Source organism: Schistocerca serialis, chromosome 7 (assembly GCF_023864345.2).
Source record: "Schistocerca serialis cubense isolate TAMUIC-IGC-003099 chromosome 7, iqSchSeri2.2, whole genome shotgun sequence".
Taxonomy (NCBI): Eukaryota; Metazoa; Arthropoda; class Insecta; order Orthoptera; family Acrididae; genus Schistocerca; species Schistocerca serialis.
Genome location: NC_064644.1, coordinates 504925627 through 504997715, shown reverse-complemented (window position 1 = coordinate 504997715; position 72089 = coordinate 504925627).

Below are 72089 nucleotides of genomic sequence, written 5' to 3'. Positions count from 1 at the left end.
TAGGACGAGCTGAGTTTCACATGATCTCTGTTTGCGGAATCCATGTTGGTTATGATGAAGGAGATTTGTATTATCTAAGAACGTCATAATACGAGAACACAAAACATGTTCCATTATTCTACAACAGATTGACGTAAGCGAAATAGGCCTATAATTATTCGCATCTGATTTATGACCCTTCTTGAAAATGGGAACGACCTGCGCTTTCTTCCAGTCGCTAGGTACTTTACGTTCTTCCAGCGATCTACGATAAATTGCTGATAGAAAGGGGGCAAGTTCTTTAGCATAATCACTGTAGAATCTTAAGGGTATCTCGTCTGGTTCGGATGCTTTTCCGCTACTAAGTGATAGCAGTTGTTTTTCAATTCCGATATCGTTTATTTCAATATTTTCCATTTTGGCGTCCGTGCGACGGCTGAAGTCAGGGACCGTGTTACGATTTTCCGCAGTGAAACAGTTTCGGAACACTGAATTCAGTATTTCTGCCTTTCTTCGGTCGTCCTCTGTTTCGGTGCCATCGTGGTCAACGAGTGACTGAATAGGGGATTTAGATCCGCTTACCGATTTTACATATGACCAAAACTTTTTAGGGTTCTTGTTTAGATTGTTTGCCAATGTTTTATGTTCGAATTCGTTGAATGCTTCTCTCATTGCTCTCTTTACGCTCTTTTTCGCTTCGTTCAGCTTTTCCTTATCAGCTATGATTCGACTACTCTTAAACCTATGATGAAGCTTTCTTTGTTTCCGTAGTACCTTTCGTACATGATTGTTATACCACGGTGGATCTTTCCCCTCGCTTTGGACCTTAGTCGGTACGAACTTATCTAAGGCGTACTGGACGATGTTTCTCAATTTTTTCCATTTTTGTTCCACATCCTCTTCCTCAGAAATGAACGTTTGATGGTGGTCACTCAGATATTCTGCGATTTGTGCCCTATCACTCTTGTTAAGCAAATATATTTTCCTTCCTTTCTTGGCATTTCTTATTACACTTGTAGTCATTGATGCAACCACTGACTTATGATCACTGATACCCTCTTCTACATTCACGGAGTCGAAAAGTTCCGGTCTATTTGTTGCTATGAGGTCTAAAACGTTCTCTAACTATCTGCTCGAAGTAATTCTCGGACAAGGCAGTCAGGATAATGTCACAAGAGTCTCTGTCCCTGGCTCCAGTTCTGATTGTGTGACTATCCCATCCTATACCTGGTAGATTGAAGTCTCCCCCTATTACAATAGTATGATCACGAAACTTTTTCACGACGTTCTGCAGGTTCTCTCTGAGGCGCTCAACTACTACGGTTGCTGATGCAGGTGGTCTATAGAAGCATCCGACTATCATATCTGACCCACCTTTGATACTTAACCCAGATTATTTCACATTCGCATTCGCTAATAACTTCACTGGATATTATTGAATTCTTTACTGCTATAAATACTCCTCCACCATTGGCGTTTATCCTATCCTTGCGGTATATATTCCATTCTGTGTCTAGGATTTCGTTACTGTTCACTTCCGGTTTTAACCAACTTTCCGTTCCTAATACTATATGCGCACTATTTCCTTCAATAAGAGATACTAATTCAGGAACCTTGCCCTGGATACTCCTGCAGTTTACCAATATTACGTTAACTTTTCCTGTTTTTGGTCTCTGAGGACGGACGTTCTTTATCAACGATGATAATGTCCTCTCTGGTAAGCCGTCAGGTATTTTATCGTTTCGCCCAAGGGGGGGGTCCCCCTAACCTAAAAAACCCCCGTGTGCACGCCACACGTACTCTGCTACCCTAGTAGCTGCTTCCGGTGTGTAGTGCACGCCTGACCTGTCTAGGGGGGCCCTACAGTTCTCCACCCAATAACGGAGGTCGATGAATTTGCAACCATTATAGTCGCAGAGTCGTCTGAGCCTCTGGTTTAGACCCTCCACACGGCTCCAAACCAGAGGACCGCGATCGACTTTGGGCACTATGCTGCAGATATTAAGCTCAGCTTGCACTCCGCGTGCGATGCTGGTTGTCTTCACCAAATCAGCCAGCCGCCGGAGGGAACCAAGGATGGCCTCAGAACCCAAGCGGCAGGCGTCATTCGTTCCGACATGTGCTACTATCTGCAGCCGGTCACACCCAGTGCGTTCAATAGCTGCCGGAAGGGCCTCCTCCACATTACGGACGAGACCCCCCGGCAAGCACACCGAGTGCACACTGGCATTCTTCCCCGACCTACCCGCTATTTTCCTGAGGGGCTCCATAACCCGCCTAACGTTGGAGCTCCCTATAACTAATAGGCCCGCCCTCTGTGACTGTCGGGACCTTGCCGGAGAATCGGCCACTGGCCCAACAGGCGAGGCATCCTGTGGTGGCTCGGAAACGATGTCATCACCACTAGGAAGCACCCCGTACCTGTTGGAAAGGGGTAAGGCAGCTGCCACGCGGCCAGATCCCACCTTCGCCTTTCGGCCAGGCACGCGCGAGCCCACCACTGTCCGCCATTCACCCTGGAGTGATGGCTGACCGGTAAGATGCTCACTGCCGGAAGACGCAGCGACATCAGGGGTTCCATGTGATTCCAAGGCCACCGAAGTAGGCATAGGTCTCACCACAGTTGCCCCAACGCCACTACGAGCCGACGCCTGCGCCTCGAGCTCGATGAGCCTAACAGACAAAGCCTCCACCTGCCCCCGAAGAGTGGCCAATTCTCCTTGCGTCCGCTCACAACAACCACAGTCCCTACACATGACTATGTTTACCCTACTCTATACGGTGACAAATTCCCAAGATAATCTTCTGATGAGCTACTCTGATAATCAAGAAACACTCACTGAAATACGAGACGCGAAAACTACGCTAGGTTTTCCCAGAAAAACTATTTAAAAGCTAAGCGCAGCAAATAAGTACAAAAACGCTTTATACAAACAGTACTCGCTGCTGCTGGTGCTCTCGCTCTGGCTGTCACAAGACAACTGCTGATTCAAGTGACTAGTGGCTAACGGCCGCGAAACAAACAAAAGACGGTTTTAGGGCGCTTTCTGTTCTAAACGATCAAGAAAACACTAAGAAATCTAACACGAAAACTACGTAAAGTTTTATCAAGAACTGTTAGTTACTATGCAGAGCAGATAAACACAAATAGAATCCCTTCCTTAGTGGAAGGTCGTAAACAAAATGCAAAATAAACGCTTTACACAAACAGTACTCGCTGCTGCTGGTGCTCTCGCTCTGGCTGTCACAAGACAATCGGTTGGAAACTTTCCTCATGTCGTAAGACGTGTATATTTCTATTGTCTATTGTCAAATCACAATTTATGAAAGATGTTTATATTTTATTAATAGGATTAAGTAGGCATAATTAATATTTGTCATGTTGGAAATAATTGTGGTAGCAGGGAATGTCTGCGCCAAAGTATTGTTGACAAGAGAGACCGCAAATTGATATAATTTTAAAAAGGGCGGGAGAGACCGCGTATGGATACATTGTAAGAAAAGAGCGGGAAAGACCGCGCATTGATAACATTTTGTAATGGTAGCAGGGATTGTCTGCAACAGGAAGCATTGTTGGCAGGAGAGACCGCACTTTAGCGTTCGTAGGAAGTCAGTAGTAAGCGAGAAGTGAAGCGAGTCGGTAGCAGGTCTGAAGCGAGAGGTTGAGAGGAGCGGTGTGCCTGCCAGCCACTAGCTATGATTTACAAGAGATTATAAACGGATGTACAGAGACATCAGCTAACTATTATAATAAGAGGAACTAACATTATTGAATTAATTTTTTGAGAAACTCCAGACTACTGAAGGTATGTTTGCGCATTGCTAGTTGTAAGATTATTGTAAAAAGTAAGTCCCATTTGAACGTTTGTAAAATCATTTCATTCAGAATATAATTAACTTTTGCCAGCAATATTGCATTTCTAATTATAATCCATCCCAAAAACCATCAACGTAAAACTTTGCAAAATTTTATTGTTGCCAATAAAAAGTTTAACTATGAATTATGTAATTTCAGTCAAATCAATTATAGAATAACGTCAGCTTTGCTATTAAAGAATAACGTCAGCTTTGGTAATAAATACAGCCACTTATTATGAAAACCCACCAGCAGCTAATAGAGTATAGTAAAACAGAGTAAGTATATTCATGTCGCAGTTCGATGTAGCAGTCAGATGGCGATCCAGTAACAATAAAAAGGGTAAGGAACAGTTTTGGGTTATTGCAGGTAACGACTGAGGGCCACGACGACGACACATTCTATGTTTCGTCGAAATAATCAGAAAATCACTTTTAATAAGCAGAAATTAAATTTGTATGCGAAGATAGAGAAAGAGAATAAATTTCAAAGGGAAGATTTCATTCGTTATTATTAAGCAAGAGATAGAAATCCTAAGAAAAGGTTACATAGTTTGTTGTAAAAGGCAATGTTATCAATAACACAAGAGGTACAGAGGAGACGGGAAGGTTTCAATGTCAGCACGTTGTAGGTGTCGGCACCGGAGCCAACCTTGTGTGAATGCTCTGAAAAGCTAATCATTTGCATATCACAGCATCTTCTTCCAGTCGGTTAAATATCGCGTCTGTAGCACGTCATCTTTGTGATATAGTACTTTTAATGGCCAGTAGTGTAGATGAGGAAACAGGGAGCGGAGCGACAGCCTACAAGTAGCTCCCTGTCCGCACCCCAGTACCCCAGTATTCACCTTGCGTGTGACTGGGAACACCGACCAAAAAACCGGCCTCAGGGTGCATGCCCGCATCCAGCGACGCAGATGCTTTGGTCGGCTTGGCAGCAAGTGAAACTCCTTCTCCGGCGCGATGGCTGTCCAGGGGCAACAGCTACACGGAGATGGGCTCAAGCTGCAGGATGGGTGCTGATGTTGGCTACATCAGCGGTGGCGGCGCCTGTGGAGGCAGAGCCAGCCGCGACAGGTGGAGAGGCGGAGATGACTGCTGTTTCTTATCCCAGTGGTATGCTGGTTCTGTGGCCAGAAGTTCCGTGGCAGAATCACAGACATAAGAGCGCTGTAGCTAGTTCTGGTGGCGCCGTTGTAGCCCAACGGAATCTTGAACGATGAGAAATGAACGTCCCGATTTGTAACGACACCATGATCCCAAAGCGGTTTCTTGCCAAATACTTGAAAGAAGATTTCATCCTGTGGCTGAAACGTTGTCTGATCTGGCGGGACGAATTATTTTTACGGCGGCCGCAGGAGATGCAACAGGGTGTGGTGACGATGATGGTGTAATAGTTCTGCTGGCGACTTTCCGTCATGCGGAAAGGAGCAGTAGGAGGCAAGAAACATCTTTAAAACTTACTCCCGTGTGTGGGAGGAACAGATTTTCTGTATGTGATTTCTGAACGTTCGAACAAATTATTCAACTTCACCGATAGACTGGAGGTAAAATTTGCAGTAGTATGCCATTGTTGGCACAAAACTATTGGACGTGAATTGTGATCGACTGTCCGAGACAAGGGCGTCGGGAAGAACTTCGAGACAAAAAATGACAGTAGTGGTGAGTGTTATGGGGACAACAAAAGGAAATTTATTCTGGAGACAAAACTTACTGCTGGAGAGAGTGAGGAATCACATCTCATGCATCATTATTCTCTGTATGCAACAGCAGAACATCTAGCCTTGTGGATAGCATGTGACAAAGCGAAAAATAGCAACGCATCACTGGGTGGGGAATGTCTTTCAAATGATGTGGCCACCCGCGGCGGACTTACGGCAAAATTGCCCGAAGATCTCGGTCGGAAGCAGATGCTGCCGCAGTACACCGAAACTCGAGAGGAAAATTTTAAAGAATTCCAAAATCCTTAGTTTAAATCTGATAACATGATCCCTCAAGCGAACCAAAAGCCATGTTGGTACCGACCGGTAACCAAGACAAATCAGCATTCGAATATTATGCCGGTGTCTGTACAACAGCTTCCATTGATAATTAGACAATATCAGAATCCAACGTCGCAATTTTCGTGCTATCCTTCTTGGGCAGACTTGGCAGGCTTGAACAAGGACATCAAAGACCGATGATCCGTCAGCAACAGATCTTCTGACTGCACAAATACTGGTGGACCTTTGTAACACCATAAGTAATGATGAGAGCCTCTTCTTCAAGTTGACTGTAATTGTACTGCGCTTTGATGAGAGTTTTTGAGGCAAAAGCAGTGAGCCATCAGATGAACTAATTGTGTGGGAGAGCACAGCTCCAATCCCATAAGAAAATGCATCCACAGCTGACACAACAGGCTTAGCTAGATCGAATCAGAAAATGGTAGGTTAACAATGTGTCATTTAATTACTGAAATTCGTTAGGACCAGACAAAGAGAACACCTTTCTGGCGCTGGTGGTACAACGGGGCAGCTATTGCGTAACTTCTACAATGAAAACAGCTTGACGCTCCTTGATATTACAGAGCAACAGCAGATCTTTAATTGCAAAGTGTAGATTAGCAGGATGAATACCCCGTGCATTTACGACATATCCTAAATACTCAAGTTCTTCATGGAAGGAAGATTACTTTTCGTTGTTACTCTTTAAGACAGCTGCAGAAAGAACTTGAAACAAGCAATCTAAATTTGCCAAATGTTCAGCAGGTGTCTGACATATGACAGCAGTATCGTCCAAATAGTTTGTACATGAAGGGACTTTTGCTGTTAACTGTTCCAAGACCCATTGACAAGTACCAGGAGCCGAAGCGCTTCCAAATGGTGGTCATTGAAACTGGAACAATTCCAGGTGAGTGTTGATCAAAAAATTTTGCTCGTATTACTCGTCCAGCGGTAACTGTAAGTTTGCCTCACGCAAATCAATCATGGTTCCAGTCTGTTCATCAGTTCCTCCAGTCGTACGAGAGGAAGTGGATCCATGACAGTTTTTCGGTTTACTGTGGCTTTAAAATCAGCCACTGACGCAAACCCCCGATGGCTTTTTGAGAATGAACAGGGGGGATGCCCACTGACACGCAGAAACGGGTTTTGTCGCTGTATTGTCTTTCCATCGTTGCAGTTCCTAGGCACCTTGCTAACACGCTGAATGGAGGACAGGCTTTTCACGAAAAAATCATGGTTGTGCAGTGTCTTTAATTGTAATGTGCGTCTCAGAATTTTAGCTCTTTCTAAACCATGTTCAGACAGTTCATTGTAGTTATTACACAAGTCAGAAACATTAGTGTGAGGCACTGAAACATTGATTTGTAACACGTTGTCACGTATGCACAGGTTAAAAAAATCAAAAAAAGTCTAAAACAAAAACGTTTACATTGTTCCTAGAACTGAATACAGAAAATGAAACCCATTTTGTAATGTCATGAAAAGTTGAAACTTCCTGGCAGATTAAAACTGTGTGCCGGACCAAGACTCGAACTCGAGCCCTTTGACTTTCGTGGGCAAGTGCTCTACCATCTGAGCTACCCAAGCTCTCCTGCGAGCTTCTGTAAAGTTTGGAAGGTAGGAGATGAGGTACTGCCAGAAGCAGAGCTTTTGAGATCGGAGCGTGATACGCGCTTGGGTAGCTCAGATGGTAGAGCACTTGCCCGCGAAAGGCAAAGGTCCCTATTTCGAGTCTCGGTCCGGCACACAATTTTAATCTGTCAGGAAGCTTCATATCAGCACCCACTCCGCTGCTGAGTGAAAATCTCATTCTGTAATCATGGAAAGTTGCTGGCAAACTGCACACGCCAGGTACTGGCTCTCAGCACTATGGGACTTAACATCTGAGTCCCCTAAAACTTAGAACTACTTAAACCTAACTAACCTAAGGACATCACACACATCCATGCCCGAGGCAGGATTCGAACCTGCGACCGTAGCGGTCGCGCGGTTCCGGACTGAAGCGCCTAGAACCGCTCGGCCACACCGGCTGGCCCAGGTACTGGTATTTCGTGTCTAATATATAGGGCAGAAGTAGGCCTCTGGAGCAGTGGGCTACCAATCCTTTTATATGTGTCTTTGTTGAGAAGGGAAACGGATGCACCTGTACCTAGCTGAAATTTAATTGTCTGTCCGTGCACTGCAGCAAAAGATTTCTGCGATACGGGAATGCGAGCGTTCTCTTGCGCCAGCTCTGAGGGCATTGCCGACACGACATGCACTTCCTGAAAGCTTTGCTGAAGTCGTGTATCAGACCTGTACTCGCCCTGGCTGCCTTGTAAACTTACTGACTGTATGTGACCTTGCCTACCATATTGGAAACACTTTGCGTCACGGCAAGAACAAGCTCTTCTGTCTGGAGCGGCACTGAGGACCAGCCTTCCTCGCCCTTTTCTGTAGTACACCTCGAGTACAACAAGACTGGAAGTTTTTACCTTGATGTTTACTGTGAACCTGAGCGCTGTGTCTTGTGCACTGTTAACAAGAGAAACAGACGAAACAACAAAAACAACTTCAGCTGTGACCGCAATATTTTGAGACTCGACAATAGATAAAAATCGATCTCAGGTCGGGGTCTGGCAATTTTAGAATCGCTCCATACCTGTAATGTTGTAGGCCATGAAGTGGGCTTCCAGTTGTGCGTGATATTCAGAGTAATCCTCTTCGTTACTATTAAACTGACGAAACCTGCATGCAACAGTTGGCTGTGGCGCTGCTTGTCGTAACGAGGTCATCTCCTGGATGCTGAGCTGCAGTTCTTCAGTCTGCTGTGCCTGAAGCGGAAGAGTTTCGTTTAGAAATATTGCCCGCAGTGGCTCAAACATGGTGAAACACTTCACACTGTACACAGTAAGTATCAGTATACACAAAGAATAGTTGGGTGGCTGACATCTGTTTTGCTGGATGAAAATACATTCGTTGCCACTGTGGTGGGTTCCTAGATTTACTTCTGAAGGAGGTCGAGTGAACACTACAACGCACACAAAATATTAGATCACTTTATTATAACTTGAATAAGATCAACTATTTAACTTTGAAACAATCCATGTTCACAGGACTGTCATGATACTGTCGACTCTCTCTCTCTCTCTCTCTCTCTCTCTCTCTCTTTCCCTCTCTCTCTCTCGAAAAATGTAGTTACCTGACCGTCAAACCAAACCGCTAAGGACAGGAAGTTGAAATTTGGAGGGGGTACTCATCTTATACTGCAGGTGTCGTTTAAGAAGGTTCAAATGGTTCAAATGACTTTGAGCACTATGGCACTTAACATCTGAGGTCATCAGTCCCCTAGAACTTATAACTAACCTAACAACTGAAAGGTGGCTACACTGAGCCACAGCGCCAGAGATTGCGCCAAAGAGTATTATTCCGCCGCCTCCACTGGCAGTGCTTGTCGAGAACTCGTAGTAATCAGTGCTTGCTGAGATGTCGTAGTGAAGAGTTCTTGTCGAGAAGTCGTGGTGGAGAGTGCTTGTTGAGATGTGGTAGTAGTGAGTCGGTGCTGATATGTTGTAGTAGGGAGTGCTTGTTCCATGTTTTATGCAGTTGTTTGATGGGCTACACAGCAGATGTTGTTCGAATGGAGATATTGTAATGATCAGAGTGCTTTTCGCCAATATATATGAAAGTAAAATATCCCCTTTTTTTCATTATTTCCATGTCTTAAATAATGCGTCATTACAGGTTCAGTCAACAAAGCATCTGGCTTGTGTTCTTGTATTATAGTGTAATTCTGGTTTTCTTGCGCAATTATAGTATTTCTATTTTTTTTATTACTTCAGTATAAATGATATTTAAAATTTCTTGTCTTTGAAGAAGAACCGTGCCAGATGTGTACGTTGAATCACAGTTCCACACACAGAACAGTTACACTTGTGCTTTGTTGTTGCGTTGGTTTTATAGCTGCTGGGGACTTAATTAATTAATTGTGGTAACGGAAAATTTCTTCCATTCTTTGTTGTTATTCTATGCAGTCAGATTGCGTACTAAAACTAGTCAGGGCCAACCGTTTACCAGACTTCGTAATCGGACATATAGCTACTAAAAAATTAAAAAATTATTTTCATTATTTTATTAAGCCCCCATGCGCGTGGCGACCGCTGCTTCGGATCGTCCCTTGGAATTCTTCTGATTGTAAAAATAGTAGACAGTAGTATTGTTGTAGTAATTTGTAGTTTAGTAATTGTAGTCTATATTGCATGTGTAGATTTGGTAATTGGCATTCTTCTAATGGTATTTTGCAAAATTTATTTTTTGTTGTCTTGTCTACGGGTTTGATAATTTAGTGCAATTATTTCAATTGTTCGTTAATCGTGTTTGAGGCAAGCATTTCGTGTGAATGGTATTGTTGGTGATAACGTGTTATATTCTCTGTAATTTTCGTATTGTGACGAGTTTTGTATGTTTTGTAAATGATTACGCGATCGATGAAAAAGGCGAAAATGATGAATAGTGAGAATGACGAAATTGTTGACATGGCGAACTCGCCAACACAGGACAACAGTATGATGAATAATGGAGTTGAAAACAATTTAATAAGTCGGGAAGACAGTCCGGAACCATTTCAAAATTTTTCTCAATCAGAAAATTCACAGAATACGAGATTAACGACAGAAGATATGGAGCAGTTGATGAGTGCAATGTTAAATTTGGGATCACAAATAGGAACAATTAAAACTGATATGGGAACAACGGAAACACGGTTAGACTCACAAATAGGAAGAATTAACACGAAGATGGAAACCTTGACAATACGGTTAGGCTCACAAATAGGAACAATCAAAACCGAGATGGAAACAATGGAAACACAGTTAGCCTCACGAATAGGTACATGTTTCAAAAACATGTAAGATGAATCAAAGAAAGAAATTAGAGAAGAAGTACAACCGATTTTGAATGCTCACAATAATAGTTTAATTTCATCAGAAATTAGACAAGAGGAACAGGACAGAGAACAGGAAGAAAGAGATCGCGCGATAGTACAGAAATTTTCAGAGTTAAATTTACAACGTGCACACGATAAGGAAGAAATATTTGAAAGAATCCAGGAATCCGTACCAAATGACAGAATAAATAACCTAACACAACAGTATGAACAGTTAACTACCAAATGAGTTAATACTGAAACCCGAGTCGCGACACTTACGGAAGACGTAAATAAACAGAAAGAACAAATAGATGATTTATCGGAAAGAGTTGAGAAGATTTCAGATAAACTGACAAGTCTTAGTTTAAATGGGGAGAGAGATCTAGATGATACAGCTCCATTGCCATTTGCAGAAACCGAAGAGTACCAGAACATAAATAAGCATGTTGAAAATCAGGGAAAATTTAATGAACGCGTTAAAAGGGAAGTTGAGGCATTACGAAAGCAAGTCAAACAAATTGAAGCCGAAATCGTAGGAAAAGACAGTAGAAGAAATTTAGAATCACAAATAGCAGAGGGGTTTGAAGAAAATAATTTGTTTCATTTACGGGATGCAACAAGAGAGCGCCAGGCGCGTGAACTTGACAATAATCGACATTCGGACTGGAACAGTCGCGGTAGGTCTTTGTCGCCACGAGGAGAAAACTTTGACTATAAACACTTCTTGAGTGTTCGGAACTTTAAGATCTTTCGCAATTCCAAGAATGACATACATCCATGTTCATGGTTAGATCAATTTATGTACGCACTTCCACCAAATTGGCCACTAAGCCACAAACTGGAATTTATGTGTGGATATTTAGAAAACGAACCGGCGACGCGCATGCGCGCTTTTATTAGAGATTGTAATAATTTAAATGATTTTTATCATGCATTTTTATCGGCATATTGGTCCGAAAACACACAAGACAGAGTCAAACATAGTCTTATTATGCAGCGTAATTTTAAACAGTCTGAGTTCCGCACGCCAGCAGAATATTTTGAAGACATGATTCGAAAGAATCAGTTCCTTTCCAGCCCGACTGAACTAATTCGCATTTGTTTAACTAAGCTGCCACAATCCATAAGACAAATTGCTTTAGTTGGAAGATGTAAAGACGACATTGAGACTTTTAAGACTTTGCTACAAGAACTCGAGTATGACAATGACGACGGGACTTCCTGTAATTTTTTCAGTAACAGTAATTACAATAGATTTTCAGAGAAAAGGGATAGTGATCGGAACGGGCGTTATATGGGTAATTTTGAGAATGACAGACGTAACAGACAGGACAATAGATACCAGCCTTATGACAATAACAGACGTTATAACAGAAATTACACAGACAATTATAATAACGGTAATTCGTACCGGAATGATCAATCATACGGAAACAGTAATCGGTATGATCAAGACAGAAATTATTCATACAGTAATAGAAATTCTTACTACAGAAATAACCAGGGTAGTAGGTCTAACAGTAATTTCAGAAGTGACAGTCGAAATTACACAAGAAGTAGTCATGCAGACAGACAGAAAAATAGAAATTTTAATAACAGACACAACCAAGAATTTGTATCTAATAGACAGGAGGAACCTAATTGGCATCCTCCACGTGACAGAACTTCAGAGAGACAAGTGCAAATCGTAGAAATTGATCCGCGAAATGACGCGAATAATCAAAGACGTGACGCAAGCAATCGACAATGACTTGTAGCTTCGGCTTCTGGCAGCAATATAGACGGTTCAGAAAGTAATGACACTACGACTTTACACTACGTACGCCTGGAAGACATGAGAGACATTTGTTAGACGAAAAGGAAAATAATGTAGACGCATTTTTACATCCTGTTATTGAAGTATGTGTGGGTAAGAATAAGTTCTTTGCAGTTTTAGATTCTGGGAGCCCATTGAATGTCATTAGTGAATCAGTTTTTCGTATATGTGTAAGAACTATTGCTTGTCCTGTGTTACCTGTTTCTAAAACTACAATTCGAGGCGCTATTTCTGGAAAAAGTGTGGAAGTTAAACAACAGACCAACTTAAATTTCATTTGTCAAGGATACGAATTTTCTGCTAATTTATTATTGTTCCATTACTCAGAACACAAATTATATTAGGTATGGAGTTTCTTAACACACATAAGGCAATTTTGAACTTTAAAGAAGGAAGAGTGAATTTGACTGTTGCCGGAATGCCGAAATGTTTGAAATTTTTCGAGTGTTTAACAAGATCTGAGTCAGATACAAAATGTTTAAGGTTTCTTACTTCTGATGTTTTCGTTGAGCATTATGACGACAGTGTGTTTATTCATGACAATGACAATAGATACAGAGACGCGATGGATGATATAATTAATAGCGAAGAATTAATTAATGAAAAGGTTAAGAAAGCTGAAGTGCCAGATGACGTTGCAAGAGAAGAGCTGCACCACATTTTGACTTCACATGCTACAGTATTTAGTCATCACACAGGAGCTATACAAGGCTTACAATATTTATTTAAAGTAAAACAACACACACCATTTCGGGGGAACACGTACGCTATTCCTTTGGCTTACAGAGACAAGGTTAAGAGTGAACTTCAATATATGATAGATCAAGGCATTATTGAGCCAGCAGTCAGTCCTTATACCAGCCCATTACACGTTGTTCTTAAAAAGGATGGGTCAATTCGTTTGGTTCTGGATACCAGACAGATAAATAATATCATCATTCCTGAAACTGACCGTCCACAAAATTTAGATGAACTTCTTCAACATTTCCATGGAATTAAAGTTTTATCCACGATTGATATGCGAGCAAGTTTTTGGCAAATACAACTCCAACCTGATTGTAGAAAATATACTGCCTTTTTAGCCTTTGGTAACTGTTACCAGTTTCGGAAATTACCATTTGGACTTACTGTATCTTCAGCAGATTTAAACGAAATCTTACCTGTTTATCTTCGTGACAATATTACTTCATATGTTGACGATATTCTTATTGCTAAACATTCTTGGAGTGAGCACAACAAAATTTTGGATTCACTATTACGTATTTTTGCAAGAGCTGGCATTACAGTGAACTTGGAAAAATCTGAATTTGGTCGTTCTCAGGTGAAATTTCTCGGTCACATTATTTCTACAGAAGGTATTCTCCCTGATCCAGAGAAATTAGACGCTATTCGTAACTATGCTGTTCCTACCACAAAACGTGATGTTCGTAGTTTCCTTGGTGTCTGTAATTTTCTTAGACGCTTTGTTAGATTGGACGATTTGGCCACACCTCGTTTATGTGAACTATCTGGAAAGAAATCTAATTGGTGTTGGGATGAGAGGAAGCTCAGTCAGAATTTGAACAACTTCGTGATGCTTTAGTTGCTGCTCCACTTCTTTCACATCCGGATTTATCTAAAGATTTTTGTTTGGCGACGGACTCATCATACAAGGGCCTAGGTGCACACTTATTTCAAGAGATAGAAGAAGACGGCGTTGTAGTACAGAAAACTATTGCATTTGGAAGTCGTGTTCTCTCTAAATCAGAAAAGAATTATTCGATTACGGAACTTGAAGCTTTGGCTGTTGTATGGGCTTTCACGAAATTTCGCATATTTTTGTATGGCAGACATACTAAGGTTTACACCGATCATCGAGCTCTGGAATTTCTTATGTCAACAAAATTAACTCATGGAAGATTGTCACGATGGGCGTTGTATCTATAGGAATTTGACTTTAGTATTGTTTACATACAGGGTTCTTCAAATGTTGTTGCTGATGCTTTATCACGTGCACCTATGGGTTTGAAACAAAGTGCTGAAGAGGACTGCAAGGAAAACAATTATTGTTTGATGTATATTCAAGGTGTTGCGTTTGAGAATTTTATTTCTTCTTCGCTCCAGGACATCGCTAAGGAACAAAATAAGGATCCAATCTGGAAGGACATTAAAGAGAAGTGGAGGAGAAAGGAAAGCGTAGCGATTAGACAGCATTATTTAGTTCGCAATGATATTCTTTTTAAACGAAAATCGGTCGACAACTCTGTTTGATTAGTTTGTATTCCTGATGAGTGGTTTAATAAGCTGATTTGGTATACGCATTTCAGTTATGCACACTTTGGTCCCAGAAAATGCTTTCATAAATTACGGGAAAATTGCTACTTCAGTAATATGGAAAAACGTATTCGATCTGTTCTGGTCAAATGCAAATTATGTCAAAAGGCTAAGCCGCCAACTATTTCTCACAGAGCACCGTTGTTTCCTATCATTCCAGCGAAATTAAAGGACATGGCTGCAGTCGATTTGTTCGGTCCAGTGGTTCGTTCTACTAATGGTTTTGTGTACATTTTCGTAGCAGTGGAACTGACATCAAAATATGTGTGTTTTACACCTTTACGCAAAGCAACAGCTCGTTCAGTATCTAACGCTTTCATCAAACATTTTCTTAAAGAAGTGGGGCATGTTGATAAGGTTATATCAGATAATGGATCACAGTTTCGTTCTAAAATTTGGCTTTGTACTCTACGGCGTCGTAAGATTAAACCAATTTTCATTTCACTTTTTCACCCTCAATTTAACGCTTCAGAGAGATGGATGAAGGAAATCAATAAATTGCGTCGTCTTTATTGTCATCAGAATCACAGAACTTGGGATCAGTATCTTCATATTTTTCAAAACACTCTGAATGAACTTCCTAATGACTCAACATCTTTACCGCCTATATTGATATTAAATAATAAAGCACCGACAAATCGCATTTCTGAAATCGTTCCTTTTCCGCCTACACGGAAACTGCGACATTCTGAAGTTGTCAACCTGGCTCTACAAAATATTGCATCTGCGGCTGCTAGAAGAGAGAAATCAGCTAAACATCCTGGTCGTTTAAAAATCTTGTCAGTTGGTCAGAAGGTGTTAATTAAGTCTCATCGTTTGTCTCACAAAGGAAAAGGCTTGTGTCACAAATTTTTTCTGCTTTATAACGGTCCATATAGAATTCGCAAAATTATTCATGATAACACTGTCGAAGTAGAAACTCTTAAATCTCGACGCTCTAAGGGAATACATCATATATCTAACGTTAAAATTTTTGTGGAATGATATACTTTTGAAAAATTTTTGTGGAATGACATACTTTAGAGAAACTAACAGCTAAATGTAAACATGCAGAGAATACAAGGATACCGCGCTGTGTTTTGGCGGCGGCACATACTCAAAGCAACAGTCAAGTTTGCGCGCCGCACAAGGCAGTCGTTGACCGTGAACAATTACTTCCTACGTCGCGCGCCTACAGCTGATCGAGCGCTCAGTGCGAATGCACTGACAGCCGTAAACAAATACACAGTCTAATTTCTCCGATTAAATTCAGTATAAAGCTATAGTGACTTGATGAATTATGTTATTAACGTTCAGTATTTTTCAGGATACGGTTCTATAAAATATTTAAGAACTTCAGGTAAATTCTGTGCGTGTCCGACGTTAAGACGACTTGCTATCGAGAAAATTTCAGGAAGAATGTAATTTCGAAGAAGAAACTAATAAACTAAAAAGGTAACTGTTAATTGAGTTTATTTTTCAGGTAACATATTTCCACTTAGGTACGTACTTTAGACGTAATTTTCTGCTCGCGATTACGTGATTCAGACTTTGTGCTAAATTTCATGTTCTATGAATTTACGTGTGAAGCGACGTGCTTGCGTACATTAACTGATTTTGACAATGATTGATTAATGAACAGGGTTGTTCATTACGTATATAATGCATCGCTTGGCTGCTATGCTTTTTCACTGATGTCACTTTTTTTTTATGTGCCTGCTGTGCTTATTTATTTAAATTATAATTGTCACCTGATTAATTGTGCTGACTATGGTTATGTGTGTAAGTTATACTTTGTGATTTATCTGCTTGCGCCTTCATGTTTACTTATTAAGATTACATATGAACATTTATTTGCTTATGCTGATATGATGCTAATGACCTGTTTATTATGTTAGATAACATATTTGCTGCCTTGCTTATGGATTGCATATTTACACATTTCTATTTTGTTGTCATAACTACTCTTTAATTTGGTATATAGAAATGCTGATGTACTGTGTACGAACATAGAGTGTAGGTCACACTATTGTATTAATTATAGATTGTTCGCTTGGCAGAGCCTCGTTGTAAGAATTGTGCTGCATCCACTTGTTGACATTATGTTCTCCACTGGTATATTTACTCGCTATTGCATGTTTTGCTTACGCTCAGTGCCTTATATTTTTAAGATAAGAAAATCAACTGCTATAATTCGACGAACGACATTAGTACAATAAACTTCATAGAAGTCACATGAGCTGAGATTTTATGGAAGCTGTATAAATTTATGCTAATAGGAAGGAAGCTAACGACATGACATACCAGCACTAGGGTTAGACCATTGACAGTTATTACACTGCATTCTTCGTGAGCAATTGAAATAGCAAGTGACACTTGACACAAAAAATACTCCACATGTTTGCTTCTGCCATGAGTCTTGAAGTGGTGTACACACTGTGAAATATTATGATCATTCACACTCCGTAATCGTACTTAATTACTGAGAGTTATTCGAACTAAAGGCTGTTAGAGGTCATGCATGCATTTCTTTTGTTTAATGATGGACAAGGTAACCAAAATGTATTTTATAATTCATAATGAGTAGAAGATATGGCTCAGGTGGACTACACAGAGGTTGTGTGTGGACACTGTGTCTTCGGATTGCATGGGATGATGAATTGAAGTTTGCACTAGGATTTTATCTGTACGTGTTCGAGGAGACTGACTAGAGGAAAGAGTTCTTATGGAAGTAAAATTATATTGGTGCTAAGGTTTATATGTATCGACGTATTGAAGAGGTATTATTGAAGTATTGAGATTATGTGAAGTTGATGATTATTGGAGTTTTGGTGGACAAGAGGTAAGGTAAATGATATTGATGATAAGATTTATATGTATCGACGTAAGAGGTATTATTGAAGTATTAAGATTATGTGGTGCTAATGATTATTGGAGTTTTGGTGAATAAGAGGTAAAGTAAGTGAGGAGCATATTTTTTTTTGTTGGTTTATATGGAACAAGGAGGATGAAGATGGTAGACTAGAACACTCAAGTGGAAAGAAGATTGCCTACACACACACTTTGTTAAATCACTAAGCAGTATATACTTTTTTTTGAGAGAGGAAGCATTTGCATATCTTGGCTCACTGACAGTTGTTCAGCAACCGTACATTTTGATCTGGCTTGGCAAACATTGGTCTTGACATGATGACTATGACGTTGACTAACTATTATTGACTGTTATACATTGCTACCACTACTACTTGATACACATGATGAACATCAAATTTTGACAGAATTGCATTTACACAGTGAACACTATTCAATTACACAGTAGTACTTAATATGGATGAAAGATGAGTGAGTGTGTTTTGTGTGTTTTTCCTTCCTAATCCCAGATAAGTGGTACCGACGTATCTCCTAAATATTATTTTACTTGTTTGTTGTGGCTTGCACTGACACCCATAAATATTATAGGTTTACTGTTATTTGTGTATTCGTAATAGTTAATATGACAATTATCTGATATCATTTGCGTGTTTCTTATAATTTGTATGTTTAGTGTAAGAGCATTGATAATAATTTTTTAAAAGCAATTGTGTGTGCATTCAAACTATTGTTCATGCCTGAACTGTCTGATTAGTGATGGTGAATATTATGGACTGTTACCTGCACTTGTTCAACATAATGTGTGCCACTTAGAAATGTTTAATTTCTGCTGATGAACTGTGTGATCAGTGATAGTGAATATTATGGACTGTTACTTGCACTTTTTCTACATGATTGGTGCCACTAGGACATGTTTAGTTTCTGCTTATAAACTCTGATGAACAGTGTGATTAGTGATAGTGAATATTATGGACTGCTGTCTGGACCTGCTCATCATTGCTAGGTGCCACTGATGAACTGCTTCTACTGAAATGAAGTCACTTGTGGTGTCTGCACCTACTCAACATTGCTGGGTGCCACTAATGGAACTGTTTCTGCTGAATGATGTCACTTGTTGCTGTCTGCACCTGTTCAACATTGCTGGGTGCCACAGATGGAATTGCTTCTACTGAAATGTTGTCACTTGTTGGTGTCTGCACCTGTTCAACATTGCTGGGTGCAACTGATGGAACTGCTTCTATTGAAATAATGTCACTTGTTGGTGTCTGCATCTGCTCAACATTGCTGGGTGCCACTGATGAACTGCTTCTACTGAAATAATGTCACTTGTTGGTGTCTGCACCTGTTCAACATTACTGGGTGCCACTGATGGACTGCATCTATTGAAATAATGTCACTTGTTGGTGTCTGCAACTGTTCACATTGCTGGGTGCCACAGATTGAACTGCTTCTACTGAAATGTTGTCACTTGTTGCTGTTTGCACCTGCTCAACATTGCTGGGTGCCACTGACGGACTGCTTCTACTGAGAAATGTCACTTGTTGGTGTCTGCACCTATTCAACATTACTGGGTGCGACTGATGGAACTGATTCTACTGAAATAATATCACTTGTTGCTGTTTGCACCTGCTCAACATTACTGGGTGTCACTAATGGAACTGCTTCTGCTGAATGATGTCACTTGTTGGTGTCTGCACCTGTTGACCATTGCTGGGTGTTACTGCTGGAACTAATCATTGAAAGCATTTTATGTGAACATTTGCATAAACTGATTTTTTGTGTATTGTGTGAACTATTATGTAAAGTCACATGTATGAAAGAAGTTGTATTGCTTACTGTATTTCATATATTAGATTATTGAAAGGTCAGTGCAAAGCCAAAATTTTATCTAATTATGTGATATTTACGTATTAATATTATCTTTTATTTTTGTCTGTATTTTTGTGGACGAATTTGGTGGTATTTTCACCACCAATGCTGGCAAAAATACCATCAAATTCTGGCCCTTGGAGGAGGGGCATATGAAAGGTGGCTACACTGAGCCACAGCGCCAGAGATTGCTCCAAAGAGTATTATTCCGCCGCCTCCACTGGCAGTGCTTGTCGAGAACTCGTAGTAGTCAGTGCTTGCTGAGATGTCGTAGTGAAGAGTTCTTGTCGAGAAGTCGTGGTGGAGAGTGCTTGTTGAGATGTGGTAGTAGTGAGTCGGTGTTGATATGTTGTAGTAGGGAGTGCTTGTTCCGTGTTTTATGCAGTTGTTTGATGGGCTAGACAGCAGATGTTGTTCGAATGGAGATATTGTAATGATCAGAGTGCTTTTCGCCAATATATATGAAGGTAAAATATCCCCTTTTTTTTCATTATTTCCATGTCTTAAATAATGCGTCATTACAGGTTCAGTCAACAAAGCATCTGGCTTGTGTTCTTGTATTAGAGTGTAATTCTGGTTTTCTTGCGCAATTATAGTATTTCTATTTTTTTATTACTTCAGTATAAATGATATTTAAAATTTCTTGTCTTATTGAAGAAGAACCGTGCCATATGTGTACGTTGAATCACACTTCCACACACAGAACAGTTACACTTGTGCTTTGTTGTTGCGTTGGTTTTATAGCTGCTGGGGACTTAATTAATTAATTGTGTTAACGGAAAATTTCATTCCATTCTTTGTTGTTATTCTATGCACTCAGATTGCGTACTGAAACTAGTCAGGGCCAACCGTTTACGAGACTTCGTAATCGGACATATAGCCACTAAAAAATTAAAAAATTATTTTCATTATTTAATTAAGCCCCCATGCACAACATCACACACATCCATGCCCGAGGCAAGATTCGAACTTGCGACGGTAGCGGTCGCGCCGTTCCAGACTGAAGCGCCTAGAACCGCGCGGCCACACAGGCCGGCCTAAGAAGGAATTTTTCGAAATTCCGCCCTTCAGGCGGTGAAATAGGGGATAGAGCCCGCTGGTTCGCTCACGTAGACTGTATGGCTGCACAATTTTTCTTTTCTCTTTTTGTATCTCTTTAATCGAATTTTTTTGTTGTTACACCCGTTGCTCACGTGTAAATCTACACACTATGGAAACTGTCAAAACAAGCACCAGTTTCCCCTATTTCACCTCTTTAGGGATGCAGTTCCAAATATTCCATTCTTAAACGATGCCTACAGTATAAAACAACACCCTCTCCAAATTTCAAGTTCCTATCCTTAGCAGTTTGGACTGGGCAATGATGAGTAAGTGAATCAGCCAGACTCTACTTCATCCCTTCAGGGATTGAATTTCGAAAAACACTGAAGCTCGTGCTTTTATTTTAAACTGAGGAGTCAAATACAAATTTTCATAGATTTAGCTTTAAAAATGCTTTCATAATGAAATATTTTCGTAAAACCTTTCATTCTCTATGCCAACGGCCTTGCCGCCGTGGTAACCCAGATTCCCGTCAGATCACCGAAACTAAGCGCTGTCGGCCTTTTGTAGAACTTGGATGGCTCACCGTCCGGTCTGCCAAGCGCTGTTGTCAAACGGAATGCTCTCAGCCCTTCTGAGGCGAACTGAGCAGCTACTTATTCCCAACCGAGAAGTCAAATACCAATTTTCACAGAAGCAGCATTAAAAATGCTTCAGTAGTTCGTTAACAATGATTTATTTAAAAAGAAAAACTTTCACCCAAGTAGCGGCTCCGGTCACGAAAACTGACATACGTCCGGAAGACCGGTGTGCTGACCACATGCCCCTCATATCCGCATTCAGTGACGCCTGTAGGCTGAGGATGACACGGCGGTCGGTCAGTACCGTTGTGGTCTTCCGAGACCTGTTCGGAGGAAGAGTTTTTTCATCCTCTATTTCACATCGTAGGGCAATGAATTTCCAAAAACACTGAAACCCATATTTTTTATTCCCAACCGAGAAGTCAAATACCAATTTTCACAGAAGCAACATTAAAAATGCTTCAGTAGTTCGTTAACAATGACTTATTTAAAAAGAAAAACTTTCACCCATTTGTTCAACCGCTTAGGGATTGAATTTCCAAAAATGGTGAAATACGAGTTTTTAAATTTCTGATCAAGAAGCCAAACAACAGTTTTCGTAGTTCTAGCTTAGGACGGGCGATGATGGGGCAGTCAGTCAGGACATTTCCTTTCCTACACATGCTACCTTAGCGCCCACTGCAATTCTCGTAGCTGGAGCCCAAGGTTTTTGTTAATCATGCCTTTTGTGTTCTTGTGGTGATTTTTGCATTGAAACTTTCAACCCCTAGGCCATATTCCTGTATATCTAACTGAGAAGGAAATACCAGTTTTTATTGATTTAGCTTTAAAAAATTTTTAATATAACAAAATATTTTCTTGAAACTTTTCATCCCATCTTTCACATGCTTAGCGACTGTTATATCTAACAGATAAGGAAAATACAAATTTTCATAGGTATAACTTCAAAAATCCTTTAATAATGAAATATTTCTATGAGCACTTTCATTCCGTATTTCACCACCATAGATGTTGACTTTCCAAAGTCAGAGAAATATGCATTTTTTTTATTTCTGAGAAGGCAAATACAATTTTAATAGCTTCATCTTTGAAAAAGCCTTCATAACGAAATAATTTCATAAAATTTTTCATCCACTATAGAGCTTTGGGATTTTTTAAAATTTATTTTCAACTGACTCATGAAACTCATTGCCGCTGCCTCAGCTTTTTCATGTAGTGTGTTCTGTCCATGTTTTCTGTTGCGAATAAAAATTTCCAGCTCATCATAAAAGTTGAGAAGCTTGAGAAGTATTATGAGATTGTCCTCTATATTATCAAAGGAATGTCTTGTGCTCTGAGTGTGTGTAGCTATGGCAGATTTATGGGGTGTGTTGTATATAAGTGATTAATGTGTTCTTTGAATCTAGTTCAAAAGCTTTGGCTGGTCTGACCTACTCTGTACCTATTGTACAGAGAATTGATTGCATTTTATCTTGTATACACCTGAGTTGGAGAATTTATCTTCTTCTGGCAGTCTATTTCCTAACTTATTATATGTGGAGAAAGCAACTCTTACTCTGTATGATCTCAACACATTACCAATTTTTTGTGAAATAGTACCAAAGTAGGGAACACATACTGTCTGATATCTGTTTGTTGTTCTTATTTATGTTTCTGTCTTCTGCTTTCTTAATTTACTAAGGTATTTCTCTATGAGTGTAAGTTGGAAACCATTTGCGGCTGTTATCTGTTTGATGACAATTTCATTTTGCAGCGTTTCCTTACTTAATAGCGTTGTGTGTCCTTTGTGCAACATGAATCTGTATGCTGCTAATTTGTGTGTGGGTGGGTGGCACGAAGAAGCATGGATATTTACATTTGTAATTGTGGGTTTCTGTAAATACTAAGCGCTTGTACATTGTTTTTTCTAGTGGTGATGAGGTCCAAAAAGTTTACTGAGTTCTGACTTTCATATTCACAAGCGAACTGAATGTTCTTGTGCAAGCTGTTGAATGACTGAATTATTGTCTCAGAAAGCAAACAAAATTTTGAGGTAATAATGCAAACATGAGCAGAACACACTAAATGAGAAAGCTGAGTCAGTGTCAATGAGCTTCTTTAAGAGGTTTGCAGGTATACTTTATAACTCTTTCTGCCCGAGTCAGTTTTAAATAAATTTAAAAAATTCTAAAGCTCTGTAGAGAAACAGTAGGTTCCTTCTAAGCCTGGAAATTTACACACACACACACACACACACACACACACACACACACACACACACACACACACACACACACACACACACACACGCAATGTAATGCTTTTAGCAAGATGTAAAGAAAGGAATAATTTCACAATTGCTATATATATCTGTGATCCTCAGTTTAAACTAGCTACAAATGGTCTCTGAGGTATAGTACCACACTTTTAATCACTACAATCTCTGATGTGTTTATATTAGTGGTTCGTGTTTCTGTATGAAAAATCAGGTCAAAGATGTTCATTTATGACAAACTGCAGAGTTCTGTGCACCGAAACAGATTGTAAGTAACTCCATCACCTGTTCAAATTATAATTTTAGTGTCATATGACGATAACAAGTGCCTGTTATACTTTTTGTAACAAAATGAAACCAAAACAACCAGCTGCATCCAGCAGGTACACATGTAACAAGATATCGCTGTTTCCACCTGAAGATGAGAGTATAAACTCTTGAAATGCGTCGTGGTACACATGTAACAAGATATCGCTGTTTCCACCTGAAGATGAGAGTATAAACTCTTGAAATGCGTCGTGGTACACATGTAACAAGATATCGCTGTTTCCACCTGAAGATGAGAGTATAAACTCTTGAAATGCGTGGTGGGACAAAAGATGACTGACACAGACTTGTTGTTTTATTTGAAATTTTATTGCCAAAACAGTCGCAATTTCCTTAAAACAACAGCCTGACATGGCCGATATAAGGTTATGCTCAAACATGCATTTTTTTCCTTTTTCTCACTAAGGAAACAAATATTTATTTTCGTAATTCTAGCTTCATAATTGCCTTAATAAAGACATATTTTCAAAAAGCTTTTCATCCCCTATTTCACTCCGCTAGGGTTGAATTTCCAAAACAGTGAAACATATTTTTTTTATTTCCAACTGAGATATCAAATACTAATTTTCAAAGATGTAGCTCTAAAAATGTTTTCGCTATTAGATATTTTCATAAAACATTTCCAAAACTGTGGAACACGTATTTTTTATATCTTACAGGGAAGCCAAATACAAATTTTTATAATTTAGCTTAAAAAATGATAGCACAATGAAATATTTCCACAAAAATTGTCATCCATTATTTCATCCCTATAGCAGTTGAATTTCCAAAAATGTTGAAAAAGTATTTTCTTTATTTCTAACCGAGAAGCCAAGTGCAAATTTTATTAGGTTTAACTTTAAATTTTCACTCACTATTGACTCCCCTTATGGGTTGAATTTCCAAAAATACTTAAACATGTATTTATTTATTTCCAACCAAGCGGTCAAATACAAAATTATAGATATAGCTTTAAAAGTGCTTTAGTAATGCTTTAATAATGATTTATTTTCTTAAAGAAACTTTAGATCAGTATTTTATCCCTGCAGCTGTTGAACTTCCAAAAACCCCAAACTGGTGTTAAGTCGCGTTTATTTCTGACCGAGAAATCAGATACCGAATTTTGAAGTTCTAACTTCAAAATTGCCTTAACAGCGCCTTTTCTTTTCCAAATACTCTTCATACCCTACTTCATCCCCTTAGGGAAGGGATTTCGAACAAGCCCTTACTAAACGATGCGTACAGTATGCCTTCCCCAAATTTCAAGTTTCTGTCCTTAGTGGTTTAAGGTGGGTGATGATGATTCAGTGAATCAGTCCTGCTCTACTTCATCCCCTTAGAAGTGGGATTTCCAAAAACGCTGAAACACTTTTTTTTTATTTATAACTGAGAAGTCAATTACCAGTTTTCATAGATGCCACTTTGAAAATACTTCAACTGTTCTTGAATAACAATTTATTCCCAAAAAAAAATTATTTTTACCCACTGTTCCACCCTGTAATGACACATTCCGACGCAGAGACATACAATACCGTACCTTAAAGTCTGCGCCAAAGATTAAATTGAGAGGAATGTAGAATATAATCTCTGTAATGTTCATATTGGATTCTCTTTTGTTTCATACTCAAAGAAGGAGCTCAGATACACTTTCAATTGTTACCTTGTAGGAGATGGACGTAATTTTTGGTGTGCGCGGGAAGGCAGCCATTTGTTAGTATTTATGGTTTGTGCGACGAGCAGAGCAAGTCTTATTGTCTTGTGAATAATAAAAATAGTGAGAAGCATCTAAGCTTTACGAGAATTATTTAAAGCGACGTAGCATTGTATTCCTTGGTTTCCACCATCTTCGTGAAGTAAAACGATGCCGACTTAGGAAGATACACACGGTCAACAAAGAGAAGAACATCGATGGCGACTAATGAATTAATATTGTGGCAGAAGGACTAATTCTAAGTCTAAGGTGAGAACTCTGATTAAATCAACAATGACGTAGAATTCGAAAATGTAATCAATCGGAAATTTAAATTATATTGCAGGCAAATTTCACGCAGCACTGAATTTGTCCGCATTCAATACAATGCGTAAAAAAAAAAAAAAAAGTTTCAAAAGTTCTAAAGTTAAAGTTCCATATCCATAATTTTTTCTCTTTTCAAAAAATCAATAGATTTAATTTTCTTTATTTATTTCGCCACAACCCCCATAGGCGTTAAATTTCCTAAAATACTGAAACATTTATTGTTTTTCATTTCTGATCAAGAAACCAAAGAAAAATTTTCGTAGTTCTAGTATCCAAATTGCCTTAATAGCGACATATTTTCAAAAAACTTTTCATCAGTTATTCCACCGCCTTAATGGTGGAATTTCTAAAAATCCCTCCTTAAATAACGCTTGCATTATAAAATCAATACCCTCCCCAAATTCCAGTTTCTGTCCTCAGCGGTATGGGCTGGGCGATGATCAATCAGTCAGAACATTGCCTATATCATTATAGAAGCTTTTTTAAAGTTGAAGCTATGAAAATTTTAATTTGACTTCTCAGGCAAAAATAAAAAAAAAATACGTGTTTCAGTCATTTTGGAAATTGAGCACCAAGGGGGTGAAGTAGTGGATGGAAATTTTCAAGAAATATTTAGTTGCAATAAAAAATTTTTTAAGTTGAATCTATGGAAACTTTTAGATATAAAGGAATATGTATTAGGGGATGTGAGTTTCTGTGGAAATATCACCACAAGAACGCGAAAGATATGATTAACAAAAACCATGGACTCCAACTACCAGAATCGCTTTACGACGGGAAGTGCATTCCGCAAAGATCGTGCTTCTATGGCCTTAATTAGCGTGAAAAGTCTAGAAGATATTGCAATTTGTTAACAACATAATATTTCAATCAAAGAAAAAGAAATCTGTGCAGACCATAGAGTCTGCGAAGCAGCGGCGCTAAGCTAATTGTCTATAAACTTTGCTACACAGTCCTGTCTGGTACAGCTCACGCGGTGCTGGCTCTGTAGTGAGACGACGCTGTCGTTTCCGGCGAGGTTTGCGGAGTGGGGCTGAAAGCGGCACTCCGCTCTGACGTTAAATCTCCAGCAGCGGTGGCGATGTATGGAAACTGCTGAGAGTGTGTCTGCGCCGACGTCTGTCATGTACCTCCGCTTGCAAGTGGTTCTGTCGTGTGGTACCTACTTTGCCGCAGTACCTCGTTCTTAGACGTCACCACAATGATTTTAAATGAATAATACAGACAGTAATTGTTGATTAATTGTACAATAAATCTTAATTCTCATGACAAATGATACTGTTTCCATTAAAAATATTGTTGTTGTTGTGGTCTTCAGTCCAGAGACTGGTTTGATGCAGCTCTCCATGCTACTCTATCCTGTGCAAGCTTCTTCATCTCCCAGTACCTACTGCAACCTACATCCTTCTGAACCTGTTTAGTGTATTCATCTCTTGGTCTCCCTCTACGATTTTTACCCTCCACGCTCCCCTCCAATACTAAATTGGTGATCCCTTGATGCCTCAGTATATGCCCTACCAGCCGATCCCTTCTTCTAGTTAAGTTGTGCCACAAATTTCTCTTCTCTCCAATTCTGTTCAATACCTCCTCATTAGTTATGTGATCTACCCATCTAATCTTCAGCATTCTTCTGTGGCACCACATTTCGAAAGCTTCTATTCACTTCTTGTCCAAATTATTGATCGTCCACGTTTCGCTTCCATACAAATACTTTCAGAAACGACTTCCTGACACTTAAATCTGTACTCGATGTTAACAAATTTCTCTTCTTCAGAAACGATTTCCTTACCATTGGCAGTCTACATTTTACATCTTCTCTGCTTCGACCATCATGTTAATTTGCTCACCAAATAGCAAAACTCCTTTACTACTTTAAGTGTCTCATTTCCTAATCTAGTTCAGGCAGCATCGCCTGATTTAATTCGACTACATTACATTATCCTCGTTTTACTTTTGTTGATGTTCATCGTATATCCTTCTTTCAAGACACTGTCGATCCCGTTCAACTGCTCTTCCAAGTCCTTTGCTGTCTCTGACAGAATTACAATGTCGTCGGCGAACCTCAAAATTTTTATTTCTTCTCCATGGATTTTAATTCCTACTCCGCATTTTTTTGTTTCCTTTACTGCTTGCTCAATATACAGATTGAATAATAAGTATTAAAGTGCCTAATACTGAACAAAAAACTGCACAGCAAAATTTCACCCCTTTATCTTCATGTTGTAGTACTAACATTTGTGTGCTAAATATATGTTTCTGTATGTATAATAGAAAAGAAGTTGTGAAGGAACGGAAGAAATATTTAACTGAATTAAAATCGAAGTCGAAAATTATGCCAAACTTTCCAAACTCTAGTCAACTGGATTCTTAATTTTCCGGATAGAATGTCTCGAATACTGGTTATCTTGCTTAAAACGTGTATATGAGCTCCTCTGAGCAGAATTTCCCCAGAATTTTTTTGTGGTAATAGATATCGTCGAAAAATGAACAGCTTTCCTTAAAAATAAAAAAAGGTAAAAAAACGAATTAAGGGGTGGGAAGGGGAATGTTCACCGGCTATGGGAGGGAAGCTCTCTGTTTCTTATTACTGTATTCCTTATAAGTGTTTCCTCGAAGTTTCGAAACTTTATAAGTAATTTCCCCCTTTTTTCCTATTTTGCCTGTGGTGAAACACGTATCTCGAATAATAAATTCAGTTTATCTATCTACACCTCTTTCTTAAAGTTTTAAAGTTTCAGTGTGAAGTAATTGACGTTCTATTGTGGCACGCGTGATGTCTCTAAAACTGACGGTAGTTAAACTGATTTGAAACAAACAATAACTTCGGTAATAGATGGTAGTCAGTGATCAGCCACTATCTTTCATCAGTTGAACCTTTCACTGTCCTCTTCCTCACAATTCCCTGAAAACGAAAGTGTAGCATTAGAACTTAAGATGAAGAGGAGAGGGGTAGCATGTAACACACCAGTCAGTCCTGTTGTAGTTTATCATTTTGTCGGTCCGACATCCCACAAAACTGTCATAGCTCAATTCATCAACACTATTTTTATGCCGTCTCATCTCTGAATTTCTTCCAATTCACCGCAGACTTCATACTTAAGGATTTTCTTAAAACGGGCTTTAGGTGAAATGCTCGGGTGTAATGTTCAGGAGAATAACGACTCGTGTGGTACACTTTTTCCTAACATGTAGATTTCCTGTTACAACGAACAATGTAATTTTTGTGTTCGATAATGTCGCAGTAGTAGCGTGCAGAACAACTTTGAAGACCGCAAATAACATAAAAGTTTTGATGAACCACTTGGCGCTACAGTTTTGCAAGCCGGACGTAGAACAGTGAAGTTGGAAAGCGAGTAATAGAGTTTGTAAAACTGCACCAGAGAACTACACTGGATGCAGAATACTGTTTGCTACCGTCTTCTAATTCAGTGTCGATCATGCCTCGGTTGCAGATCGACGCTAATTCCAGTTATCTGACACCAGTGCAGCGGTGAACTCCCACCAAGCATTGTTTCCTATCAATACGAACTCGCGTGTGGCGTACGGCTACCTATATTTGAATATACAGGGTGGTCCATTGATCATGACCGCGCCAAATATCTCACGAAATAAGCGTCAAACGAAAAAACTACAAAGGACGAAACTTCTGTAGCTTGAAGGGGGAAACCAGATGGCGCTATGGTTGGCCCGCTAGATGGCGCTGCCTTAGGACAAATGGATATCATCCGCGTTTTTTTTAAATAGGAACCCCCATTTTTTATTACATATTCGTTTAGTACGTAAAGAAATATGAATATTTAAGTTGGACCAATTTTTTCGCTTTGTGACAGATGGCGCTGTAATAGTCACAAACATATGGCTCACAATTTTAGACGAACAGTTGGTAACAGGTAGGTTTTTTAAATTTAAATACAGAACGTACGTACGTTTGAACATTTTATTTCGGTTGTTCCAATGTGATACATGTACCTTTGTGAACTTATCATTTGTCAGAACGCACGCTGTTACAGCGTGATTACTTGTAAATACCACATTAATGCAATAAATGCTCAAAATGATGTCCGTCAACCTCAATGCATTTGGCAATACGTATAACGACATTTCTCTCAACAGCGAGTAGTTCGCCTTCCGCAATGTTCGCACATGCATTGACAATGCGCTGACGCATGTTGTCAGGCGTTGTCGGTGGATCACGATAGCAAATATCCTTCAACTTTCTCCACAGAAAGAAATCCGGGGACGTTAGATCCGGTGAACGTGCGGGTCATGGTATGGTGCTTCGACGACCAATCCACCTGTCATGAAATATGCTATTCAATACCGCTTCAAACGACGCGAGCTATGTGCCGGACATCCATCATGTTGGAAGTACATCGCTATTCTGTCATGCAGTGAAACATCTTGTAGTAACATCGGTAGAACATTACGTAGGAAATCAGCATACATTGCACCATTTAGATTGCCATCGATAAAATGGGGGTCAATTATCCTTCCTCCCATAATGCCGCACCATACATTAACCCGCCAAGGTCGCTGATGTTCCACTTCTCGCAGCCATCGTGGATTTTCCGTTACCCAATAGTGCACATTATGCCGGTTTACGTTACCGCCGTTGGTGAGCGACGCTTCGTTGCTAAATAGAACGCGTGCAAAAAATCTGTCATCGTCCCGTAATTTCTCTTGTGCCCAGTGGCAGAAATGCACACGACGTTCAAAGTCGTCGCCATGCAATTCCTGGTGCATAGAAATATGGTACGGGTGCAATCGATGCTGATGTAACATTCTCAACACCGACGTTTTTGAGATTCCCGATTTGTCTGCTACTGATGTGCGGATTAGCCGCGACAACAGCTAAAACACCTACCTGGGCACCATCATTTGTTATTCCTTACGCTGGGCAGTCAGTGGAAACAGCAGATTCGTTTTGCTCCCTGTCTTCGAGATTTTTTCTTTAAAGTTTTACGTGAATTTTACGATAAGAAAGTTGTCTCTCTTACAAAGGAAAAACACCTGTGTGGATCCGTAATTTTCTCCTACTGACTGGACTGCCTGTTTACTATAACATTTACATTTCTGCTTCCCTCCTTTAATTATTAAATCTACCTATTGACAACTTCTAACACTCGAGCAGTACTGAAGAGCAGGTCGCATAAATATCTCATACTTGGCCACCTTTGAAGGCTAGTTCTCGCAATAAATGGAAGTCGTCCATTTGCCTTCTCTGCTACTCATTCTGTGATGTCATTCAGTCTATATAGTTTCAAAACAGTACGGCTATGTGTTATTCAGTCACGCTGCATAGCAGCAATGTTTCACTAAAAAAACATTGGATACAAACCACCCTCCCCTTCTCCATACTCATGCGCATTATCTCGCATTTATGGCGGCAAGGCGAACATGGATTGGCCAGTTAGTGAAACAGAGTGTTTGTCAACTAGTAAATAAAAATTATGTTTCAACGTAATCTCTCAGGTCAATGTGTGTACAGTGAGATTCTGGTAGCCATGAAAAACACCCATTATCCGCTGACATAAGCTCTTGGACTCAAAGGTTCCCCAAACACAAATTGCCGTGTGCATGCAAACAGGGGGAATTGGGGGAGGGGGGGAGGGGTGAGGGATGCTGAATATGGTCGAGGTTCAGGGAATTCGTTCAGCAGATTCTTCAGTCGTACGAACGTGAAATGAGATTTAGACGTGTCCATGGAGTGCTCCAATATAATGTTTTGACACTCGTATGTTCTCACTTAAGCAATTCACACTCATTTCCGTTGTTTTGTGTCCCTAGGTTCTCAACAAGCAGTTGTTCGCACACTTGTGTTTGAGCATGCAGTATTGGGTCGTGTGGGAATATCCAACTGTCAACTGGCCCATGGAACAAACACTTCAAACAATACATCGTGGAGAGTACAGGGACAGCCACAGTTACACCCCAACGTGTGCAAGCAGTGGGGGTCGAACGATTTTCAGCCTGGAGTTCAGTTTTGACAATGGATTATTCAGTGAAATGCTGCGTTGATGAACTATACTGGGTGTCCAGGCGAAATGTCCCTGATTTCCAAATGCAATTAAGAAAAACTGAAGAGAGACAAGAAACTATGGCACATAGATACTTGCGTTTTGCGGCATCATGTAAAAGAACTCGAAAGGTTTGGGTTGATTTTCGTCCACACAATTCATTTTGCTTGTTTTAGTTTCTAAATAGTTACCAGAATTGACTATACCTCAAGAGAGAGCCCAATACATAGTGTGGTATCCGGGAACATAATCATCCACTGCTGTCCAAAAAATATACGACATGAATTTCGTAGGGAATCACCAGACGTTATGACGATTACAGCATGGTACGACAGGCTTTTGCCAAAACACGCGCATCATCTGATGAAATGGTAGACGAGATCAGAGACACCTTGCAAAGAAGCCCATTCAAGTCAATTCGCTGAGCGTCACGAGAGCTAAACATCTCTAACAGTTCACAAGGTGCTTCATGGAGGATTTCGCTTGTCCACTTAAGAAGTTAAAATTCTTCAGACACTGTAGAGAAGCAACTTGTAGCTTCGCCACGAATTTGCTATTGATTTTGAAAGGAAACTGACCACATGTGCAGCACTCATAGACTTACGCAAAGCATCTCAGTATCACATGAGATAATCGTTAAAAAATTAGAATATATGGAATTGCAAAATAAATAAATAAATAATAATAAAAATTGGGGAGCAAAATAACTGATGATGGTCGAAGTAGAGAGGATATAAAATGTAGACTGGCAATGGCAAGGAAAGCGTTTCTGAAGAAGAGAAATTTGTTAACATCCAGTATTGATTTAAGTGTCAGGAAGTCATTTCTGAAAGTATTTGTATGGAGTGTAGCCATGTATGGAAGTGAAACATGGACGATAAATAGTTTGGACAAGAAGAGAATAGAAGCTTTCGAAATGTGGTGCTACAGAAGAATGCTGAAGATTAGATGGGTAGATCACATAACTAATGAGGAAGTATTGAATAGGATTGGGGAGAAGAGAAGTTTGTGGCACAACTTGACCAGAAGAAGAGATCGGTTGGTAGGACATGTTCTGAGGCATCAAGGGATCATCAATTTAGTATTGGAGGGCAGCGTGGAGGGTAAAAATCGTAGGGGGAGACCAAGAGATGACTACACTAAGCAGATTCAGAAGGATGTAGGTTGCAGTAGGTACTGGGAGATGAAAAAGCTTGCACAGGATAGAGTAGCATGGAGAGCTGCATCAAACCAGTCTCAGGACTGAAGACCACAACAACAACAACATGGAATTGCAGACAAACCACTTAATTTGATTAAGTTATACCTAAATAACAGGCAACAGTCAGTGCATGTTTACAATGAAAGGTCAGATCTAATGAAAAGTAAGAGAGTAATTCCACATGGCTCCGTTCTGGGACCCTTCTTCTTTATTATCTATGTTAATGACTTCTCAGACTATATAGCCAGCAAAAAATGTTTTATATGTTGATGATATGACCATGATCTCCACAGGTAAGAGTGCGCAAGAGGTGGTAAACAAAAATAATAATTTTTTTTAAAAAAATGTAGGGTGTGGTGTATTGCTAACGAGTTATGTATAAACAACACAAAAACAGATGAAATTTACTTTAATCTGAAGGTACGGAAAGCAGAGAATCGCAGTGTCAAACTACTGGGACCAAAGGCTCTGATGGGATGACCATATAAGTTATCTCACTGGCAAACTTTCACGCGTAATATTCCTGCTGTATAAACTAAGATATTCTGTCAGTAAAAGTTTATTGATGCTTCGCTACTATGCATTATTTCAGTCTCAGCTACAATATGAGATTCTGTTATGGAGTAATTCATCAGGCACAAACTGTACATAATGACACTCCCAAGTCTCTGTATGTATAACTGCTTAATATACGTAAAAGAAAGTATACAACAATTTACACAAAGAATGAATTTACATCTGCACAGCACTCGAAACAATTGCATGCTTTATATACCGTATTCTAGGCTGTCACAAACACCTCGGTCTAAAGTTATATAATAAACTGCCACAATCCGTCAAAACCCTCACCCACTTTATATTTAAGGAGGTATTAGACACATGGCTCAAAAATAAAGCATATTACTCAATTGAAAAATATCTTGGAAGTAATTTGAAAGGACTGTATAAATAATGAAATAATGTAACTATCAGTAACTAAATGTGTAAAACCCTACAATTAATTCTTGAACGTAAACTGTATAATGATTATTGCTGAAATTGTCTGATTAGTAAGAAGTTTATGTCTTTATATGTATTTATGTATATGTAAAATGATGATGTGAGTAAATTGTACAAATTACTAACTACTAAAAAGATGTATTTATATGTATGCATAATGTATAATGTAAAAATCAGTAACAACCATACTTTTATGATATATGTAAAATGTATTTTGACAAAGTCAGTTGCGTGGTAAACATGCTGAACGGCTAATAAATAAACATATGAGATGTTGGATTCCATTGGGATAATCCGCATCTATCTAGGAAACGTCATTTTCTCCGACGAGCAGCCTTCCTTACGTGTGAGGTTAATCGGTACAAGATACGCGTCTGTGTGTTCAGAAAACCCCCACAGTTTTCAGGAACATGTCAGGGAGACCGAAAAGATGAACGTGTGGTGTTCGCTGATGAAAGACAACATATTCGGATCATTTTTCTTCATCGAGCAAACAGTAACAGAAACTGTTGAAATGGACATGCTTGCGTAATTTGCTCGCCATCGGCCTCTTCCCATTCAGACAAACGTGATCTTCCAGCAGGATGGTGCACCACGGCACTGGAGTTTACATGTTCGTGACTTTCCGGACCGAACATTTCCAGAGTGACGGATGGAGTTGCTGGACCAGTCAAGTGGCCCTGACGATATCCGGACAACACCCCAGAATTCCTCGTTTGTACGTTGCCATGGTTATCTCTAACGAAGATTTGTGGATGCAGTAGCCTCCATCATCCACGATGTAGTTGTGCGCATGGGGATTGAGACAGATTATCTCCTACGCAATTTTCGGCTTACGAAAAGAGCTCTTGTAGAAGTGTATTAATTTTTTGTACAAAGCTTTTTCAGTTAGTTTACATGATTTCGCAAACTGCAAGTATCTATCTCTCATAGTTTTTTTTTGCGTTTGTGAATGATGGAGGTTTGACGTGGACCCATCTATAATGATTGTATTCTTCCCTTATGAGGTACATTTCAACTATAATTACATTTTCAACAGCTGCAATAGCCACGTCTGGAGTAACTGCATTTTACTGGCAGAACACTTAGAAGGTGCAACAGATCTACCAAAGAGAGTGCCTACAGAACGCTTGATTGGCCTTTTCTGGAGTATTGCTATGTGGTATGGGATCGTCACCAGGTAGGATTGAGGGAGGACATCGAAATAGTTCAAACAAGAGCGGCTCGTATGTATTATCGCGAAACAGGAAAGAGAGTGTAACGGATATAATAAGCGAGTTGGGACGGTATTCATTAAAACAAAAACGTTTTTCGTTGCGTAAGATATTTTAGTGACATTACAATCACTAATTTTCTCCATTAGTTGACATTCACCTACTTAGGAAGAAACGACCGACGTCATACAACCAGACAAATCAAAGCTCGCGCTGGAATATTTAGATGTACATTTTTCCACGTGCTATTCGAGAGCAGCATGGTGTAGAAAAAAGTCTGGAACTGGTTCTATGGATTCTGTGCCCGAGCCGTGTGCGGCTCGCGTTGAAGCCGTTCATAGCGTGGCATCTTGTAATAGTGATAGTGGCATCTCGTTTTCTTAGTGTGTTCACTGGCGCTGCTACGTTTGCTCGCCTTGTCTGTCCGTGAGTGGCAGCAGCAGTGCTTATCGATACCGCGTACTGTGGTACCATTTATGGAGCGGCCTCTAGTATTTCCGGGTCGTCGTGTCTCGAGTGCGTTGAGTTGTGACGGAGCAGGAGTGAGGTCCGGACAGCCAGTACTCACCCGACCGCTGCCGACACACATGCACTATCCGACGGAAGGACGTGGTCGCGAGAGTGCACGACCACGTCAAGGACCGGATTCAGCGAGTTTTAGTTGAATGGACCGTCATACTCGAGTAGTGCAACTTTCTCCTGTGTGTGTGTGTGTGTGTGTGTGTGTGTGTGTGTGTGTGTGTGTGTGTGTGTGTGTGTGTGTCAGCCCGTCGAAGTGATCTCATGGCAATAAGTTGTCAGTCGACGATTGGTACTGGAATCTTTCCCATGCTTGACTTGAGATGAGACGACCGTTGGTTGGTCGTTCTGTCGGTCGTCGCAGCGGACGACGTGCATTTAGTATTCCGACCGCTTCTGTCTTTTCTGTGTTTGTGCCGACTTATAATTCGTCTGTGTTGAAATGGAAATGAGCGTTTGGCGTCATTGGCCGGGAGGCCCCTCGCGGGGCAGGTCCGGCCGCCATACCGCAGGTCTTATTACATTCGGCGCCACATTGGGCGACCTGCACGCCGGATGGGGATGAAATGATGATGAACACAACACAACACCCAGTCCCTGAGCGGAGAAAATCTCCGACCCAGCCGGGAATCGAACCCGGGCCCAGAGGACGGCAATCCGTCACGCTGACCACTCAGCTACTGGGGCGGACATTCGTCTGTGTTGTGTCACAGTGATCGGTTTTAGTATTGTGAGTTGTTGGTGGAATTGTTTTCCCGGATCCGTGAGTATCTTGTGGTTTTGAGTGGGCAGTTGTTTTAATGCTGTCTGCGTACTGGATTTGGTGAAGAGTTGCGAACAGACATCAGTTCGGTTGGGGCGCAGCAGCGAGCAGGTCCATGCAGCGTGAGGGCAAGCCGGGGCCGCTGGCGGCGTGCTGCCGCTGCCGGATCGAGGAGGGGTAGCTGCGACAGCGACGAGTTCGCTGCACACCGAACCCTGGACGTGCAAGTTGAGTGAAGAGTTAACTTCTACTACAACCCCGACTATACTGAGATCTCGCCTTTGGTCGGCGGGTTGTTGCTCCCAAGGCCGCTGAGCCCGGCGGCGACGAGTGAAGTGTTTCGTGGGGGTGACATATTGCAGCCATCTTTCCCTATTTGTTATTCATCATTGAATTTAGTATTATTCTTATTAGTGAAGTGCAACCAGCGGGATTTTCTCCCTTGTGGCCGCTAACGCTCCAGTTACCTGCCCTGGAGGTTAATATGCTTTTCTGGCAGTGTACCTATCCTGGTCGTGTTGATGCTGTTGGACACAGCATGTAGTTCGACAGCCTCTTGTATTGTACTGTGCATATTTTTTGAGACGTCTACCTTGGTTCTAGTGTTTCCGTCGGCCTTGCGTGTTTTCTGAAGACTTAGTGCTGTCTGTCTTTTCGCCCATGCATAAAAATATTCCATCGTTATACCGGTGATCGGACGTTAGGCGGATTGGTTAGTCGGTCGGTCGGCGCTTAAGCTGCTCCTAGTTGAGTTGACTCCTAGTTGAGTTGCCATCCTGTTACGTGAGTACGACTCTTGGCTGCCTGTCTCACCTTACCTTATGTTTGATTTACCTTCCCAGGCCGACCCTTGGAACACTTGCTGAGAACCACTTTTCCTGATTCTTTAGATCGTGATGTTTGTTTTAAGGATATTTGTAATTTTCAAATTATTTGAAATTGTTTGTGAATTTCAGCCGAGTAATAATTTCACATGGCCTTCAGCCATGTTACAGTTATTTTAAAACATATGTGCTATTTGGAATTGTTCTTCTGACTTCTAATTCAGGCCTTCAGCCGTTTGTTGTTCGAGATTATTGTTGGTGGCCTTCGGCCCTAAAATTATGGAATTTTTGTGATAAGGCCTTCAGCCATCATACAGTCAGTTTTGTTTTTTTTAAAAGATTGTTTTAAAATTTTAGTGTCTTTAAATAAAGCTTACGTATTTGTTGTGCAACCGAGAGTAACCGATTACAGCCCCGTCTACAATCGTAACCTTATCCTGCCCCATCCGGAGAAACGAGCTCTCAGTGCCAAATAATTTAAGTGTAAATTGCAGAGTACTTCTGTACATGTAAATATTAAAGGCATAAGTTGGGATGTGGCATTTGGGGTCTGAAATGCTGTTCCGGTATTGTGAGCAGATTCCTCAACCTGCAGAATCCAGCGGACCGAGATCTGCTTCGCAACACACAACCGTAAGTGTCCCTAACCTATAATTTCACCTCTGTGCCCTGTTGCACGCAGGATACACCCAACTCTCTGCATGCAACAACGTCAGTCGGTTTCGAACCCGGAATAAACAAAGCTAAGTAAGGTAAGATTTTATTTTATTAAAATATTAATGTGTCATTTACTATTTATACTTGACTTGCTCTTAAGAAACACTGGCTAAATCTTACACTAATTATTTATACTACAATGACGAGGCTAGGAACTGTCTTGGGATAGGGACAGGATCCACAACATCTCACCAGCGTTGTACATCACGGCAGTCAAACCTATTCACCGACTCATGAGTACTGATGGCAAAGTTTTGCGTGCACGCTGCTCACGAGGATGAAGGCAAAAGTGCCGTTTTCAAGTGGTATCGTATCCAGACTGGCTCGCATAACGCATGTTTGTGACAGCCAATCAGTGCCGGTACTTCTCTCCATGCTACTTCAGCTTTTAATATCAGTTTAATGTGGGTTGTAACCCTCCACTCCGTGCTATTTACTGTCATATGCTTCATCATTACTTTCTGTTTTCTGGCTGCTTGGAAAACTAGGCATCGAACATTCATAAACAGGCAATTTTGGAGGGCGACTTTACTCCCAAGGTACATGCCTCTGATAGCTAAAGTTCTGACCTACAACGAATTCTCCCACACTGCTCTACAGGTATAATTCATTCCCTTGCAAAATATTATAATGATAATGAAGAGGTTGCAATATATGAACACTTTTCCTCTTTGAATTCAAGTATCAAATGTTCAAATGTGTGTGAAATCTTATGGAACTTAACTGCTAAGGTCATCAGTCCCTAAGCTTACACACTACTTAACCTAAATTATCCTAAGGATAAACACACACACACCCATGCCCGAGGGAGGACTCGAACCTCCGCCGGTACCAGCCGCACAGTCCATGACTGCAGCGCCTTAGACCGCTCGGAATTCAAGTATCACGTCCCTACTTTTTCTGACCGCACTTGCACTGCATTTATCGTCAATCGTCTATCACTGGCTTATTTGAGTTTACCGATTCCTTACCGTACGATCGCCTCTCAGTCACATAACAACTTCCCCGATACGAAATTAATCCTGAGCTTCAAAATTATTATTTTGACCACGACCACTTTTCTCACACATATACGGGTGGTACTCGCTTGATAGCTGTGGCGCGACGCAAGGTAAGCGCGAATGAGTGACGCCTTCGTGCCAAAAGATCTCCAGGCGCCAGCCAGTCTGTCCACTCTACAACTACGTAACATCTCTGTCAGCGATACCGCTGCGCTGTAGCAAACAAGCGTAAGGGTAAATACGATCCGTTAACTACAGGATCGATACCTCTATACCTCTACCCTTACAAGCTCTGAAGATGTGATTAATGTCCCCAGATGACTTTGATGAGAGACAGATCCTCTTCACCTATATGGGTTGAATACTTTAATTATTCTTCATAGTACAGGAGATATACACAATTTAAATGTGGGGCTGTGAATCGTTGAACCTGTTTTCTGGCGGACTCCAGTGTTTTAGGCGTGCGTGGCAAGATGGGTGATTGCGTGCTGCTGTGTGGACGGCCTGGCGCCATCCCGTCAGCAGAATTCACCGTGTCGCATACCTTCCACCTTTTTACGAGGGTTATTCCAAAAGTAAGGTCCGGTTATAAAAAAAAAATCAAAACTAAAATGTTTTTTCAAAACAATTGTTTTATTTACATTCCTTACATCTTTATCTATTTTTCTACATAACTTCCATACTTATTTAAACATTTGTCACATCGTTCAACAAGCTTTTGAATGCCCATGTTATAGAAATCGGCCGCCTGTGACGATAACCAGTCCTTAACTGCTTCTTTCACTTCATCATCTGTGTCGAAGCGCTTGCCGCCGAGAAACTCCTTTAAGTAACGGAACAGGTGGAAATCACTTGGCGCCAGGTCCGGACTGTAAGGAGGATGGTCCATCTGTTCCCATCCAAATTTCTTGATCAGAGCTTGCGTTTCATTTGCAGTGTGGGGTCTGGCATTGTCATGCGACAACAAGATTCCAGACGACAAAAGACCACGTCGCTTATTCTGGATTGCACGTCGAAGTTTAGTCAGGGTAGCGCAGTAGGCGGCTTTATTAATCGTTGTTCCTCTCTCCATAAAGTCGACTAACAATACTCCACGTCTATCCCAGAACACAGTCGCCATAACCTTACGTGTTGAGTTTGTCTGCTTTGCCTTGACCTTGACTGGCGATGACGTGTGACGCCATTGCATTGACTGACGTTTAGACTCTGGAGTGATGTGAGAAACCCATGTCTCATCCCCTGTGACAACATTGTCTAAAAGACTGTCACCTTCCTTATGATATCGCTCCAAAAAATCAAGAGCAAAAGCCATTCTTTTCATTCGTTGGGGCTCAGTAAGCAGCCTGGGAACCCAACGGGCACACAATTTGTGAAACTTCAAATGTTCAGACACAATTCTGTACAAAGTTGTTCTACTCACATTCGGAAAATGCATGTCTACGTCTGTAATAGTGAATCGGCGATCTTCACGAATTTTTTTGTCAACCGCATTGACCAAATCGTCTGAAATCACTGATGGTCGGCCACACCGTGGTTCATCGTGCACATTATCCCGTCCTTCATTAAAAGCTCGCACCCACTTGCGCACTTTACTGTCGCTCATTATGTTAGGACCGTACACTTCAGTAATCTGCCGATGGATTTCCGCCGCTGAATTGTTTCTTGCAGACAAAAACCGTATCACTGCCCTTACTTCACAATCGGCGGGCTGATCAATTGTCTTAAACATTGTAAAGTGACACTGTGAACTACACTCAGCAACAGTAACAAAGCGAATGGCGGCGTTTGACGCGCAAGGCTTGCCGTGAGTCGGCGCGCATGCGTGTTTTGTCATTGGCGCCAAATTTCAATAGTTACGGCGAATCGGACCTTACTTTTGGAATAACCCTCGTACAAGCCCTCCAAGCCCTCGCCGAGTCTGGCGGCCGCTTTCTACAGGCTTCCACGCTCACGTAAACATGCAACATTTTCACAGCACCTAACATTAAACTGGCAATCTTCTTATTTATTTGTTCCGTTTCACGACAAAATATAGACGAACATTCCTTATGTATAACCAGTAATGCTCCCTTCCCCCACGCCACCGACCATCGATTCCTTAAAGGATCGAACTGCCACGCATAAACCAGATTCAGATGGTTTATTGCTTTACAAATGAGGTGATGTGTTAACTACTTTATATTAAGCACGTAATACCTTCACGGTTGAAGACGCAAAACCCTAGTTAAGTTGGTTTAGTACTTCCGAACTAGTTACCCGTACTGTTAACAATTCCGCTACAAACGATATCTTACGGAAACTCTAAACTGAGTGCATCAATAGTATCTCATACCTCTGTAAGAAGTGCAATGTCTATTATAAAAACATTCCTGTTTGTTTTATGGTCAAATGCTTGAGTGTAACGAAAACATAGTTTCCTATAGTTTATACGATGGGTTTTTGTCCGAATTTCGCAGTCAAACGAAGAGTGGGAAATGGGTAAATGAGGTACCAAATTGAACAGCATCACAGCATAAATTGAAACTTCTCTGCTTTCTCTCGATCACACTCTCAATAATAATAGAACACCTATTGATATTTACATATATTATCTATCATGCTTTCTCAACGAAGCCCAAAAAATAAAAAAAATGAAAAAACGGTCAAATGTTTCGCGAAATGTGTCTAAGAGTATGAAATCAGATATACCAGAAAAACTTTTGACGTGTGTTTGAATGATGCTCGGAAAAATGTGCAGCAAATAGGATGCCAACTCAGACTTTCAAATTCAGTGTTTAGCTCATGAACTTAGAATTTTAAAGAGTACTAGAGGATATATTTACTGGACTACGTAGACGCATAGTCTGCTGATGAGTGTCCTCGACATATTTTTATCTTCGATGCCAGAAGGTGTAGAAAAGTTGCAACAACTTTTGTCTCAAAAGAATTCTTCAAATATCAGGAAAGACAATTCGTGTGGTGCAGGAAGTAATGTCTCATTGCAAGTGCCGTCGCCATCATTGTTCTTGCTCGCGTACTTTTGCCAGTAAAAAAAAGTACGTAATTTCGCGCGCCATTGCAAAGCATATCAAATTTTTCTTTAATATATTTTAATTCTTGCTTTTGACCATACGATTTCACAAAACTACTGATGTTCTTTTTCTATATCATTCACTAATTGGAGGTCTATACATTAGAGTCATGTGAAAACTATGCCTCTATTCTCTTCTTGTCTAAACTATTTATCGTCCATGTTTCACTTCCATACATGGTTACACTCCACACAAATACTTTCAGAAATGACTTCCTGACATTTAAATCTGTACTCGATGTTAACAAATTTCTCTTCTCCAGAAACGCTTTCCTTGCCATTGCCAATCTACATTTTATATCCTCTCTACTTCGACCATCATCAGTTATTTTGCTCCCCAATAGCAAAACTCCTTTACTACTTTAAGTGTCTCATTTCCTACTCTAATTCCCTCAGCATCACCCGATTTCATTCGACTACATTCCATTATCCTCATTTTGCTTTTGTTGATGCTCGTCTTATATTCTCCCTTCAAGACACTGTCCATTCCGTTCAGCTGCTCGTCCGGGTCCTTTTCTGTCTCTGACAGAATTACAAGGCCATCGGCGAACCTCAAAGTTTTTATTTCTTCTCCATGGATTTTAATTCCTACTTCGAATTTTTCTTTTGTTTCCTTTTCTGCTTGCTCAATATACAGATTGAATAACATCGTGGAGAGGCTACAACCCTGTCTCAATCCCTTCCCAACCACTGCTTCCCTTTCATGCCCCTCGACTCTTATAACTGCTATCTGGTTTCTGTACAAATTGTAAATAGCCTTTCGCTCCCTGTATTTGATCCCTGCCACCTTCAGAATTTGATAGAGAGCATTCGAATCAACATGTAAAAAGCTTTCTCCCAGTGTGCAAATGCTAGAAACGTAACTTTGCCTTTCCTTAATCTTGTATTAAGATAAGTCGTAGGGTCAGTATTGCCTCGCGTTTTCCAACATTTCTACGGAATCCAAACTGATCTACCACGCGGTCTGCTTCTACCAGTTTTTTCATTCGTCTGTAAGGATTCGTATTAGTATTTTGCAGCCGTGACTTATTAAACTGATAGTTCGGTAATTTTCACACCTGTCACACACCTGCTTTCTTCAGGATTGGAAGAATTATATTCTTCTTGAAAGGTTTAGGGTATTTCGCCTGTCTCGTTCATCTGGCTGACCAGGTGATAGTGTTTTGTCAGGGCTGGCTCTCCCAAGGCAGTAAGTAGTTCTAATGGAATGTTGTATACTCCTGGGACCTTGTTTGGACTTAGGTCTTTCAGTGCTATGTAACGCGGATACGGAGCGACTTATCTTACATGCAAAGGGCACGGTTTTTGGTTTCTGGGCCAAGGGTGAAAGCCTTTACGAAAAGTTTAAGTTTTTTAGCTGTTTGCGTGCTGCGACGGTTAAAGGATGCCTTTCATGGAAAAACGACGCTTTTCAAAACCGGCACTGAGGCAACACTGATGCACCGCTGGTCGTAAATGTCAGGGCTGAACGACGGATGCAGGGATGCACACGAGCACATAGACGTGCAACTGTCGAGCAACTGGCCATGAAGATGAACGAAGGGGCTACCAGTAGTCTACCTAACGACCGTTCAGCGAACGTTGCTGGGTGTGGGCCTTCACAGCATGCTCCTGGTTCATGCACTGCTGTTCATCGGTGGCGGAGACTGGAACTTTCACGCTGATAACGCAACTGGACGTCCGCTGGGTAGCAACAGGTGGCCTTTCCAGATGAATCACGTTTTATGCTCCATCGGACAGATGGCCGTTGGCGTGTCCGGTATGAAACGCCTGCTACAATGAGAGAGCGTTGTGGTCAGGGGAATTTAATCGTAGTATTCCGTGGGTGATCTTGTTGTTCTCGAAGGCACAGTGGATCCACATATATTTGCATATATCCTTGGAGACCACGTCCACCGTTCCATGCAGTTTGTTTTCCTCGGTACAACACTTGCCAGCATATGCGTCAAGCAGCTCATAATGCACGTACGTGGCTCGAAGTGCACCAGAATGAGTTTACCGTACTCCCCTGTACTCCAACCCACCACATTTAAACCTAATCGATAGTCCGTTGGGTTATCTCGATGAGGCTGTTCGCGCCATGGATCCTCAACCGAGAAACCTAGCGCAGAAACGGCACAGGAGTCGGCATGACTCCACATCCATGCTGGTACCTTCCAGAACCTCAATGACACTCTTCCTTCATGTCTCACAGCGATACGGTCTGTAAAAGGTAGTTATTCAGGCTTTTGATAGGTGGTCACACTAAAGTGACTGGCCAGTATATATAACCTATGTTCGTCCGATAGTGTATTCAAGAATTGTATATAAACGTGAAAATAGATGAAAAACTTTTCGAGGATTTTGGTAACAACGTTGCACAACGTTTCGTCTTTGTAAATTAGAATAGATTTAGCGTATTATATAGTGTTGTCACCTGCATTTGTGCTCATGCAGACATATGCAGGGTGGTCCACTGATCGTGACCGGGCCAAATATCTCACGAAATAAGCGTCAAACAAAAAAACTAAACGAAACTTGTCTAGCTTGAAGGGGGAATCCAGACGGCGCTATGGTTGGCCCGCTAGATGGCGTTGCCATACGTCAAACGGATATCAACTGCGTTTTTTAAAATAGGAACCCCCAACTTTTTATTACATATTCGTGTAGTACGTAAAGAAATATGAATGTTTTAGTTGGACCACTTTTTTCGCTTTGCGATAGATGGCGCTGTAATAGTCACAAACATACGGCTCACAATTTTAGACGAACAGCTGGTAACACGTAGGTTTTTTAAATTAAAATACAGAACGTAGGTACGTTTGAAAATTTTATTTCGGTTGTTCCAATGTGATACATGTAACTTTGTGAAATTATCATATCTGAGAACGCATGCTGTTACAGCGTGATTACCTGTAAATACCACATTAATGCAATAAATACTCAAAAAGATGTCCGTCAATCTCAATGCATTTGGCAATACGTGTAACGACATTCCTCTCAACAGTGAGTAGTTCACCTTCCGCAATGATCGCACATGCATTGACAATGCGCTGACACATGTTCTCAGGCGTTGTCGGTGGATCACGATAGCAAATATCCTTCAACTTTCCCCACAGAAAGCAATCCGGGGACGTCAGATCCGGTGAACGTGGGGGCCATGGTATGGTGCTTCGACGACCAATCCACCTGTCATGAAATATGCCATTCAATTACCGCTTGAACCGCACGCGAGCTATGTGCTGGACATCCATCATGTTGGAAGTACATCGTCATTCTGTCATGCAGTGAAACATCTTGTAGTAACATCGGTAGAACATTACGTAGGAAATCAGCATACATTGTACCATTTAGATTGCCTTCGATAAAATGGGGGGTGGGGGATTATCCTTCTTCCCATAATGCCGCACCATACATTAACCCGCCAAGGTCGCTGATGTTCCACTTGTCGCAGCCATCGTGGATTTTCCGTAGCCCAATAGTGCATATTATGCCGGTTTACGTTACCGCTGTTGGTGAATGACGCTTCGTCGCTAAATAGAACGCGCGCATAAAATCTGCCATCGTCCCGTAATTTCTCTTGTGCCCAGTGGCAGTACCGTACACGACGTTCAGAGTCGTCGCCATACAATTCCTGGTGCATAGAAATATGGTACGGGTGCAATCGATGTTAATGTAGCATTCTCAACACCGACGTTTTTGAGATTCCCAATTCCCGCGCAGTTGTTCTGCTACTGATGTGCGGATTAGCCGCGACTGCAACCAAAACACCTACTTGGGCATCAGCATCTGTTGCAAGTGTCTAAGGCACTGCAGTCATGGACTGCGCGGCTGGTCCCGGCGGAGGTTCGAGTCCTCCCTCGGGCATGAGCGTGTGTGTTTGTCGTTAGGATAATTTAGGTTAAGTAGTGTCTAAGCTTAGGACTGATGACATTAGCAGTTAAGTCTCATAAGATTTCACACACTTTTGAATATTTGTTGCAGGTAGTGTTTGACGTTTCACATGTGGCTGAACACTCCCTGTTTCCTTAAGTAATGTAACTATCCGGGGAACGGTCCGGACACTTGGATGATGTCGTCTAGGATACCGAGCAGCATACATAGCACACGCCCGTTGGGTATTTTGATCACAATAGCCATACATCAACACGACATCGACCTTTTCCGCAATTCGTAAACGGTCCATTTTAACACGGGTAATATATCACGAAGGAAAATACCGTCCGCACTGGCGGAATGTTACGTGATACCACGTACTTATATGTTTGTGACTATTACAGCGCCATCTATCATAAAGCGAAAAAAGTGGTCCAACTCAAACATTCATATTTCTTTAAGTACTACACGAATATGTAATAAAAATGGGGGTTCCTATTTAAAAGAACGCAGCGCCATCTAGCGGGCCAACCATAGCACCATCTGGTTTCCCCCTTCAAGCCAGACGAGTTTCGTTCTTCGTAGTTTTTTCGTTTCATGCTTATTTTGTGATATTTGGCCCGGTCACTATCAATGGACCACCCTGTATATTTCTACTTTTATTGTACCTAAGCTTTCTGTTCGGCGCTCCAATCGTTAGCGACTTTCTAGCCACGAAATGCAAATGAGAAAGAGAGAGAGAGAGAGAAAGAGAGAGAGAGAGAGAGAGAAAATATTTTTAAAATGAGGGTCGATGTTTGAGTGGCACCAGCGATGTAGTTACTCGCCTACGCATCTCGGCTCTGCCTTCTAGGCCACAGATGTATTTCGGAATAAATTTCCGACTTTACCACGCGAACTCAAATGGATGCTACAGCTTCTGGTGGGGACGTCATGCTTGGCTGTCCCCTGAGTGCTATTCGAGTAGCGCAGGCAGCTATGCAGCCGGCGCACAGACGGCAAAATTACCGCTTTAACCGGCCAAAAATCGATTTTCACACTTATAGATTAGGTCTAAACGTCCTTGTATTCTCCACCTCAGGTAACTGGTCCATCGCGCTGCCGTAAAATATCCTTAGTTATCTTGATAATAGAGGCGTGTGTAGGTCTGACAGGCAAGTTGCATTCGAAACTCGAAAGTGTTATAACGTGAATTTTTTGATCATCTCATGCGAAAATCTCAATATTTATCGTGGAGGTGGAAGCCACAGGTGTGTTCGTTGTATAGACAACGTTACAATTCATTTTTTTACCCTTGTTAATAGTAAATGCTGATTTTATAAAAAATATTTTTCCTTAGACTTTCAAAAAATGTTCCGCTTAGTACCGCTTTCTGTCCTAAATATTTACACTTATGCATTTGTTGACTATTAGTATTGTATATTCTAGGAACTCAAACCAACGCATTGTGACACCAGACTCTTTTCTTTACAGGTAGTCGGAGTGGACCACGTCACTCGGAATTAAATATGTGGAAAATGGATCGAGTTTTAGTGTTAAAAAATTGGAACTTTTATAAACAATCACAGTCTAAGTGTACAGAACGATTAACGACTCACATATTGGATAAATTTAGTAAATATAAACAGTCAAAAGACAGTGTATGTAAAATTAAGTCAATTTTAAAAGTGTTTGTCTCAAAATTGCTACAAAATTGGAAAAAATCCAATTGGAATATGGAAAGATTTACCAAATCCAATTAAGAATAGTTAAAAAACCACTTGGTCTTGCCAGCTCTAAGCACTACAAACACAAACGAAGATTTACACGTGAAAAAACCCAGAGGAAGACCTGCAAAATCTTTTGAAGAGAGCTCTCAACGATCAAAACGAAGAATAGTGCAACCAATTATTGCTGACTCAACCCCAGAGCTTTTGTGTACTGTTGCTCAAAGCAGCGTTAATAAGAGTGGAAAAAGAACAGCTGCACAAGTAGTAAACTTAGCCCTAACCACAAGCCCTCGCAGATACAAACGCATGAAACATTCACGCAAAGCCATCATATTCGGTTATGAAGCCTTACTCACCCGAAGAAGCCTTAGCGGTCATTATTGACTCTGACATGGGAAAAGAAGATTATATTCATTGGCAAAAATGGGCGAAATCTCGAGGGGTGAACATCTATCCACCTTATAATGTCATAGCACAAACAAAGAAGCAATGTTACCCGAGTAACATAACAATCACGGAGACAGAAGTGCAAATTGCAGTTCAAGATATTTTGGACCACACAATCAAAAGACTTGCTCATGTACAGCAGGATGTACTTCTGTTACACCACCATCACACTCAAACGCAGCGGTTGAAGTCATCTATAAGTGGGGCCTTGACAGTAGTGGTGGACATTCGATTTACAATGTGTTGCCAACAACTCACTGTATGGAGATACAATACTATAGTTCCACTGCAAATGTCAGAGGTCACAGCGAATGGTAAACAGATTTTCTGACAAAACCCGAGTCCTTCTTCGTCGAGATATAATCGCATCAGTCGCCTGCAGGTTGAAAAGGAGACAAAGGAATCAGTAAAACTCCATTACGAAGCAACTGAGAAACAAATATCAAGTTTGCAGCCTATTGAGGTGACCCTTGGGGATAAATCTTACACATTTAAACATCGTGCTGTACGTACAATGATGGACGGAAAAACGTGTAATGTGCTCACAGACGCTTCGTCAATACAAGCGTGTAATGTGTACAAGGCAACACCCAAAGAACTCAACAACCTTGACTTACTTTCGCAAAAACAATATTCTACTACTAGTTCATTTAAGTCTGGGATATCTGTTTTACACTCATACCTTGGATGTTACGTATACTTGTTACATATATCATATAAACTGGAACTGAAACAGTGGCAAGCAAGAGGTAAAGAAGCCAAAGAAAATATAAAAAGAAGAAAAGAAGAAATAACCACTAAATTTTATCGTGAAATGGGATTAGCAGTAGACCAGCCCATGCAAGGAGGAGGTAACTCCAATGATGGGAATACTGCAAGAAAATTTTTTGCAAAGCCCACGAAATCTGCGACTATAACAGGTCTAGAGCCCGAAATTATACAAAGATTTGCAAACATCCTAAGCGTTTTGTCTTGCGGATTTAATATTAATTACGGTAATTTTAAAAATTATTGCCTCGAAACAGCAAAAATCTGTTTAGAAACGTACAAGTGATACAAAATGAGTGCATCTGTGCACAAGCTGCTAATACATGGCGCAGACATAATAAAGGAACTACCTTTGCCTGTGGGGCTTTTTTCAGAAGATGTCTTGGAATCTAGTCAGAAAGAATATAAAGGTTTAAGACTTTTCCATGCAAGGAAAACTTCAAGAATACATACCAATACGGATATTGTCCACTGGATGCTGATAGCTTCAGATCCTATCATTGCGTCGAAGAGGAGGAGGCCCATTAAGAAAAGAAAACCCTTTCCTAAGGAGGTACTGTTAATGTTAGAAGAACCAGTTCTGAAAATGATTGAAGATAATGGTGATGAAGAAACAATGGATGATGATGATGATGATGATGATGATGATGATGACGATGACGACGACGACGACGACGACGGAATAATGGATGATTATGATGAGAGATACTAAGTGTCTTACTATCTGTAAACTTTAAGTAAAATATACTAAATTGATTTTCATTCTGCTTTTTCATTTTTAGCTACCTATGAATCACCTTTTAGGTTGGTAGGTACTTTCAGAATCTTGTCAAGTCTGAATACACATCAACCCTAAGGTCAGAAGCCTTTCTAAGTATAAATGCACATATTATTTAACATATTTGCATTTTGGCCGCCTAAAGTGGTCATTTTGCCGTGTGTGTGGCGGAGGATTTCAGACTTTTACTCTTGCTATCTTATGCATACATAGCACTACAGTATGCCACTTGGTTTCCGGTCATCTGCAAGATACAGATTTAATGCCGATCGAGGAAAAAATGTTCCTGCGTCAGTACTTCACTGTGTCTCGACTAACCTAAAAATATGAAAATCGGCCTCAGTGTTTCTCTTCGCAGTAGCGACTCGGTGTAAGCTTGGTTTGTGAGATACACAACACGATTTTTGTGACCTTCGAATTCTGATGATGTTGATCATCTCTATGCTGAGAGACACGTCGTTTGGGACACCTCTGGTGCCGAGGTTTCTCCCTTCTGGCTGCTACACGTCGCTACTCATCTCTCGGCTTCGGCGTTTCTCGTGCACCTTTTCACTCGTCTTGTCATAATCATCTCGGCTGTAATTACACCTTCCAAACTTTACCGCTTGTTCGGAACTTTCGCAAAAATCACTTTCACTCTGTAATAAGGTAATTTGTATCCTTCTCTAACAACCGTTACCTCGTTCGTGTATTCCCAAAGATAATAACAGCAAAACATGATACTTTATTTTGCATTCTTTAAGCCGCAAGGTCCACGAGTGTAAAGGAAATGCCTATTACTGTCTTTGCAGATGTGATCAAACGTTCGCTTCAATAAAGAGCACGCGATAATAGTTCACAGAATTCTTAAAGATGTATCCATCAGTCCAAAGACTGGTTTGTTGCAGCTCTTCACGCCGGTCTATTCTTTGCAAGTCTGTTGTTTGCAAGTCTCTTTATCTCTAAATAACTTCTGTAACCCACAGCCATTTGAATCTGTCTACTATATTCAATCTTTTGTCTTCCTTTACAGTTGATAATTGACGTCATGTGTTAGGAACCGCAACCCTTTTATTATGAAATAAGCAAACATCATTTGGATCACGACTTCGCAATTTCTTCCCGTTTTTTATTTTAATGTAAGTTCTCGGTGTATTTCTGTTGTTATTCTTTAAAATGAAGGTAAATTCGTAAAATTTTAGATACTTCTGGTGATTTTGCATTGTCTTTTAAAATATGTAAACAAGAATAAAAATGTTCGATACACAGTGTGCTAGTAGTATGTTAGCAGGGGGGGACAAAGTATATTTTGGTGCAATTTGATAGTTGGGGTTACCTAAATTCAGGAGCAAACCTATTGTTGATTCACAGGCCCTTCACCTACTGTTCTGCTAAAACGATTATGATCCCCTGGGGATAATCTTTCCTTTTGATTGACAGGTGCTTAACCTATTATTCCCCCAATCTTCCCCCTCCAACTCCTCGTTCCCCATCCTTCAGGGAATTCCCTTCGCCGATGCAAGCACACTTTTGATATCAATTTGACTGACTAGTTAATTAAATAGATAAATTAATTAAATCCACCACTGAAAAACCCCAGCCCTCCCCCTTCCGGAAATTGGTGAGAAAATACTCAATTAATCGGTCATTTGGAGGGAAATCAATTGCAGTGTATGGAATATTGTTTAAGGGGACATTGTATGTCATACGCCACCAATGTTTAATTATTGGATTTTGTGACCCATTATCTTGGAAATTTTTTAAGACACCAACTTATAATTTTCCATATTATTGAATGAACCTTTCTAGATACACTGAACTAGAACTATTAATAAAATTGTCTTGTGAGGCATGTACTCTTTTTTTAAACACTCAATTTTCTGACAAAATTTTGTGAATAAATGAACATAAAAATAAAACAACTCTGGATATTTTAATTATTCTTGTTCCATATGTGTTGAATCTCACACTTGGCATGCTGTGAAAATTTCATGTCTCTACCATCAGTACTTTTTTAGAAAATGGGTCATTTATTGCAAAAAATGTATTTCAGAGATATTGAGGTTTAACACTCTTTTATGACAAATTCTTATTCAGACTTACATTTCTACGTCTTTTATGCGCTAGAATTGCCCTGGCCCATTGTCTTCTTCAGCGACACAACAGCCAAGTGCTTGCCTCCTCCTTTTCTTTCTTGCTTCTTTTGTCGTTTGCTGAGCAGGTAACTCTGCTTCACGTACATGAAGCTCATCCAGTTCCTGCAGTCCTGTAGCTGTGCTCCGACCAGATCTTACCCTTAACTTCTCCGGAACCTTAAATCTTACGTAGTTCCCACCATTAAGTTATTACAGCATCAGACACTGCTAACTTTAGTCATAAGGCCAACAAATACATTTTTTGGCACACGGAACCATACAACATTATTGAAGGACTCATTCACATTCTGGGTCTTCCCATGAAAACACTTCCTTGGTAGCTCAGGATTTGCCATATCTCTGTAAATAGGTTTGATTGCCTCCATTACTGCCAAAGGTAGAGAATGATTATGTGCAAATTCATGCAGGGTGCCAGAAATTTCAGGTTGCCTATATTTACACTAAGTGTTTGGTGGAGGTGGACACAAAGCATGACATGGCTTTTCATTGGTTGATATTCGATGAAACAAAGGTCTCACATAATTGTTACTGGCAAATTTGCGTTTCTTGAAGTTACCTTTATGCTTAATCATTTTATTTACATGTAAAAGCAATAGAAGTTAGCTTACTACAAAAATAGCCAATAACCACACTACCTTCAACGAAAATTAGTATCATAAACAAAGGATTGATTTGTTTATTCATAATGCCAACTTCTGAGACGTAGCAGTAGGCACAAAACAAAGCAATTCACAGCCTTCTAGACTGTGTAGTTCCCACGATATGACTGCTCAACTGTGGCAGTATATGCGTAGCCGCAAAATTAGACAGTCACATGTCAACATTCAAAATATTATTTGAAGGTCTCACAATTGTCTGATATTAATGTATTATATATAGAAACGTTCAGGAAAGTCCAAAGTACAATATGGAGTAGAAAACAGAAAACTGAAAATGTCAAATTTCAGACTGAGCGAGGTGGCCCAGTTGTTAGCACACTGGACTTGCATTCGGGAGGACGACGGTTCAATCCCGCATTCGGCCATCCTGATTTAGGTTTTCTGTGATTCCCTAAATCGCTTCAGGCAAATGACGGGATGGTTACTTCGAAAGGGCATCGCCGACTTCCTTCCCCATCCTTCCCTAATCCAATAAGACCGATGACCCCGCAGTTTGGTCTCTTGCCCTGAATAACCCAACTGTCAAATTTCAATGAATTTCACATACAACGTCCCCTTAACGAATTTAGACAATGTGTGGAATACTGTTTATTTAAACAATTTACACGATACAGGGCACTGATTGGAATATAGCTTATTTACATAGTTAAAGAAATTGTGGGAAATTGACTGCAGTGTATGGAATAATGTTTATTTAAACAATCTACAGGGTACAAGATGGTGTATGGAATACAGTTTTTGCTTAAAGAATTTGTCAGGAAATCGAGTGCAGTATGGAACATTTAAACAACTGTGACACTTTTTTATTATGATCACACTTGTATGCACTGGGCAGGCTTAGTCTATATCTGCTGCCAAAGTCAGGGATGAAGTCAGGCTCTTATTATTTACTGTCCTCACTTTTTGAAGCATACTGGTTCTAAGCACAACTGGGGAAATCAGTACAATTATATATCTAAAAGTTTATGACATATTTCGAAAACCACCATTACTTTCTACACCTGGTCAAATTACTAGAATCACAGTGCAAACAATGATGTACAGATCGAGAAACATACAGTAGTTTCCTTCAAATGATCGATTTAATTAGTCAATCAAATTGATAACAAAAGTGTGCTTGTATTGGCAAGGGGAGTTCCCTGAGGGATGGGGGAGGAGGAGTTGGATGGGGAGGAGGAGGAGGATTGGGGAAACAATAGGTTAAGAACCCTGTCAATCAAAAGGAAGGATTATCCCCAGGACATCATAACCAATCAGTCAAAAGGATAGAGTATCTCCAGAGGGCCATAACACTCTTAACAGAACAACAGGTTAAGGACCTTTCAATCAAAGGGAAACAACAGGTTTTCCCCTGAATGTAGCAACCTGCACACAAAAATTGCACCAAATTGTACTTTGTCCCTCTACTTTTGTTTGTTACATTTGATTTTTATCTCGTGTAGCACATCATTCATGGTGAAATTTACTACATTAACGAAATTATGGTTATTTCGTAACTAGACTCCTTTTCTTTTCCCTCCCCCATTTTGCCTTTCAGAAAGAGTCTTCACTGTATTTCTATTCTTATTCATTAAAATGAAGGCAAATTCTTAAAATTTCAGGTATGTTTGGTAATTCTGCATTGTCTTTTAAAATACCTAAACAAGAATGAAAATATGTGATGCACAGCTGCTGTCAATGTGTGTACAAATTTATTTTTATCTAATATTGTATTACACATCATTCATGCTGAAATTTTCACACTTACATAGTTATGGTTATTTCGTAACTTGGCTCCTTTTTGTTTCCACTTTTTTTTAAACTTATAGTAAGAATCCTCAGTATATTTTTGTTCATTATAATGAAGGCAAATTTCTTAAAGTCCCAAATGTGTTTGGTAATTTTGCACCAGCTTTTAAAATGTTTTTAATAAATATGTGAAGAACAAAGAACCTGTTCTGTCAGTATGTTTATAACATTTCTTTGTCATTGATGCTGAAATTTATTATATCTACATGTTCTTTAAAGTCTGAATTTTTTATTTATTTATAAACTGTTTTAGCCATTTTAATGTACTCATCTATGATGTATGCACATGACATGTGACTATACGAAAAATTTTCTCCACACTATATCCTTGTTTTTTATGCTAGTTTCACACAATGTTGACAAGCTGCACTTTGGGGTGTCAGGTACATGTGAGTTCATAATATTTTATTGTTTCTTCTAGCCATGAGACAAGGGCATGTACTATCCCACTCCTGTAAAATAATTATTGTTACTGCATTTTTGTTCCAGTCTAGACCTGAAGATGATCTGCAGCACAGATTAAAATCGGTTGTCAATAAATAAAAAGTTTTGATCCAGATGGTTTTTGTTTATTTATTCATGAATAGTGGTTACTCTCCACACTTCCCTCCTTTACCAAATTAACAAATACTTCATTGCTCAATAAGCGTCTTACAAATCCATTCCTTATTTTACTCAAATTACTTATTTTATTCAAATTCTGTCATGACGATTACACACTTCAAAGTACCAATTATTCGGCTTTAAGTTACAGTGATGGCAGGACGCATATTTAAAATCATAAACTTCGAGGTTGAGTCTTTCGTGTGTGCCCTACAAATCGAAATTTTGTGTTATGCTATGGACAAAAATAGCATTTTAGAAAAATTTCCAAATTAAAAGTGTACAGTGCAGCAACTATCAGTTATTATTTAAGTGTACAAAATGTTACTTAAATTTATGATTGAATACTGTAAATCAAAGACATTGAAAATATGAGTAAGGGATGAAATTATTATGCAGGTATTCAAATCGATTTATTAACATCGTAATGCAGAATTGTTTTTCTAAAAAAGAACAAAAATGAAGTTTAATGTCTATACATAAGTATTTCAACTCTGAAAATAACGTGTTGTAATTGTAAGCAAGGATGTTTGGTAGACAGATATAAGATAACTAAAGAAATGAAACAACCATACAAATTTCATGCATATTTAATTCAAATACAATACTTTCACAAACAATAAACCTGAAAATGAATATTTAGAAAAAAGTTATCGATTAATTGGTTTGTGTGCATTTTGTACTAATGTTGTTACTTAAAATATCTCCATAACTTAGTGCATTTAAAGTAGCACTTTCACTAATGGACGAAACCAGAATTTACCGCTAAAACGCTCATGATACTCGCTTGACTTTGCCATGACGTCACGCATCATTATTTTATCCCTGGGACGCTATGGATCTTAAAACAAATTGCTCGCTTTGGGCAATTTTTTTTTATTTTCGATTTATCTATCAGGTTCCGAGGGGCTATGCAAGTTAAAGTTACGGATCGAGGACCGAGTCAGTATAAAGTTTCCAGAATGATGATTAGGAAATTTATAAACAGAAGCAGTAAAGAACGAATGAAACACGAAAAAATTCTGAGACAGTGTACGAGTGAGTAACACATTATGGAGAAAAGCTCTCAACTACCGCGAGAAACTCCTGTACAGAGTAGAAAGATTGTGTCTCAAGAAAACTTTCCAACTTAGAGTTGAATATTCTGGGTCTATCATTGAATTTTTTGGTCCTGCTGCAAGTGTATTGAAAATGAAACCATCTGACTAAAAACATTCGACAGTCCAGATCGCATAAAAAATTTCTTTATTTAAGACAACCAGTTTTGACAGACTTGGCTGTCATTATCAGGTCTGTATCAAAGTGCATACTCATGGAATACGTCTGATAACATGAGTTAAGATTTAATATTTGAGATAATAGGCCGGCCGAAGTGGCCGTGCGGTTAAAGGCGCTGCAGTCTGGAACCGCAAGACCGCTACGTCGCAGGTTCGAATCCTGCCTCGGGCATGGCTGTTTGTGTTGTCCTTAGGTTAGTTAGGTTTAACTAGTTCTAAGTTCTAGGGGACTAATGATCTCAGCAGTTGAGTCCCATAGTACTCAGAGCCATTTGAACCATTTTTGAGATAATAGTTTTAATTTGGCATTGTAGAAACCAGAAGTTGAACTGTAGATTTACATACCTTAAAAATATATTTGCTGTAAAACGTGCTCATTTTATGTTGTAACCTCACGCCTAGTTATAAAGTGGATAAAAATTACCACATTAGAGAAGGACTGTCAAAACTAATAATTTAAATACGGAAAGCATCTTGTGTAATAGGCCATGCCCATATATATATCGCTCACAGATGCTTATCTCACAAATACACAGTACACAGTAGCACATCTGTTCACATAAGCTGGACATATTACAACAGTGAAAACCCACTTTAAACGGCATCTAAGGTGTAGCTCACGAGTAGTATCGCAAAAATGACATTTGCATAGGGTGTTAAACCACCAGATGGCTCATATTTCGGAACCAGGTAACAGACCGTGAATAATTGCCTTTTCACATTTAAAATTAACTGCTTTAAAGAGTGAACTTTAAGATTAGTAACTGTACTTTACTTACAATTGAAATACATTTTTAACTCTCACAATGCCCTTTGCACATTCTTATTACTGCATGCATGCTACGAAAATTAAGGTATTTACTCTGCAATAGTTTATTTCATTGTTTTTGCTACAGGAGCACAAGCGCATTGCTCCATTGCTGTAGGGAGAGGATGACGGATGCAGAGGAACTGGGAACATATACCCTGGAGAACGACAAAGCAGAACTCATAGTGCATAGGTTCAGTAGGCACCAACAAACTAAGAACAAATCTTCAGAAGTAGATTATTAAAGCCTTGAGATATAATTATTCACAAACAGCTATGTAAAACAGCATAGGAAGCAAAGATTATGTAGTGAGTCTGGTAAGACAAGAAAGAACCGCAGTTTAAGCATGGCATGAATAGAGTTGTCATTTAGTTGGACAGAGTTTTATCTCAAAAACTTGCTAAAGATGGTGTTCTTGTTTTAGATGCTCTGCGAATGTTGAATGGTTTTTACCATATTTAAATGCTCTGACGTGTTCTTTATACCTTGTGTTGAATTTCCTGCCAGTCATTCTAATGTGTCTTTTCACAATCTCTGCAGATGAGCTGATGGATCCCAGATTGTTGCCCTGTCTGGTTTTGACTTCATTTTTAGGATGTACTTTTGTATTGAGTTGTTTGTTTTGTAAGCAATGTTTATGCCTTGCTTTTCAAATATGTTACCTATTTTATGTGTGAATTTGTTGTGGTAGGTCATTGTATGCCATTTGTAGTAGTAGTGCAGGTCGGTGTGTTGGTGTGGTTTGGTTAGTTTTTTCGTTATTTGTGTATTTATTTTTCTGTTTAGTTTGGGTACAACTGTTTCTTTGTGTCCATTTTATGCTTTTTTAAATAGTGGCTAGCTTTTTCTGGTAATCATAAGTGTTTAGCCGGATCCTGTTCAGTGTCCTGAACATAGACCAAGCAGTATTTAAAAAGATATGAACATCGTAAGAATCGGTAAAGACAGACATCTCCTCCCATTCCAAGAAAATTTCCACATTCACAAAGCACAAACAGTTGCTCAATGACCAAATAAATATCGGAAACCAGACTCTATATAAAATAATTTTTGAAATGACGTGAAAAAAAAAGAATCTTTTCTATTCTCCACCATCTATCACTCTCATCCAACTCACATTCCATCACATTATTATGTCCACTTATCATGCCTTCTCCCTCCCCCACAAAAAAACACTCCATAACTATTCCTTCACTGCCCTTACACATTACATAAATACACAACAACATAATTAAATAGAATTACACACCTACAATAATCAAAACAAAAAATGGGTTTTGGTCAAAGACAAACTACTGGCATTTTATGCTGGCAACACTACAAAACACAAACCACATACGTACTTAGAAGTATACAAACAAATAGTGGAGTGCGAAAAAGTGTGCTGTGTAAAACATAAAAAAATGTATAGTTCTGTAGCAACATAACTATCAATGTCTAAAGAAGAAAAACGTTAACGATGTGCTAGCAGACGGCATTTCCCGATGTAGGCGAGAAATCAAACGGAAACAACCGTAAGTAAAAACCAACATATTGTTAACGAACTGTTTTCCAATCTTAAAGCAAACCAAAACGTAAATAACTTAATTACAGGCCACTGATAATGATTTACTTCAATAAAGTGAAACGCGTCTGATGAAAAGAACACGCATTTTTTGTAGCTGCAACCATAGAACGAAAATACTCCCACCAGTTGTATCCACTGAAGATAAAGATGTGCTCGAGCAAAGACGAGTACAACCACGCAGAAATAGCTCGTGATAAAATTCGGAGGCAGGAAAGAATTTGTGATCTAAAAAAGAAAACTACAGAAGATGTGCGAGCGAAACCATCAAATCTAATATATTATAAATTGAACTGAGAATACACGGACAAAATAACCATGAAAGATATCGACATCTTTTGTAAATACGTTTACAATGCTAAGCGGAAAATTCTAGTGAAATTACTTAGTAGCAGTCAGGAGCTTTATGTTGTTCTGAACACATTAAGTGTGAAAAATATAGACTGGGCTGGTCTGTTGTTACATAATGATCCTCACAAAACGTTATTATATTCTGTGAAGCTCAAAACCTTCACATACTTAGTCAGTGTCATTTCCTCAGCCGCCGACCGGTGTGCCCGTGCGGTTCTAGGCGCTTCGATCTGGAATCGCGAGACCTGCCTCGGGCATGGGTGTGTGTGATGTCCTTAGGTTAGTTAGGTTTAAGTAGTTCTAAGTTCTAGGGGACTGATGACCTCAGATGTTAAGTCCCGAAGTCCCATAGCGCTCAGAGCCATTTGTACTATTTCCTCAGCCTTTCCCGGCGATCTGTTGATATCCTGAGGTATCGAATGTCCTCCATGTCCAGTACTGCGGCAACGTGATCCGTTCTCGAAATACTGGTCGTGGACGACGCTGATATCCGGCAGAACGCCCGACACGTCAAGATGTAAAAATTTATGTTGGCGGAACTTCTAAGTATTCCATAAAGTGTTTCGTCGGGTAATTACCGTCCAAGGGCTTGTTAATAGACATTACACTCCAGCAGTTTTTTTCTATAAAGGGCGTTCAAAAAGTTTTGCACAGTCGTCTCTAATTTTTTCTATTTTTTGCAGGAGGAGAATGAAATTTTTTGTGAACATACTTGGAACATTTAGCTATACATTGAGCCTACTCAATGTAGCCTCCATCAGCTGTGACGCATCTGTCCCAACGATCTTTCCATGATGTAAATGCACTTTGGTAAAATTCTGGGGATTGACTTTTACACCATCGCTTGACACAGGAAATAAGATCTTTCTCACTATCAAATTTTTTACCGCGCAGGTGGGTCTTCAGACGACCAAAGAGGTAAAAATCAGACGGAGCCAAGTCCGGACTGTAGGGAGGATGAGGAACAATTTTTCAACTCATTTTCTTGATTTTCTCCTGCGTCATAAGGGCTGTATGGAGTTTGGCATTGTCATGGTGTAGTATGATGAGCTGACCCTGAAGCTGTGGTCTGTGGGTCTTGATGGCACGAGTCATTTCAGCAAGCTGTCGTGTCGTCATACATCTATCAATTTGGATGATTTGATCAATGGTCCCCTTATTCACATCACTCACAGCCGCCGATGGTCTATCGCATCGTGGATTGTCCAGTAGAGAAAAATCACCTTCTTTAAACCTCCGCAACCACCGCTGCATACTGCTGCGATCCGCTGTGTCTGTCATCCCTATAAACAGGGATGTGGCAAAGTCATCTCCGTTCTTGAAGAGGAACTTCATTACCGACCGTTGTCGCAACATGACAACTACTCCACGGTCCATTATGGCTCACCTGTAAATAAAAGAAAATACTTTTAAACACCAACTTATAGCTAAATGTTGCAAATATGTTCAAAAAAATTAATTATCCTCCTGCAAAAAATAAACTGATTAGAGACGACTGTGCATAACTTTATGAACGCCCTTTGTACGATAAGAAAACAACAGCATGTCTTTTTAACAGCTGTGGATAAATGTAATAATCTAGAGCTTAAAATATCTCCCTCAATAATGTTTCCAGACTTGAAGAAAGCTTATGGAAAGGTGGAAGTGAATTGTAGACTGATGTAAGAATCTAAGGATACAAACAGTGCTCTTTTTCTAAAAAGGTACAGGGTACTCTCACACTACATACAACGCATCGATAATACGTGAAATTTTCAATACAGCTGGTTATTTAACCATAAAACTACATTGTAGTTTACATTGTCTAGCGTTATAACAGTTTGCAAATCGACATGACCGCTGTAATCTTCACACCTTCTAACTTTACTCTTGGTTTCAGTACCTTTCATAAACCAATAGCATACATAGCCCCTAGGTTTGTAGTGGGGCAACGAATTTAACGAACATCAGATTGGTGACGGTAGAAAGATAGAATGAAGCTCTTGTGGGCGTCACAATGAGATTCATTTGCAAAAAGATACGTTCACGCTCACTAATAGATACGGGAACACATTTCACTGCATTGAGAAGAGGAAGGAAGGATGCTGACACTTCTTCTTCATCAAATAATCCCGCAATCCTCTCTGGATGACCTTAGTGACGACATAAGGTTCTTATGCTTGTTTCACCATATGTTAGTACAGCATTTTGAGAGCAAGTCGATGACTCCAACACTTCCGTACATTCAGAGATACCAATGTCCACCGTCTGCAGAAGATGACTTTTTTCCGTTCGCTATTTCAGACAATCATAAAATCTACTGACACAAGACGTCTGAATTTTGTTCCTTTTTCGAGAGTAATTCCCCCAAGGTTCAGCTCTCCTACTGTTTTGGGAGCTTCACGATAATCCGTACCACTGCAGTTTTCTTTCGTCGAACACCAAAAGCTGATTTCTGATCTTCAGAATATATTCCTTTCAAGACTTAGTTATGATCATTCTCGAAGGACATCAAACATTAAAGCTAAGTCTAGAACAAAAGCAGCTTCAGTGATGCACTTCGAGTCACATTCGTACATAGCTCTGTCAGTTGACTCAGTGCTTTGATTACCTTTAGCAGCTGTGAAGAGAGTAACCAAAGCTTTAAAGCATCTCCACACTGCTGACGCGCTCCTGAGGCTTGACGCTACCCATCTGATTTATTTTCAGAATTTCAGTTTCAGATAGCTCTCCAAGTTACTTTAACTCTCGAGCGTTCTTCGGTGAGTGATGCTACATTGAACATGGCTTGTGCAAGAAAGTCTGGAATTGATTCGCTTTTGATGGGAAGTCTCTTTTTATTACATCACCAAATGACAATTAAAATCTATGGTTAGCACAATGTCAATACATAATATGTGGGAAATGCTGTTTCGTTAATGTAACAACTCATTTTTTCCCATCATCACTGCTGCCCCATCTGTTGCAACTGAAACAAGATTTTCTTTCAGGAAATCCTATGGATTCCGAAACATTTTAGCGATGTGTTAGAAATACCTCTAGCAGTGACATAATTTAATTGAACTATGTGTACAAAAACATTTGTAGGCTCTCATTGAAACGTCCCCTTAGAAAAATTGTACATGATTGTGCTTAAACTGACACACAATATTTTTAGCGCAACGCAATCTGACTTTCAAAAATCCCTACAAAAGAATGGCCCTGACTAACATTAACCTATACGTTTCACAAATCACTTACCTCAGAAAAATCTTGGTTACTCGAACTACTGCAATACAGCGAGCGCCACTACAGCCAGCTAAATAAAAGATTCAAACTACGGAAGGCACTAACTACTGATAGGCATAGTTAGCAAATGAAAGATTTTTATAGGGAACAAACAATGTATTTACCTTAATAGTCATCAAAAGTCATAATATACATAGCAGTTCATGACATCCAGTCTTACAAATTTCAAAATTCCGCCATTTCTCTCCCCACATCCACCACTGCTACCACTGCTGGCGGCTCACCTCCAACTGCGCAACGCTACGCGCTGTTAACAGCCAACTGCCCAACACTACAATGGCAGACAACAATGCAAACTAGCCACAGACTGCACACAGCACAGCCAGTGATTTTCATACAGAGCGCTACGTGGCGTTACCAATATACACTCCTGGAAATTGAAATAAGAACACCGTGAATACATTGTCCCAGGAAGGGGAAACTTTATTGACACATTCCTGGGGTCAGATACATCACATGATCACACTGACAGATTTATTTATTTAGCGTATGGCATTTAGACACAATTGTTATTACAATCAATATGCAAAATTGTAATAATTTGGCATTAGATATTCTTACAGTTATTACAATAGTTATACAGAATTATACAAAATTATACAAAATTACACATAATACACATGTTACAGTAGTTATACAAAGTTATAGTAGTTTGGAAGTAATTACAAACAAACATCTAATGAGTTAATATATGCAATTGATTCTGGAGTCGCCATCAGGAAATCTTCTGGAGTCCCATCATAGGCTGTCCTGGGGCAGTCTTCTATTATGTGCTGGATAGTTTGATTTTCTCCACATTGACATAGCGGCGATTCTGTCATGCCCCACTGGTAGAGGGAATAGGCGCATCTGCCATGTTTAGTTCTAATTCTGTTTAAAGTTGCCCAGGTTTTGCGTGATAAGTCAAAACCTGGAGGCTTCTGGGAGATACATGGAAGTTTGCTGATGTTCTTTAAGGACCATTCTTGGTGCCAGGCGCTAGTTATGTTGAATTCTTCCTCTGTTGCAGATGTGGCTATTGCGGTTCTGAGGGGTGACCTTCTGGAGCGGAGGCGGCTTTGGGTGGCATCTTCAAAATTCTCATGGATGGGTAGATTCCGATTGCTCATTATCTTTTTGTACTCTCTTATAAGAGCGTTTGTGCGGCGTAGGTTAGGGGGTGGTATGTGGCTTAGTACTGGGAGCCATTCCACGGGTGTAGTCTTTATTACACCAGCGATCATTCTCATTGTGTTGTTGAGCTGTGCATCGATTCTATGGGTGTGGGGGCTGTTTAGCCATACCGGCGCACAACATTCGGCAGCTGAGAAGACGAGACTTAAGGCTGATGTCCGTAACGTAGTAGCTGCCGCTCCCCATGTCGTTCCACAGAGCTTCTGTATAATGTTATTCCTTGTTTTTAGTTTCTCTGCTGTTTTCATTAGGTGACCTTTGAAAGAGAGTGTTCTATCGAGGGTCACACCTAGGTACTTTGGGGTTTTATTGTGGGTAAGCCATGTGGTCTCGAATTTTATTCTGAGCTCCCTCTTAGCCGCTTTATTGTTTAGGTGAAAACATGATACTTCTGTTTTGTTGGCGTTAGGTTGCAGGTGCCATTTTCGGAAATATTCTCCCATCTTCTCCAAGTCAGCTGTTAGGGTCTCCTCTGCCCCTTCAAATGACTGACTTCTCGTTGCAAGGACCCAGTCATCGGCGTAGCCAAACTTCTTTGATCTTGTTTCCGGTATGTCTGCAATGTAGAGATTGAAGAGGAGTGGTGCAAGCACCGATCCTTGAGGTAGGCCATTTTTTAATTTCCTCGGTGAACTAATATCTGAACCCATGGTGACTTGGATCGTTCTGTCATTCAGCATGTTGTTTAGTAGGCGAGCTGTTAGTTTACATGGGATTATGCGGAGGAACTTATAAATCATGCCTTCTCTCCAGACTGTGTCGTAGGCAGCTGACAGGTCTATGAATGCTGCAGAGGTTTTAAGCTTTCTTTGGAACCCAGCTTCAATGTACGTCGTGAGTGAGAGAACTTGATCGACACAGCTGCGGTTTGGTCTGAAACCTGCTTGTTCGATTGGTATAGCATTGAGTATTTTCTGGCAGATTCTATTGTAGATGAGCCATTCTAACAATTTATATATTACTGACAGTAGTGCTATGGACCTGTAGCTCTTCGGTGAGTTTGTTGGTTTCCCTGGTTTTAAGATGGCTATTATTTTCGATCTTTTGAGGTCACTAGGCACATTACCGGTTTGGATGATGTCGGTGAAGAATCTCGCCAGCCAGAGTTTTGTGTATTTACCGCAGTGTATCAGGAGTTCTGGGTTAATGCTATCGAGTCCTGGTGCTTTCCCTGGCTTGACTTCTTTGAGTGCTGTTTCTATTTCTTCGAGTGAGAAAGGGAGAGCGTATTCAGTTTCTGTCGCCTTATTCCTCAGATTCCTGAGTTCTCGTTTTATCTTGACCGTGTGTGCTCTGTCACTAGGGGCTCTGGAGGTGGCCACTATATGAGATGCCATGGTGTTTGGGGAGACGTTTGCTGTCTGTCTTTGAATAGGTGCTCCACTTCCTAATTTCCTTAACAGGGTCCATGCTTGTCGGCTTGAAGTCTGGAAATTCAGGCTCTCCATTGCATCTGTCCATTTACGTTGTCTTGCAGTATCAAGACTGTGGAGAAGGTCATCGGCCAGTTCTTTGTCGCCCGTCTTGAGGAAGCGCTGGTAGAGCTCGTCACTGTTTTTGGACCACCCTGGGACATACTCTCGTCGGTATCCCCTAGGGATGTGCTTCTTGGCAGTGCTTATTACTGCTCCGATGAATCTTCTATAGTTTTTATGGGTAGCTGGTATCCATCTTAGACATTTATCAAGGTCTCGAGAGTACTTTTCCCAATTTGCGTTCTTGAAATTCCATCTGGGGCAAGGCATGGAAGTCACCAGTGGGATTTGGCTGCCAATTTCAATAATGACTGGTCGGTGCTGGCTATGAGGAAAGTCGCACAGGACTTTACGGGTAGCTGGTAGTGGTTGGTTATTTCCGTCAGTTGAGGTGAAGCATAGATCCGGGTTGTATTCCTGCTCCCAGGCAGCTGATCTGAATGTGTAACGGTCTTTCGCATCAAAGATAAGGTTAAGATTTTCATTTTCAGCCCATTTCACCAAGGTTTCACCATTAGCATCACACTCCTTATATTTCCACTGTTCGTGGTGGCTATTGAAGTCTCCCAGATAGATTGCTGGGTGAGGTTGAGCCTGAATTACTGATCTTGGCCATGGAGTGGTTGGAGGTTTATAAATATTTGTAACGGTTACGCTCCCAATTTTTACTGTGACATTATGGATTCCATCACCTGACGACGTGGAGATAAGAGAGGCATTTTCTATATCATGTCTGATGTAGGTTGCAACACCATGGGTATGGTGGTAAGTGGCACCAAGTAATTCAAATCCGGGTATTTTGCCCCTTTTCTGCAGTTGTACTTCAGTACTACAATGTGTTTTCTGAATGGCGATCAGATCAATGTTGTCTTTCTTCAGTAGTTTTGATAAGTATTGGCACTTAGAATAGCTTATGCTCTCTATGTTGAGATGGCAGATTCGGACCGTAGGTCCAAGTTTCCTTGTTGGCATATCCTTAGGAGGACGTTTTTTGTGTCTACTTGCATAGTCAGGAGAACCTTTCACGGTTTGTCTGACTGCCATTATGTGCTAGCTCATTTAGCGTTACCCGGGGTGCACCACGTGGAGGCGAGCTAGCTTTACACCCCACTGACAGAACCACAGGCACATAGACACAGGCAACAGAGCATGCACAATGTCGGCGCTAGTACAGTGTATATCCACCTTTCGCAGCAATGCAGGCTGCTATTCTCCCATGGAGACGATCGTAGAGATGCTGGATGTAGTCCTGTGGAACGGCTTGCCATGCCATTTCCACCTGGCGCCTCAGTTGGACCAGCGTTCGTGCTGGACGTGCAGACCGCATGAGACGACGCTTCATCCAGTCCCAAACATGCTCACTGGGGGACAGATTCGGAGATCTTGCTGGCCAGGGTAGTTGACTTACACCTTCTAGAGCACGTTGGGTGGCACGGGTTACATGCGGACGTGCATTGTCCTGTTGGAACAGCAAGTTCCCTTGCCGGTCTAGGAATGGTAGAACGATGGGTTCGATGACGGTTTGGATGTACCGTGCACTATTCAGTGTCCCCTCGACGATCACCAGTGGTGTACGGCCAGTGTAGGAGATCGCTCCCCACACCATGATGCCGGGTGTTGGCCCTGTGTGCCGCGGTCGTATGCAGTCCTGATTGTGGCGCTCACCAGCACGGCGCCAAACACGCATACGACCATCATTGGCACCAAGGCAGAAGCGACTCTCATCGCTGAAGACGACACGTCTCCATTCGTCCCTCCATTCACGCCTGTCGCGACACCACTGGAGGCGGGCTGCACGATGTTGGGGCGTGAGCGGAAGACGGCCTAACGGTGTGCGGGACCGTAGCCCAGCTTCATGGAGACGGTTGCGAATGGTCCTCGCCGATACCCCAGGAGCAACAGTGTCCCTAATTTGCTGGGAAGTGGCGGTGCGGTCCCCTACAGCACTGCGTAGGATCCTACGGTCTTGGCGTGCATCCGTGCGTCGCTGCGGTCCGGTCCCAGGTCGACGGGCACGTGCACCTTCCGCCGACCACTGGCGACAACATCGATGTACTGTGGAGACCTCACGCCCCACGTGTTGAGCAATTCGGTGGTACGTCCACCCGGCCTCCCGCATGCCCACTATACGCCCTCGCTCAAAGTCCGTCAACTGCATATACGGTTCACGTCCACGCTGTCGCGGCATGCTACCAGTGTTAAAGACTGCGATGGAGCTCCGTATGCCACGGCAAACTGGCTGACACTGACGGCGGCGGTGCACAAATGCTGCGCAGCTAGCGCCATTCGACGGCCAACACCGCGGTTCCTGGTGTGTCCGCTGTGCCGTGCGTGTGATCATTGCTTGTACAGCCCTCTCGCAGTGTCCGGAGCAAGTATGGTGGGTCTGACACACCGGTGTCAATGTGTTCTTTTTTCCATTTCCAGGAGTGTAAAAACCTAAACAGCCTACTTACATAGCCCCCATGCTCCCCACAAAAAATTTTACAAATTGTTTTGGGCAGTAGCCAATACAGATTTGAAAAAAAATTATTTTTTCATAATTACAGTAAGAAAGATATCAAATGCACACACTTATTGATACAATGTTGGTCAAAAGTTAAAATTTTCTCACAGTCCATAAAGACAGTCCTGATCGTTCTGTAATCTCCCCACGGAAAATTACCCTCTACCACGCAATAATTAATAATGGTCAACCAAATCATCCACATGTATTTACGTTTGAGAAGTATCTGATCAGATTTTCTAGTAATATATGCGCCGACAGCTCGTCGACGCCAAGGTATTTTTCTAGTACGTTTATTCTTTGGAACAACAGAGGTACAGAAATGTATGCTCCATGGTTATTATAGAGAGAGAGAGGAACAGCTTCGGAAGTATCGGTTGGAAGATTGTCGGATTGCTAAAGGAGATTTATTTACTCTTCTTCGCGCTAAAGCGAGCTAGGAAAGTTTGTGCCGCTAGCGTGATAGATAAAGAGAAAGAAAAACCTGCAAAACAAAATTACATGAGACTTGGAACCAACAGAAAACGGAACATGTACGGAAATGGATTCAATATACAATTTTCCTCAGAAATAAGGTTTGTGACCATTTTATTCTAGAGTGAATGACGAATGAGTTCTCTGTCTGAACCATTGATGATTGTCTGGGCCCTGTAATTAATTGGGAAGTTTCAGCTGTGACGAAGAGAGCCTGCAATCTCTGAGTTTTTTGAAATCGTCCGAAAAGGCTTCGTCCACATCTGAAATTTTAGATCTGTCGTAAAATGAACGAATTGTTCAAACGATCGATTTTCCCAACTGAATGCAGCGCTTAATAATAATAACAAATGTAAAGATCTTTTCTAGCAAGCCAGCCGCTGAATATTAAGACGAAGGGCTCCACCAGAGATTCTACTAGGCTGATTTCACGTAAATAATATATTTAAACTGTACACAGATAAAGGACAGAGAGAGAGAGAGAGAGAGAGAGAGAGAGAGAGAGTGAGAGAATCCTCCATTAGCATAATTGTTTCTCTGTCTTTTCACGGATCAGGCTAACTAGAAAACACGAAGCCCTGACTTTATTGTACCGATTTATGTGTGAGAGGGAAAGAGCGATAAAGGCGACAGATACACTTCTGTACAGACAAAACATTACACCACGTTAGCGGCAAGCTGCATTCACATAGACTTTCATCATTTACAAAAGCAGAGTAGAATTCATTATAATGGCCAATACGTGACAGGACACGTTTTTGGACGTTGTTAAAATAATTTTGTTCTCTGTTTCATGTGAACTACGACGAGACAACTTAACTTGGAAAAGAGAAGAAATACTCGCAGGCAAATTAAGTGAATCTACAAATAAAAGCAGCACGCTGGGCGCGGAAAAACGGCCACATCCATAATTATTTATTAAAGCCGGCTAGTATTGAGGAAGTAGACGTAGATTTGAACAGTTACTAATTGTGTTCATGCCAGACGTAGTTTGATTGACCTGCCCTAGTTGCATTTACCTCTATGCCAGACGTAGTTTGATTGACCTGCAGTAGTTGCATTTACCTGTATAAGTACTATAGGAAAGTAGCCACAGAAGTATTCTTGGGTGAAGGGAGATATATACATATTGACTGTAGAACATTTATATGGTTTTAAATAGGGCAATGTTTAAGATGAGTCAAGCAGAGCAGAGCAACACGCAACAGCCTTCAGCTGTGAGCACGGATGATAGTGATGTAGTAAGAAGTGTTGTAGAACCGATCGCTACAGATAGTGCAATAGAACGCCCGGTAGACACGGCTGGAGATGTAACAGCAAGTATGCAACATGGATTAGATCCATTAGTAATTATCATGAGACAGATGCAGATGATAACCGAGAGCATGAATAATATGAAAACCGACATTAATGCGAAGTTAGCCTCAGTTACCGAGGGGCAAAATGATTTGAATGCGAAATTAGCCTCAGTTACTGAGGGGCAGGAAAATCTGAAAGCTGAGATTAAGCAGCAGTTACATGACAGTTTTTCCGAATTAGAGCAGCGGATAGAGGCGAAGACAAAGGAACTTAAAGATCAGGCCGAAGAGACGGAACGAAAATTAACTGCACAAATAGAATTGGTTAAAGCTCAATGTGAGGAATCTACTCAACGCGTACGTGTAGAAATGAAGGAGTATGTGGCTATTAAGATAGATACCGTACGGGAACAGGTGGAAATGGTTCCGCAATTAGTACAAAAGCAAGATGCCATGTCATGTGCAATTGCGCAACTTCCTGAATTGGCACGTACGCAGACGAACCTAAAGGAAAGTGTTGAACATCTGACCGAACGTCAAGACGTTATAGACCACCAAATTAATGTTGTTGTTGTTGTGGTCTTCAGTCCTGAGACTGGTTTGATGCAGCTCTCCATGCTACTCTATCCTGTGCAAGCTTTTTCATCTCCCAGTACCTACTGCAACCTACATCCTTCTGAATCTGCTTAGTGTATTCATCTCTTGGTCTCCCTCTACGATTTTTACCCTCCACGCTGCCCTCCAATACTAAATTGGTGATCCCTTGATGCCTCAGAACATGTCCTACCAACCGATCCCTTCTTCTGGTCAAGTTGTGCCACAAACTTCTCTTCTCCCCAATCCTATTCAATACTTCCTCATTAGTTATGTGATCTACCCATCTAATCTTTAGCATTCTTCTGTAGCACCACATTTCGAAAGCTTCTATTCTCTTCTTGTCCAAACTATTGATCGTCCATGTTTCACTTCCATACATGGCTACACTCCATACGAATACTTTCATAAATGACTTCCTGACACTTAAATCAATACTGGATGTTAACAAATTTCTCTTCTTCAGAAACGCTTTCCTTGCCATTGCCAGTCTACATTTTATATCCTCTCTACTTCGACCATCATCAGTTATTTTGCTCCCCAAATAGCAAAACTCCTTTACTACTTTAAGTGTCTCATTTCCTAATCTAATTCCCTCAGCATCACCCGACTTAATTAGACTACATTCCATTATCGTTGTTTTGCTTTTGTTGATGTTCATCTTATATCCTCCTTTCAAGACAGCAGCAGAGGATCAAGTAGGTAAAAAGACGAGGGCTAATAGAAATCCTTGGGTAACATTCCATTCAACTGCTCTTCCAAGTCCTTTGCTGTCTCTGACAGAATTACAATGTCATCAGCGAACCTCAAAGTTTTTATTTCTTCTCCATGAATTTCAATACCTACTCCGAATTTTTCTTTTGTTTCCTTTACTGCTTGCTCAATATACCGATTGAACAACATCGGGGAGAGGCTACAACCCTGTCTCACTCCCTTCCCAACCACTGCTTCCCTTTCATGTCCCTCGACTCTTATAACTGCCATCTGGTTTCTGTACAAATTGTAAATAGCGTTTCGCTCCCTGTATTTTACCCCTGCCACCTTTAGAATTTGAAAGAGAGTATTCCAGTCAACATTGTCAAAAGCTTTCTCTAAATCTACAAATGCTAGAAACGTAGGTTTGCCTTTCCTTAATCTTTCTTCTAAGATAAGTCGTAAGGTCAGTATTGCCTCACGTGTTCCAGTGTTTCTACGGAATCCAAACTGATCTTCCCCGAGGTTGGCTTCTGCTAGTTAGTGTTAGTATTTTTCGTGTTAGTATTTTGCAGCTGTGACTTATTAAGCTGATAGTTCGGTAATTTTCACATCTGTCAACACCTGCTTTCTTTGGGATTGGAATTATTATATTCTTCTTGAAGTCTGAGGGTATTTCGCCTGTTTCATACATCTTGCTCACCAGATGGTAGAGTTTTGTCAGGACTGGCTCTCCCACGGCCGTCAGTAGTTCCAATGGAATATTGTCTACTCCGGGGGCCTTGTTTCGACTCACGTCTTTCAGTGCTCTGTCAAACTCTTCACGCAGTATCATATCTCCCATTTCATCTTCATCTACATCCTCTTCCATTTCCATAATATTGTCCTCAAGTACATCGCCCTTGTATAGACCCTCTATATACTCCTTCCACCTTTCTGCTTTCCCTTCTTTGCTTAGAACTGGGTTTCCATCTGAGCTCTTGATATTCATACAAGTCGTTCTCTTATCTCCAAAGGTCTCTTTAATTTTCCTGTAGGCGGTATCTATCTTACCCCTAGTGAGATAAGCCTCTACATCCTTACATTTGTCCTCTAGCCATCCCTGCTTAGCCATTTTGCACTTCCTGTCGATCTCATTTTTGAGACGTTTGTATTCCATTTTGCCTGTTTCACTTACTGCATTTTTATATTTTCTCCTTTCATCAATTAAATTCAATATTTCTTCTGTTACCCAAGGATTTCTATTAGCCCTCGTCTTTTTACCTACTTGATCCTCTGCTGCTGTCACTACTTCATCCCTCAAAGCTACCCATTCTTCTTCTACTGTATTTAATTCCCCCATTCCTGTCAATTGCTCCCTTATGCTCTCCCTGAATCTCTGTACAACCTCTGGTTCTTTTAGTTTATCCAGGTCCCATCTCCTTAAATTCCCACCTTTTTGCAGTTTCTTCAGTTTTAATCTACAGGTCATAACCAATAGATTGTGGTCAGAGTCCACATCTGCCCCTGGAAATGTCTTACAATTTAAAACCTGGTTCCTAAATCTTTGTCTTACCATTATATAATCTATCTGATACCTTTTAGTATCTCCAGGGTTCTTCCATGTATACAACCTTCTTTCATGATTCTTAAACCAAGTGTTAGTTATGATTATGTTGTGCTCTGTGCAAAATTCGACCAGGCGGCTTCCTCTTTCATTTCTGTCCCCCAATCCATATTCACCTACTATGTTTCCTTCTCTCCCTTTTCCTACACTCGAATTCCAGTCACCC